Raw genomic sequence first — 69,766 nt, 5'->3', positions numbered from 1 at the left:
GCACCCAAGACCCTTTGGGAAGGATAACCGAGGGAGTGTCTATGCAGGGAGTGAGCACTGGAGGTAGCAGGGAATCCATATCTCGGTTCTGGAGGAGTTCCGGTGGTGCACAGTGGAGACAAAGGCAGGCATAGGTAGTATTGCAGGTGAAACCAGCGGCTGAGTGCAAATGCAGCAGCGGACGGATCTTGGAGGACATGACCGGGAACTGAGACACAAGGAAACAAGTTTTTACACAGGGAATAAATCACAAAAGCAAAATTATTAGAAGACCTAGTTACCACTGAGAGTTGGCAGACAAATGGCAGAAACTACAGGAAGCTAGCGAGCGCTGGCTTTAAGAACACTCCTGCTGAATGGAACTCTGGTGAGGCACTCTGCTCAAGAAGATGAACACAGGAAACTCATTGCCTCCAGCTGGAAAATCCCAGACACTCCCATGGACCATGACACTTCTTCAGTCACTGGACTTAAATTTGAGAGATGATGAACTCATTGTCAGTTCTATGACACTCACCACATCAGTGCTAGCTGCTTCCTGTGTAGATGCTCCTTTGTAACCAAAATCTGAGTAATTGCTACTAATACTGTATAGCTTGGAGCTGTGTTGCATGTATATTTATTATAAAAGTCTGAACATAAAAAACTATAAACTGCAACTTCACTGGATTGTGGAGACATAAAATTTAAGACTATATCTAAAAGATGCACTGAGAAAATGACAAGTGATTTGTGGTAATTATGGCCATTTTTTAGAATAAAGTGATTGCCAATGGTTGTGTAAAAAATGCATTGACAGTGCATTTTCACTTTTAGATAAGGCAGTGCATGGAAACCCAGGTAAATATAAAACAGAACTTTCTAAGATGTCTTTATACTTGTCGATGTTATCTAATTTAACCCGTGACCTAACCTAGTTTTACTGGCTAAATCGAGCCATTCAGGAAGTGAAAACGAAAGCAATCAGTGAGTGAAAAAAAAAGCTCAAAGATGTTCTAAGATAGGACTTAAACCCACAAACATAACTCCATTTTAAGATAATTATTATTATCAATGTTATTATTTTTAAGTTGAAAGACTAATGATTTTAAAAAAACTGGAATGTCAATCATAGAACAAATAACCAATGAAATCATTTAGTTGGAAAACTTGCTGAAAGATGATGATAAAAGCAAAGAGCGGATGTTTTTTTTTTAGCAAAGATGAAAAACTTCAAGATGAGCATTAGAAAAATGATTTAAATTGAAAAAAAAAGTGAGCGACTGGATAAAGAAGAGGCGACATACTCCTCAAAGACCTGGAAGGGACCAGTGTGACAGGAAGTGCACTTCATAACCAATCAGGTCCATTTGACAGTGTGACATAGAAGTCCCATGTCATAATACCTCCTACAGTCAGTGAAAAACCTACAATGTATATAAGAAAAGACATTCGCAAGATGATCGTGTTATGGGTTACACTGCTTGTTCTTCACCGAGGATGTAAGTATCTACTTATTCTGTGTAGGTTTTCTCATGTGTTTGTTGTTTGTGTGGTGGTTTTCCTTGCGACTTACTCCTTTTTATTTGTGTATGTCTACATGTTTTCTATGAAATTAGATACACTTGTTCCAGTAACTTCAGTTCAACTTGGGGAAACTGTAACCATTCCATGTCAACTGCCTGTGATTGAGACCATTCGTAAAGAAGTCCACTGGTACAAGCAGCGTGCCGGGGACACTCTGAAAGTAATTTGGACAATGAGGGAATCTGCAACACCTGAGTTTGCGCCTGAGTTTAATAACTCCAGATTGAAGGTAAATCATAATAAACACTTTACCAACCTGACCATTTTGAAGACAAATCAAGAGGACGAGGGAATCTATCACTGTGGGTTCACAGAGTGGCGTAAGAATACTGAATGGACCGGGACGTATTTGTTAGTAAAAGGTAATGATGTGCTCTATTTTCATGGGGTTTGCTTCAGTCGGCTTATTAATTGTCAAAAGCATGATCAGAAAACAGTTAATATACTAATACAAATTTACTTTAATTCATTTTAAAGACATTTTATAGACACAGTACATCAATCCTTCACCTTGTGCTTTGTTAACACATATTAAACAGGAAACACCCAGAGAACAAACTACACTTTTGTTAAGGAGAAAGTCCATCCAGGAGACTCTGTGACTCTTCGGTGTTCAGTCCTCTCCAGCTCTAACAGAAAGACATGTCCAGGAGGTCACAATGTGTTCTGGTTCAGGGAAGCAAATACTCATCCTAGCATCATATACACCGCTGGAAACAGACATCATGAATGTGAGAAAAGATCTGAGACTGAGCAGAGTTGTGTTTATCGCTTGTCTAAGAACATCAGCTCCTCTGATTCTGGGACTTACTACTGTGCTGTGGCCACATGTGGAGAAATATTATTTGGAAATGCAACTAAACAACAAATGGGTATGATTTAAAAATATATATATTATGTTAAAAATATTATGTCAGTGTCAGTGTGTTTGAGAAACTTTCTTTTCTTGTTTTTGTAGAGCAAGCAGCAGGTTTGGAATTCATAGCTCTGATGATAGCAATAATCTGCTTGATAATTTCTGTGATTCTCAATATTATTTTCATCTGCTGCCGAACTCCAAGAGCAGCATGTAAACAATTTCAAAGTAAGTGTTGTTCACTAAAGTAACAATTATAATAACACTTTAGTTTTCCTCACTTTCAAAACATGTTTTCAGAAAGAATTTTATTAATTTGTGTAAAATCAAGTATATGTATATGTTAGTCTTGATTGTGCTTGCTCCTTGCAAAACTCACTACATTTGACCATGTGTTGTGTATACATCACACTCAAATTTTCCCCAATATAAACAAATCTTTGCAGGTTATATATTAATTCATCAATCTAAAATCAAACATTTTTGTTTAAATATTTTGAGTCTCAGTATTAGTTGGTTATGTATATATACATCTCTTATTGACTTTGTCCACGTCACTGCCAACAGTTTGACTGCTGATTAAAACATTAATAAAAAAAACAGATAATAATAACAATCCTCTTTTATCCCCATTATGCACAGAAAAAAGCTCTTCACAGGAAAGACAAGATGACTTGAGGCAAACAGTGGACAGTAGTGTAAGTAATAAGACATACTGTTAATTGATTTAAATGATTTCCCACCCCTTTATTTTATGGAACTAATGGTGTTTTTTGCGTAGCCTGAAGGTGAATATGATCTGAACTACGCTGCACTGCATTTCTCTGGAAGCAAAGCTACAAGAGGAAAGAAGAGGAAGAATGAACTGGAAACTGAAGAAAGTGTTTATTCTCAAGTTAAATGCAGAATGTGAAAGTGTGTATGAAAAACTGTGGGTTGACTTTGAGTACCAATGTCATTCACTGAAAATAAACTAGTAAAGAACTTGTTTTTAATTTTACTGAAAACATGATGTATCAGGTTGTTCTTTATATATTCTGTTACCCCATTCTTGTTTTTGTATTCATTAATGTATGACTTTATGAATTTTCAAATCGAACAGTATTAGATAGAACAGTATTACTGTGATTTAGTCTACCTTAGCTTTCACATGTCTGCGACAAAGGAAGTAAGGTTTCCAATCAGACCTGGGTATTGTACACCCATTTCAACGTCCCTGATCAGCTTGCATGAGGACAGTGGAAAATTAAGATTCAAACACAAATAAGTAAACATCAGTGTTTGTCCCATTTCAGCCACCAAAAACTCTTTAATAACCTCCCCATCAAAGGCTTGCTGATTTTTTGTGATTCATGTACACACTGTCCACATTTATAAAGTGCTCTACAAACAATGACATTACAACTAATAGGGGGGATTTTCTTGCTTCAGTTCAGTTAGCCAAACAACAGACAATCACTGACTGCTAAGAGACTGAGTAAAAGTGGACAACATAGCCTTAAACAAAAAAAAATCATTGTTGCAGCCAGGGGTAGAGTAAAAGTGACCCCCTTAGACTGTTTTTCAGTTTTAGATTTTTCTACTGAATTATCACTTCTGTCACTAGTTAGTTAACATAAGCTATTGAAAGTCTATTACGAGAAACTAACCAGCCAATCCAGTGATGTCACGTTTTGTAAGGGCACAAGATGGCACTAAACATGGTCTAAAAACTTTAACCCCCTAAAGCGTTGTTTCCCAACCACTGTGTCGCGGCACACAGGTGTGTTGTGAGAAATGATCAGGTCTGCCGTGGAAGATTATCTGGTTTCACCTGATTGGTACTTTAAGCGACCGGCATGAGTATCAGGCAGAATAATTACATTCTCTTCCACTAGAGGGCAGTACAACTTATTGCTCCAATTAAATGGGTTGCCAACTGAAGAAGAAATTACATAAGCTGTGTCCGAAAACGTCGGCTGCATCCTTCGGAGGCAGGCCGATTACGCCAGGCGACGAAGGCTGTCCCAATTCGTCGACTCCTTCAAATGCATCCTTCATTTCCCCGAATTTTTAAGGATGGGTTGGGTGTGTCCTTCGTGGCCCACCATATCCAGAATTCACAGCCAAATTTCAGCTGCCAACAATGGCGGCCGCTACTAAGTTTTAAAATTAGTCTTATTAATCTTTCTGGGTCACAAAATAAACTTTTAACATATTTTCAGGCGAGAAAGTAGCTGCGTAAATTTAAAATATCTGCTTGGTTTATCAAGACTTCGCATATTTGCAAAAGTGTGCCGACGTTTTCGGAGACGTCTGTTACCCACCAGCTCGATAGCAAGCCGGGGGATTCAATGGTCACTTGAGCCGGCGAGAGCAGCGGACTCCCGGCTTCATCGTTTTCAGACCCCCGCTCTTTCGCTACTCAGGTTAAACATGATGTATAAGTCACTTGGATAACTTAAAAATGTAATTTTTTACCCTTTTTTGGTATTTTATTTGTTCCGGAGTAAATCGGTTTGGCTGAGATCAAAGTTATTAGATTAAATAAAACTTTATTAATCAATCGGGAGGGTTCCTCCGGGATTTTCACACAGTTGAATAAACGTCAAACAGAAAACTGATTAAACTACGGAGCCCCGCAGGGGACATGGGAGAAAAAAAAAATTAAGACGGACTTTTGCGAGATCTCGCAAAAGTTTTGCGAGATCCCGAGTTAGTTTTGCAAGATCTCGCAAAAGTCCATCTTAATTTTTTTTTCTCCCATAACCCCTGCGGGGCTCCATATTAAACAGAAGTGTGAGACGGTCGAGAATTTACGCCAGTGTCCTGTTATATTTTAGATAGCAAGGAGGAGACGGCCGAGTTTCTTAAACTCAACCGACACAGCGGTGACGCAAATCTGAAGGCTAGAACGTCCCATTTCACAGCCTCGCACTTCTGGCCTTCTCTGTCTTTGAAGGACCCGGCCCACATAGACCACAAAGGCCGGGTCCTCCACCCTCCACCTCTCACTGGCATCAGACAGACAATTTTTTTCAATTGTAATATCTGTATAAAGCAAGAATTCTGTGCTTCTTAGTGATATTAGGGTCATTAATTGCAGGAACACCGTCACAACAGTGTGATGGAGCACCACAGAAAACAGACATTTTATCAGGCATCAGGGCTATTTTTACCATGGTTTTTGTCTATAGTTTTGTTAATGCTGTTTGCTGTGTTGCTTTCTGTGTGATTCGTTATTTGGATGCAGTGTTGGGGAGTAATAGAATACTTGTACCGGCGTTACGTATTTAAAACACAAAATATTAGTAACTTTATTCCGTTACAGTTACCGTTTAAAAAGGTGGTATTCAGAATACAGTTACTTTGTAGAAATAAGGGATTACACAGCGGTCTTTTCCTGTTTCATATGTAAGGCTGTCCCCTCTCTATTTTTGGTAATTCCACACTGGTGGAAACCCAAAGAAAACACGCCTTAAGAGGCTCTAATGCCTGGGTCTCAATCTCGCGGCCCATGTCCCCTCTACTTGCAGCCCACATAATGACGTGAAGAAATATTTTTAAAAAATCATTATTCAAAAAATTACTTAATATGAAAGCAATAGGCAGAGTGTTACAGGCATAGCCCTAAAGAATGTAGCCTCATGGGCAGTGTAGCCCATGTAAGTAAGTAACTGACTTAAAAACTCCTTTGTCCCACACGCCATCAAACTGTTTAACTCCTCTCTGGAGGGGAGAGGGAGGGGAAACAGGAGGACAAAGGAGGGGGGAACAACTAAGCTGTAGTGCCTCTTCACCTCACTGTACAATACCTTGTGCAATACTTTTTTGTAAATAGTCAACAGTGCAATAGACTCAATACTTGAAATGTGCAATTCACTTGTATTTTTTTTTTATTCCTATTTATTCTATTTATCCCCTTTGTATATTTTATTTATATTTGTCTCTGTATTTATATATGTGTGTGTATGTATGTGTGTGTGTGTGTGTGTGTGTGTGTGTGTGTGTGTATATATATATATATATATATATATATATATATATATATATAATATTCTGTAACTCTGTAACTTCTGTCGGTGCTGTGCTTTTTTGGAAATCGAATTTCCCAGAGGAACCCACCCGAGGGATTAATAAAGTTCTATCTTATCTTATCTTATCTAAGCTGTTACGACTCGACTGTACACTGTGTTCGTGTTTTCCTCTGAAACAATAAGCTCCATTGGAGCAGCCTTTCAACGCCTCTCTCTGTCTCTTGCTAGCAAAGTTGACCCACACAACAAAGTAAAGCTAGTTTTCAGCTACGAGCCCGACACGAACCCGACGTATTAGCCAGAGGTCCCTTTACTACGGTTCAGAGCCGCTGACCTGTTTTATATACGCGAGGAATAGTTTTCTATACGAGATCGCTGCAAAAAGTGCAGCCTTACCTAATGTCCACCTACTGTTACTCATTTTATATTAAGATTTAAAAATCTAGTCGGTATTGGTATGGTGAGTAACTTTCAGTAATAGTAATAAATCACACAGCAATAGTACATCATGTAGTTGTAAAAAGCATGATAATATATTAAGTAATCCAAAGAATTCAGAATATGTTACTCTCACTGGACACGCAATACATTACAAAATACATTTTGGGGCATGTAGTCTGTTGAGATTAAATTGTAGAGAGATTAAAGAGATTGTTGATTGAGCATTTATCCACCGAGTGTTGTTCTTCCTTCAGCCCAAAGATCAAAGAATTGGGGTATTTAACAATTCTGTAATCTGTAAGTAAGTAAGTAAGTAAGTAAGTAAAGTTTATTTATATAGCACCTTTCACAGACATATGTCACAAAGTGCTTTACATGGTAAAAACATAACACAGTCACAAAATACATCATAAAAACCCTGGTCTAATTAAAAGCTTTTTGAAGGTCTCCACTGAGTCCAAACCCTGTAGAAATAGGGCATTCCACAGACTGGGTCCCCTCGGGTTTTAAAACGAGTGTTGGGGACCCCTAAAAGGTTTTGGTTTGATGACCTCAGGTTACGAGTGGAGGTATGTGTACAAATCAAATCGGCAATGGGGGGGCTGTCTTTGTAATGCTCTAAAAGTTAAAACTAGAATTTTAAAATCTAGTGGAATACATTTTAAAAGTAACCTTCCCAACACTGTTTGGATGTGGCAGCCTGCATGGGATTACCCTTATATTACTGAAAAAGCACAGAGTTGATGGTTTTAGGAGCCATTGGAATTTGTCAAATACGCTATTGATTCAAGGGTTGTGGTAATTTGACGGATAATCTGATATCGTCGTGTTGGTGTTGTTCCCAGACCATCATGAAAATGTTGTTCCAGGTTCAACATTGCAAGTGACCAATCACATTGTTGTGACGTTATCCTTTTGCGCGCCAAGCCAATCGTGCATTTATGAAATTCCAATGTTGCAAGGACAATATCAATTCTGCTTACTGTTTATTAAAGGGTTACGGTCAGGGTCCGTTGATCGGCGGACAGAGGCGGTTTCTCGCAGCTTAAGTACAGTTTTTTGTTTTACGGCGGTTTTTCCCGAAGTCGCAAAAGTATGACGTCACAACATTCTGATTGGTCACTTGCAATGTTGATCCTGGAACAACATTTAGTATGATGATCTTGGAACAACACCAACACGACGATATCAGATCATGCTAATTTGACCTAAAAATTTGAATTAAAATGGGTTTAATGGGCTAAAACAACTGTCATAGATTTAACTAGACAATAGATTGTCTCTGGATTTAAGAAATACATGTTTATAGCAGGACAGGTGTAAATTAGCCTTTTTACATGTAATGTTTCCTGTACACTTTAAAGGTGAGCTCGCAGCAATTTCTTAGTGAAATAGAAAACAATAAGGAGTCTTTAAGTAGTGCTGAAAACTAACTGTGTTCTTGATGTTGTAACTAAAATCATCTACAGTACTTTGAAGAGCATGAGACTGAACATGGTGACTTAGCTGTTTGTATAGATATGACAAATGTTTTACTTAAAAGATAAAGCGCTGCTCCTGAGGTCCCTATGCACAGTATCCAAGTTTATTTGATGGAAATTTGCCTCATTTCTATGGAGATGTAGTAGTTAATCAACTGCAATATAACATATACCAGCCTCAGAAAAAAATAGCATAATACTGATGTAATTTGCATATTAATGATTAAAAAACTGACCGCACAGCTCATTGCTAATCAGTGGTGCTAGTTTTGGTCATTGCACAAATGTACAACTTATAAGTTTGGGCAAACTTTATTTAGTGTCACTTTGACGATGCAGTTATCTTGCAGTGCCTGATATCTTGCCTGTTAGTGGTCTCCAGACTCTCCGCACTGTTGATAAAAGCCTTGTTACACCTTCAGTTATAATTATATTCTATAATAATTACAGTGGACCCACTGCAATTTGCGTACCGCCATAACCGCTCAACGGACGACGCCATTTCCACTGCACTCCATCTTGCCCTCACACACTTGGACAAGAAGGACTCACACGTTCGAATGCTGTACATAGATTTCAGCTCAGCATTCAACACGATCATCCCCCAACAACTGATCGGAAAGCTGAGCCTGTTGGGCCTGAACACCTCCCTCTGCAACTGGATCCTGGACTTTCTGACCGGAAGGCTTCAGTCAGTACGGATCGGGAACTGCACCTCCAGCACCACCACACTGAGCACTGGGGCCCCACAAGGCTGTGTGCTCAGTCCTCTGCTGTTCACACTGCTGACTCATGACTGTGTAGCAACACACAGTTCAAATCACATCATTAAGTTCGCTGATGACACGACCGTGGTGGGTCTCATTAGCAAGAACCACGAGTCAGCGTACAGGGAGGAAGTGCAGAGGCTAACGGACTGGTGTAAAGACAACAACCTGTCTCTGAATGTTGACAAGACAAAAGAGATGGTTGTTGACTTTAGGAAGACACGAGGCGACCACTCACCGCTGAGCATCAACGGCTCCTCTGTGGAGATCGTCGACAGCACCAAATTCCTGGGCGTCCACCTGGAGAAGGACCTCGGCTGGTCCCTCAACACCAGCTCCCTGCACAAGAAAGCCCAACAGCGTCTCTTCTTTCTGAGAAGACTGAGAAGGGCCCAGCTTCCACCACCGATCCTGACCACCTTCTATAGAGGAACTATCGAGAGCATCCTGAGCGGCTGCATCACTGTCTGGTTTGGGAACTGTGCCATATCGGACCGCAAGACCCTACAGCGGATAGTGGGAACAGCAGGGAAGATCATCGGGGTCTCTCTCCCCTCTATTGAGGACATCTACACCACACGCTGCATTCGCAAAGCCACCAGCATTGTGGCTGATCGGACACACCCCTCTCACACACTCTTCACACTCCTGCCATCTGGAAAAAGGTACCGAAGCATTCGGGCACACACATCCAAACTGTGCAACAGCTTTTTTCCACAAGCCATCCGTCTCCTCAGCAAAAAGGGACTGGACTGATAAACACACACGCGCACGCACACACACACACACAAACATTATCACTCAGCTTAACTCAACTACCTCAAAACATTGAGACTGGACTGACTAATCAACACAAGCGCAAACACACTGACCTACACCACCAAACCATCGCACACACCAACCTGTAAATGCTCTTTTGCACAATATTATTACTGGACTTTTTGCACCAACTTCTGTACTTCCTAATTTTTGCTGCTGCACTAAGGAATGTTTACTGTTCCTCCACTACCTCAACTCATCATCACAAAACCTTATCATTATGTTACGTTGTGTTTTTTTGTCACACTGTCACTTGCTGCTCTTGTTTGCACATTTGCACGTGCACTTTGTTGTCTGCTGTCTGATAACAAAAAAAAAAAAGTCTTCCTTAGATAGTTAGATAGTTAGTTTTTGTTAATTTATGTTGTAATTTATGTTAGGTCAGTCTGTCTTGTCTCCGCTAGCCAGCTAACTAGGTTTCTTAGTTAGCTAGTTTAGTGTTTTCTGTTAATTTATGTTGTAAATTTATGTTGCATGTAGCACCTTGGTCCTGGAGGAACGTTGTTTCGCTTCACTGTGTACTAACTGTATATGGTTGAAGTGACAATAAAGCCAACTTGACTTGAAAAAAAAATTACAGAAAGTTTGGACAGTGTGCACTAAACTTTACTCACTTCACTTGGTCTCACATAGCTTTAAGCTTGTCACAATCTAATGAGCCCCATCGTAAACAAAAGCAGGAACACAATTTTGAATTAATAGGAACAAATATTGAACAGTTTGTTAAGCAACATACATTAATGTGATAATTTTCCATCTTAATTAAGACCAAAATATATAGTGCAATAACTTATTTAAGTGAAGCCTGAAACTTTACTGGAATTACTGAAACAAGAAGTAAGCCACATAGAACTGATTGCAGTTGTAAATCCTTATTTATTTGCATCACAACACATTATTAAAGTTATCTGCAGTGGAATAACCCACAACATGATTTTATTCACTTTGTAAGAGGGTTGGTTAACACATTCAGATCAGCGCTTAACTTGAGAATAAACACATTCTTCAGTCTTCTGTTCTTTTTTATTGCTTCCTTTTGTAGCTTTCCTTCCAGGGAAATGTATTGCTGCATAGTTCAGATCCTGCTCACCTTCATTCTGTTTGAAATTAAAAGATCATAAAATATTGTAGCTGCTACAGAGATTCATAGTAATGAATTAACAAAAAGCAATACGAGCTAACATAATTACTTACAATATCATCCAGTGGTTGAGTCAAGTTGTCATTTCTTCCTTGTGAAGATGTGCTGTCTATTGCCAATGAATGATGAACAAATACACATATATTATGAAATGTAGCAGATTTTTCATTACAGTGCTCAATAATGCTCCAGTAATAATTAGACCTGCTAGTTCATCAATTTAACGTTTCAATCAATTTAAAATAAACTATTTCTTTGATGAGTTTTTAACATTGTGCCTTTAAAATTTAAAGCTTTTGAAAGCACAAATATCAATATGGATACTCAAACTCGACAGTTGTTTAATGAAATATAAATTAATGCAGAATAAGCAGAAACTTGAGGTTTGACATTTGTTCTGTTGCTACATTTCACTCAATGAATGACACTTACCTTTAAATTTATTACATGCTAGTCTTGGTCTTCCGAAACAGGTGAAAACAATATTTACAATCACTGAAATGACCAGGCAGATTATTGCTATTACCAGCGCAATAAATTCCCAACCTGTTTCTTCAAAAAAAAAAAAAAAAGTATGTCATTACTTCTTGAAGAATAAAAAAAAGAAGAAGCCATGATGGCGTAAACATGTTATGCGCATTTGTACTTTTGTGTTACCAATTTGCAGTTGAGTTCCATCTCCAAATGATATCGTTCCACATGTGACAACAGCACAGTAGTAAGTCCCAGCATCAGAGGAGCTGACCGTCTTAGAGAAGCGATAAACACAGCTCTTCTGAGTGTCTGATTGCTTCTTACATTCAGTTTGATTCTTTCCATCAACATAGATGATATTTGGACGAGAGTTTTGTCCTCTGAACCAGAGGACTCTGAGATCTCCAGGACACATCTTGTTATCAGAGTCTGACAGAACTGAACAGTTGAGAGTCACAGAATCCCCTGCATGGACTGAATCTAATACCGTTGGCCACTGACGAACAGTAACGTTTCTCTGGGTGTTCCCTGTGTAATAACAAAAAACGGTGTTTAAAAACTACCTCTAAACACAGTTTTAGTTTTTATTGAAAAATGAATGATAACGGTGCGTCTCGAAAAGGAAAACTTGGAATCGATTTGCAAACACATTAAAATACCTAATATGATGTTTAAACTACGATTTATTAAATTCATATATAATATAGTTATTTTTCCCACCATGTGAAAAAGTTTTTGTCAGATGGTTGAGTATTTACAGTGAATCCAAAAGGCTGCAATCACATAATTACCTTTTAATAACAAATAGGTCCCACTCCAAGCATTCACATTCCATTCCATGACTGCACAGTGATACATTCCTTCATCTTCTGGGATTGTCCTGAATATGGTCAGACTGCTGATGTTTTTATTGTCTTTTACTTCCAGTCTTGAGGCATTAAACCCTTGTCCATAGTCAGGATGTGCAGTTTGCCGCACTGTCGCAATCAGTTTCAGAGCTTCCCCTGCTCTCTGCTTGTACCAGTGAATTTTACTGCTTAAATCACCAGGAGGTAAAACACATGTCAAAGTTACAGGTTCACCAAGTTGAACTGTGGTCACTTGCTCCAGCATATCTGCAGTGAGTGTAAACAAAACACATAAAAAACTGGGAAATTTGTCTTGAATATAAATAACTGGGACACACAAAAATCCTTATTAACCGTCACATGTTTACTTTGGTTGCAGATTGTGGCAAAAATAAATAAATAGTAGGTTATAAAGTTAGATAAAACTCACGTCCATGGTGAAGTAGAAGAAATGTTACCAATAACAGCATCATCGTGACAATGCCTTTACTAGGAAACTTGTTGATATTTCAGTGACTGAGGAGGATGATGTGATCCAGGTCAACATCTGATTGGTTATCACAGTCTTTACAGTCAACCTGCATTTCCTGGAATCGTCCTGCTTTGTGTGAAAAGTGTTGCCTCTATTCAAATGCATTTGTTAGTCTGTTTTATGCTAATCAAGACATTTTTTTTTCTTTGTGGTTCGGTAGACTGAAACAGACTTAGATAAACTAATGAAAAACAGATGAAACTTGTAAACTTTGTTTATTTAGTAGTTTGTCTTGATGCTATAAGGAGGTCAAACTTTTCACTTATTCTTCTTTCCAAAAAAATTGCACATTCATCATTCCCATAGGAGGAAAACTAAAATTGTAGTTATGGTAAGTGTATATCACAAAATCAAATCACTCAACTGCTCGAACTACAAAACAATCTTTCATATATATTATGAATAAGGGAAATATCATCTTTCAATGGAAGAAAGAAAAGCCTAAAAACATGTGATTACACAAAACAGTCAGTCACCACTGCTGTACTAAGCATTATCTCTGATGGAAGTTTACTCGGGGCAGCAAAATGAAACAGTCCTTGGATATGTCAAACATGCTTTCTATTCCACACATTTCTGAGGGGCTGATTGAGATAGCAAAATGATGGTGATCAATATTCTAACTTTTCCTCTAGCACCACCATGGGGTTAAGAAGTGTGATTATGAGAAAAATTGCTATAAATGATGTAATGAATGATGGAATTTCATCCAAAAACTGCACATTCAGATTTTGTTTTTTTAACAGGCTACACCACCTCACTTTACGAGCTGCACTAGTTTAACCTGGGGAATATACCACAAAACTTAATCAGCATACCTAGGTTAACTTTCTGTTGTGTGAATTCACTTACCATAACATTGTCGATCACAATAAATGGTCGAACAATGCTGGTTGTCAACTCGCAAAGTTAACCCAGGCTTTCCCCTACACATTTATACAAAAGGGGTGGTGTTGGCAGCATCTGACCAATCGAAGAGGGACATTTCACAAATTATGACTCTTCTTCCAAAGAAAATGATCCCTACAACAGAAATATTATCAGATGGCGCTTAAACATCTGTAAATATATATCAGTAAAATGCAACACTGTTGTAAAAAACTGAAACTTTAAATTGGATTTATTTGAACAATAAATGTCCGTGTGGGTGTATAGGAATTTCTTTTACTTATGTATTAATAACATTATTTTATTGTATAATGCCTTGGTGCCACTGCACAGCTTAACAAATGTCACATAGAAAACATATTCTACCTGCAGAGAATCTATAATACACTTTACATGCTGTAAATAAAAGAATAAATGAAAACGTGGCACTCCAAGCCAGTTTTAAACTGAATCTCAGAACACAACCTGTTCCCAACAGTTTTAGTTAGACTCTGTGCTGTTTTAGAATTTGAGAGCAAAGATGAGGTCAGCAAGTACAGTGCAGGTGTCCAGTTTTAGGATTAGATATTATTGCTTATAGAACAAAAAGTTGTAAAATTGTTTGCTCTAAGAAGGTACAACTCCTCCTCCGTCTCTTCCAAGAGAGATGGACAGCACATGACAGCACAGATTCTTCCATAGTGACTTATTACTGTCCACAACAGGCTGGCCACAGGAGTTTTCACATCAACAAGTTCAGCCAACTGCACCTTTTGTCTCACAGCCCACCACATCCTGCAGAAAACATGCAAACCTTTCAGCTGTGTTTCAAACGCCCTGCAAATGTCCTCTAAAAGTTAAAGTGGACAGCCTTCATGGTTCTATTCATACTTTATGGAAGAAATCAGCAACATGTTTCATTGCTGATAGTAATTAAAGCATAAATTATGTATTTTAAATTACTACTTTTTTTTTGTTTTTATTCTACATTTTTTAGCTGATGATAAATGATATTGAGTGAAAGTATTTTGCATTTCAGTTCGTAATCTCAAATGACAGATAGGTAATGTCAGCAACATCATCAATATCAAAATGTATCTGTTGAAGATTCTCCCTTTCTGCTGTGAGTTCTAGAATTTGGCCTGAGCAGCATGAAGTCATGGATCCATCCTGCATTGCATCAAATATCTGATGTCATGGTGTCAATATGGATCAAAGTCTCTGAGGAATCTTTCCAGCACCTTGTTGAATATATGTTAGCAACTGTCCAACAAACCAAAAGCAACGTGTAACTAATGAAGTGGCTAATAGAAGGAAAATCACAGCTCAGCAGGACACCAGTACTCTAAGAACAATCACAGAAAGGCCTAATTCTGAAAAAATAAATAAATAAATAAATAAATAAACGAGTTGGAGAGGCTTTTTAGAAATATGGAATTAGGCAGTTACTGGAAATGTATGAAAAATTCTGCTTCTGTGACAATGTCAAATCTTGATTTTTATTTGTTTATCAGTTCCATATTCACAGTTTTACACAACATTTCAAATTGTCACTCAGTAGCAATCCTATGTTGTACTTAAATATTTACTAACTGTATCACAGTGCTTGGTTTGATGTTTTCACTCATATTCAAACTCTTAAGATGAATTAACAATTTAAATACAAACCTGTCAGCACTTTAGTTCCTTCACCAAACAGCATCTCCTGATAAGTGACCACAGGTCAGTAGCATGACAGCATTTTAGATACAATGTCAACAAATCTCCTTTTCACATCTACATTCATTCCTGTTGTGTTTTTGACACACACCTGTTAAGCTCTAAACTGTAGGTTTTCTATATATACTGGTTCTGAAAGAAACGGTTTTATTCACAGGCTGATATTTGCTTCATGTTTGTTTGTTTAACAAATATACTGTTGACTAAATCATATATAAACGTTACCATTGGAATGGTTAAACACAGTAGCATTTCTAATCAAAGTTTTTTTTCTGTAGCTAAGCTCAACCATAAACTACATAAAAAAAAAAACTAAAGGATGGCACCACATTAGCTAGATTCATCATTTATAAGTTTTTCAAGTCATTGTGAATCCACAAAACAAAGAAAAAAAACAAAGAACCTCATGAATTTGGGAAAACTCACTACTAAGTCCTTTTGACAGAGAGAGACACACACAGAAAAGAGATAGCCACTGAGGTAGAGCTTAGCATTTTTAGCACAGTGATACAAATGCAAATGAAACCCACTGATTGAACATTGGCTTTAAGGGTCTGTCTTCAATGAAAAGATTCTTCAGCTAAGCTTAAGTTTCAGTATCTCAAGAATATAAAAAGCAAACACACATTCAACAACTAAACTGACAGATGAAGGTTGTGGTGGCGTGTTTCTCTGCACTTTGACCAACCACTGAAGCTGCTGACTCAGAAAGGAGCTCATTTTGTGCTACATTGTAACAGTCTTTGGTGGCTTGCCAAACCAACTTTATAGTTTATAGTTTGCCAACCAATTAAAATTCTGCCCTTAAAGGAAAAAAAAGATCAGAGTAAGACGAGTGAATGATAAGCACTTTCTGTTGTTTCTCTGTAACTACCAATGAAAGATGCCAGACCACAGTAAATTGTAGCTTTTACTGATCACACCAAATCTAAGCAGATCTCTGTATGTGTCCCTTTCTCATATACACTTTAACAGCTCTTGTAAATTGTTTAAATATAAATGTTAGTCACACTAATAATATAGTGTTATTACATTTTCCTTTTTTAGCATAGATTGAAAAACAGTGATGCCAGACCAGTTACTTGAGATTAAAACAGAGACAGGAAGTAAAGTCCTATCCATGCCTTTGCTTGAAAGCCTAAACACAACAATGCTTCCATGCTTCTGTGTCTCTTTGTGTGTTTCAGGTGAAGCAGCAGTTGAAATTTTTTGGTAATCATTAATAATGTTCATGTCATTAACTGCATTTTGCACAGAGGCAGTAAAGTTGAATCTAAACTACTGAATCGAATCTTGGGCAGCTACTGTCCGATTATGCATTGTTGTAGCGAAAGGTTGGACATCATTAAGCAAAGTATTTCAGACTTGGTAGTGTGAGGTTTTGAGACTGAGGCTTTGAGACTTGTAAATGTATTTTTTAAAATGTAATAAATAGATAAGTGGCAGCGGTTGAGCCTGGTAATCTCTGGTGATACATTCATTTTGGACATCTTTGCAGTTTTGAGATAGCAAAGTGTAAAATTACATTATAAAAGCCTGAGTATTGGGCAGATTAGTCAAGGAAACTTTACTAAAATGCCTTTCAGGTGCATTAAGGAAAATGAGAGATCCAGTGTTTTGGGGGTGTGACTCATAGTAATTCAATTTACATAATTACAGTGGGGCAAAAAACTATTTAGTCAGCCACCGATTGTGCAAGTTCCCCCACTTAAAATAATGACAGAGGTCAGTAATTTGCACCAGAGGTACACTTCAATTGTGAGAGACAGAATGTGAAAAAAAAATCCATGAATCCACATAGTAGGATTTGTAAAGAATTTATTCGTAAATTAGAGTGGAAAATAAGTATTTGGTCACCTCAAACAAGGAAAATCTCTGGCTCTCACAGACCTGTAACGTCTTCTGTAAGAAGCTTTTCTGTCCCCCACTCGTTACCTGTATGAATGGCACCTGTTTGAACTCATCATCTGTATAAAAGACACCTGTCCACAGCCTCAAACAGTCAGACTCCAAACTCCGCCATGGCCAAGACCAAAGAGCTTTCGAAGGACACCAGGAAAAGTATTGTAGACCTGCACCAGACTGGGAAGAGTGAATCTACAATAGGCAAGCAGCTTGGTGTGAAAAAATCAACTGTGGGAGCAATCATCAGAAAATGGAAGACATACAAGACCACTGATAATCTCCCTCGATCTGGGGCTCCACGCAAGACTTCATTCCGTGGGGTCAAAATGATCATGAGAACGGTGAGCAAAGATCCCAGAACCACACGGGGGGACCTGGTGAATGACCTGCAGAGAGCTGGGACCAAAGTAACAAAGGTCACAATCAGTAACACACTACAACGGCAGGGAATCAAATCCCGCAGTGCCAGACGTGTTCCGCTGCTGAAGCCAGTGCATGTCCAGGCCCGTCTGAAGTTTGCCAGAGAGCACATGGATGATACAGCAGAGGATTGGGAGAATGTCATGTGGTCAGATGAAACCAAAGTAGAACTTTTTGGTATAAACTCAACTCGTCGTGTTTGGAGGACGAAGAATACTGAGTTGCATCCCAAGAACACCATACCTACTGTGAAGCATGGGGGTGGAAACATCATGCTATGGGGCTGTTTTTCTGCCAAGGGGACAGGACGACTGATCCGTGTTAAGGACAGAATGAATGGGGCCATGTATCGTGAGATTTTGAGCCAAAACCTCCTTCCATCAGTGAGAACTTTGAAGATGAAACGAGGCTGGGTCTTCCAACATGACAATGATCCAAAACACACCGCCCGGGCAACAAAGGAGTGGCTCCGTAAGAAGCATTTGAAAGTCCTGGAGTGGCCTAGCCAGTCTCCAGACCTCAACCCCATAGAAAATCTGTGGCGGGAGTTGAAAGTCCGTGTTGCTCGGCGACAGCCCCAAAACATCACTGCTCTCGAGAAGATCTGCATGGAGGAATGGGCCAAAATACCAGCTACTGTGTGTGCAAACCTGGTAAAGACCTATAGTAAACGTTTGACCTCTGTTATTGCCAACAAAGGTTATGTTACAAAGTATTGAGTTGTATTTTTGTTATTGACCAAATACTTATTTTCCACCCTGATTTACGAATAAATTCTTTACAAATCCTACCATGTGGATTCATGGATTTTTTTTTTCACATTCTGTCTCTCACAGTTGAAGTGTACCTCTGGTGCAGATTACTGACCTCTGTCATCATTTTAAGTGGGGGAACTTGCACAATCGGTGGCTGACTAAATACTTTTTTGCCCCACTGTATTTATATCACATGTTCTTTACAACATTAAATTGTTGAATTAGATCATTGATATTGTTACAGCAATATTGTAACGGTTAATTTACCATTACAATGTGTTTCCTAACCTTAAGAAAGTACTCCTTAGCTTAAGGTTAAGCATAAACCAAGGCCAGCCTAAATGTTAAATTATACTTTTCAAAGCAATAAATGCTTTAAAAAGTTCCTCACTTATTTATGTTATGATCGTGGGTCATGCTAATAATGGTAACAATTTTATGAGTCCTAAATAGCTTGACCATGTTAGGTAAGATAAAGTCTGTTGCCTCTATATTCTAGAAAATATCCAGACAATTCTGTTTTTGTGTTTTAGTTTACTGTGTCATCTCTTACGTTTACGCCCTCATAAATGAAGAAACCCACCATAAAAAAAAGCATGTTGATGGTGTTGTTTCATATGTTTAGACTGGAAAGATGGTTGATATTATTTCCACTGTGGTAGTGCAGTGAAGCACTAACGTAATAAAAAGCCAATCAGATTGTTCTAAAATTGTTCCCTCCCACTTGATGTGATTATATTAAGTTGCATCATCTTATAATATGTTTTAAATGCTGTGTGCTTTAAGAAATGAGCTGCAAGTGGATTAATCAGAAAATGCTGATAATATTTTACATACTGCTGAGCGTCAGAGTTGGTAGTAAGTTTATTTATTTATTTATTCATATATTTGTACAATTTAGCACTTACAAATCTATCTCTCACTGCTTTTTTCACATTTTATTTTCAGGATGCACAGATGATCTATTCTTTGAAACAAAGAGTTTAGTTGTTGGAGATTATGTGACTCTGAAATGCCCACGCCGAGTAGCTGAGTACAAAGAAACCATGTACTGGATAAGGATAGTTTCTGGAAGCTCAGTTGAATTCATGGGAGGAACATTTACCTTTGACTATAATGGTGTTAACAAAACTCCCCATATTACAGCAAAACAAGAGCCTGGAACTTTTACTCTTGAAATAAGTAAAGTTAATCTTAGTGACATTGGCCTTTACTACTGTATAAAAGTCAGGCAGCTTGCTATGACATTTTTAAAAGGAACGTTTCTTACAATTAAAGGTCAATATGTTTTATTTTTTCGAAAAATCTAATATTTATTTTTCTCGGTGAAGTGAATGAAATATTTTAACTATTTCGTCTTTTATATTTTCCAGAACTAGAACCTGATGTCACTGACATTTTTCAAATGCCTCCATCTGATCATGTCTATCAAGGAGATCCAGTGGCTCTGCAGTGTTCACTCCTCTCTAACACTGAGAAGAAAACTTGTTCTGGAAATCACAGTGTGTTTTGGTTCAGAGCTGGAACAGAAGAGTCTCAACCCAGTCTAATCTATGCTCATGGAAATACTGGTGATGAATGTAACAAGAGTGCCGAGGATCCTTCGCAATACAAATGTGACTATAGCTTCTCCAAGAACGTCAACACTGCTGATGCTGGGTCTTACTACTGTGCTGTGGCCACATGTGGACAGATCGTTTTTGGAAATGGAACAAAGCTGAACATTAAGGGTAAATTTTCCAATTTTTCTCTAATAATTATACAATAATATTAATATTAAATAACTGTATAACCATTTATTAATATCAGCAGAATACACTAGTGTCAATTTTTTAATGCCAAACAAAAATCCTAATGATGGGATTCTTATATTTTTCCAGGGCCCAGCACATGGGACTTGCAGAAGGCCAATACAGTTCTCTTTGTGTTATCTGCTGCACTGGCTACAAGTCTACTTGTTATAGCCTACCTCATCAGGAAATTAAGTGTTTGCTGCCCTGGTAAGTTCTCCCTTCTCTATCTAACAGTATTTGGCAAAAATAACTTCACTTGATTCACATGGTCTTTTTTTTTTTTTTTTTAATCAGACAAATCTGATTAAAAATTAAAATCTGTCTTTCATCTTAAATTTCTCTATTTCAAAAAATAGATAGAACAACTAGTGGGAATCAAGAGAATCAGGAGGTAAGGTGTATATCAGAAACAAAGGTAAATTAATGGCATTTCTATTGTTTATCACTTTATTTTTTCTGTAAATTATATGCATTCTATATGTATATGTATATTCCTCAGAGAGGAGAGAAGTCGATGGTTTATTCTGCACCAACTTTCACCAAAAAGCAAAGTGGCAAATTAATGAGAAGAAATAAAAAACCAGAAGAGGAAGCAACAGTCTACTCTGATATCAGTGCTTCTGCAGTAAAATAACTATTTTCACACTGAATTATAACTAATATTAGCAATTACAAATATTTGTATGATGAACTGTCGAAAATTCCATCACTGCAATATGGCCTCTACTGTACTTTAAACAAAATATATTTTAATAACATGTCTGATTTTAACATTATGTTATTGTCCAGTTTGTATTTTTAATGCTTTTTTTTATTTTAGAAGTTGCAAAATGATATACATTTTGCTTATATACTGTCGTGCCATACATTTAAATAAATGCTTACTTCTTTGGAAAGGAGACTTCCCATCTTTCTTTTGTTTAATATACATATTATCATATATTCATTATCTTAACCATTCCTTAGTTACAGCAAAACTGACCTATGTGAGCCACAAGTCTATATTGGCTCAACTGGTCAAAAACCAATTCTGGACATCCGTACGACATCTGAACTTGCTCAACAATTTTAATGTCCAACCATGACCCAACGTGGATGTCAGTGTGACGTTTAACATTAACTTGGTCATTTTTTTGGACGTCATGTGTACATCTGTAACAGGTGCAGGGAGTTTACATGATTAATAGATGTAATATTGTTTTATTTAAAAATATCAGCATTGTTGTTGTCAAAATGACACATATGAACATGGATTATTTATAAACAAACATGGTTTATTATGTATTAGCCTATTGAGTTATTTAGTACATGTGGGGTTTTTTTTGTTTTGTTTGTTATTTTGTGATTTTCTGTAACTGGTTTATTTATTTTAATTAATTAACTTATTAGTTTGCAAGAAGTTGCTATGGAAAGTACCAAAGGTTTGTGCTAGTGGTGTATTGAAATATCGATTCCTCCAATACCAGTTATTTATGTTCTAGAATCAATTGTCATATTAAAAAATTGATATTTTAGTAATTTGGGGTAAATTTGTAGTTTATCATTAACAGAAACACAATGTAAAGAAACTAATGTTTGTGTTACATGTGGCAAGACAGTGAGGTGTTGTGGCAACACTATTAACCTTGTCAAACACCTCAGAGTAAATCATATCACAGAATATGATGAGCTTATGTTGAGGCGAACTGAAGAGGAGGAGAGGAGAGGGACAGGTGCTGCTAGGGCGAGACAGACGTCTCTCACAGAGTCCTTTAGTGCTGCAGGCAGGCAACATGTTCAAATAGTGCACGACCTCAGGTTTTTGTTTTATTCTATATGATAATTCTGCATTATTAAGCAATAAAAACAAGTAGTCCGATGCCCTGTAATCATTATGAAGCTATAATTTGAAATACAATAAAACATGAAGTTTGTACAAAGAATCGGTATCGGATCAGTACCGTTGATACCACCCAAACTTTTTACTATGTATCGGATCGAAAAGGGAATCAGTGGTATCGCACTAGTTTGTGCAAGTTTGTACGTATGAATGAACTGGACAGCTCGACAGTGTTTGTTGATGCATACATTTTGTGTCTGTGAGAAGCTGGGGACATTTCTACTCTAAATCCTTCACTCAGCTGCTAACTTTTATTTTAGCTCAAGAACCTGCACCATCTTGAAGATGTCCACTGACCACTCTGCATTCCCTCACACATAACTGTTTCTGTAGAGAAAACATGCCCTCCACCCTCTGGAAACATGGGGTATTATTAATAAATCAACATCTATAAAAAGGCTAAGTTTGACATTGAAAAGGATGGATCAATGGATGTCAAGAGTAGAAGTTTATTGACTGTCATCATAGTCATAATAATGCGTTTGTGTTCATATATAACATAGTAAGGAGGGGTAATACTATATCAATGATGAATGTAGCACTTGTTAATACTTTACTAATACCTTAGCAATACTTAATAGTGTGGCATTAATATAAAGTGCTATCAGCTTTTGTAACCACAATATTTCATAAAATAAGGATTTAAGATTAAGTTTGGGGAGTGTTAATAGTTTTACGAATTCAGATTTACATTATTTTTTTAAAGATCAGCAAAGATACTTTAGATTCCACTAATGTTATTATACTTTATTTGTCTTATACTTTATTCTAATCTACTGCTGGATCGCAGCTACTAATCACTGTCTGATAATGTCTCTTGAGTAGGTGGCAAGCATTAGGATAAATTGCTGTGGTAAAAAAAAGTCATGTAACCTGTGAAACATAATTTGGATAGATTATTGGCAGCATCACCACCACTTTCACGTGAATGCACAAGGGAAACCCTGGGTTAGATTAGCGAGCTGATAACCAGCTTCGTGTGACCGATTATCATTACTGCCAGTGTTAGGATAAGTGAATCCAGATGATGAAAAGACATCTTGGGTATGCTGAACAAGCTTCATAGTATGGGGCCCTGGTCTTCCATCCAATGTCAGGTGACTATTCTTTGTGCATTATAATAAAAATGAAAAACATCCACCCAAACACCATTTCCAAAGTCAAAGTCTTTCTTACAAACCTGTTACAAAAAAAACTTTGAAACCACCGGTGTCTTTTTTACCAATATATATCACAAAGTAATGCAGTTGCATGCAGCAGTCATGCAACTGCATTACTAGGTCACTGATTATTAATTTTGACAAGCTGCCTATCCATATTTGTGCTAAGTAAAGCATAGCCAGTTCTTTGGCAATAATTAAAAGATTGCCACAGAGACCAGTGAAGAATGTGACAAGGAGATGTTTTCTTTCCTGTTCTACCTCCTTGACGCTCTTGTAAGCTGTTTGTTATGCTATGAATTGATAAAACGGTACTGCAGGCTCAGCTTCCTGAGATTAAAGAAAAGAAAAGTCGCTTTTCTATTCACACCTTTATTTGAAAGCCCAACCACAGAAATGCTTAAGTTTTCATGTATTGCAAGACTATGAAGACTATGAATTGTGTTTGTCACACAAAGAAAAGGCAAATTATGCAAAAAAAAATAAGGGAAAATGTATTTTTTGTTTTTACCCCTCAGCTGCAAAAGGCTGATGGGGTATTGACATTACCCTGCTGTCCAAGCGGGCAATGTGGACACCCAAGTCTGAGAATGTGATAATGAATAATGAACCAATAGATAACATAGGTGTATCTACTGAAAATTTTGGATGAGTTCAAATGTCAACCTCAACCTCAAGGTCAAAGGTCAAATTATTTTGAAAATCTTGTGAATGCGATGACTCGAGAATGAAGTGATGTAGGATTTCCAAATTAATTCTTTAGATTTTTCTACCACAAATCTTGGACGACTTCAAATCTCAGTGACCTTGACCTCAAGATTGGGGGTCAGGTTTTCTGAAAATGTTGTGAATGCACTTGCAGATAAATAAAAGGGAGACTGCAGTTGCATACAAGATAATAACTTCTACTGGGCAGCTGGTGTTGAATGTGATGTTATCCAGGACAGAATAGGGTTGAGCATAGCAGAGCTTGTAGCTGGACATGCAGATCAGTGCAGTTTTCTGGCTGTTCAAAAGAAAGTTGAGCATAGAGTCCAGAGTGTGACTTGCTAATCCAAATGAATAAAGAATCAAATCTGAAGCAGAGCAGCTGAAATGGCTTTCAGGTCTAAGAAGCAGGGGTGAAGAGAGCTGCAGTCTGAGCAGAGTGGACAGTGGATGAGAAATGGCAAGAAGCTTGCTGAAGACGATGCATATGTGAATGAGATGTTAAACTTCCAATTTTTACTTTTGCAATAATCCATTAGACATTACATACTATTCATATTCCATGCCTTCATAATAAGATGCAGGTCAATTTAGACCTGGGCCTTCTTTCAAGTTTTACAGTACTTATTTCTGGAGAGAAATATTTACTATTGCACAATATCTTCTCCTCTTTTATCTACGTCATGAGAACCTTACAGCCATCACAATTTCATGATATTTTATTGAAACTAAAAATGGCAGGAATTTTCTGGAATGTTGGAATTTATTGTTTAGGGTTAACCCTTACAACTTAAGATGATCAAGTGGGTGTGCGTGGACCTTGGACTGTGTTTTCTGCACCCACTGAATTGACACGCCCAGTGCTTTTATAAGCTTATGGCACCCAACTATTGATATCTGTTTTAGTTAACTTTGCAGTTAGTTTAGAGTTATCTATTTTAGAATAAATGGATTCTAACTTGTTCATCTATGTTTATTGTCAGCATAGCCATATTTGTCAATTGGGGATTGGACCACCAGGTTCTCCGCCCTTGACTCCTTCCTGATCTACAAAGCACCAGACCCCTAACCATCTCTGCAAGCTGTAGGCCCAGGTTGTGTAGGCCCAGCCAGGCCTCGTGGATTAAGGTCAGGCCATCAGGGTAGCTTATAGATTATTTTGTTGCATTACAGTGCAGTGTGGTTGTGGGTGCAGATTTGTCTGTGTTAAGGTACCCTCAGACTGGATACATTGTGACCTTTGTATGATCTCTGTTCCTTATAATCACTTGTATGTGATTTTACCATTTCAGTCTTTCAAAGAACATCACGACCTGTCTGTGAGGAAACCTGGACAAATGTGGTGGGAACACAGGCAGTTCTTTAAGACAGGGTCTAGTTCCCCCTTGAAGTCTGTCAACATTGCACTTGCACCACTGTGTCGATCAGCAGAAAGGACCTAAAAAAATTGTTTTTTGTACATTTCTTTCCAGGTGATACAATATAAACAAATCTGCTATCTCTTATCTTTCTATGATTTTCAGTTTGAGAAACCCGCAACAAGAACCAAACATAAGATGACAGAGCCTACGATTGGTGTTGTTTCATGTGCTTAGGTTGGAAAGGTGGTTGATGTTGTTTCCACGACGCAGTGGAATACCAACACAATGAGAAGCCAATCAGGTTCTTCTGAAATAGTTTCCTCCCACTTCATGTGATTATATTTAGACAAATCATTTCACCAGGTTTTTAATACAGCAGTACCAAGAGGAAAGACCAGAAATGAGGAATATATTTTATTTATATCTGATGCTTAGTATTGGACGTAAGTATATGTAGATTGCCTGTACTAAAAATGTCTTACAGTCAGAAAACTTAGAAGAGGATTCGGGTGATTCTGTGTGTTGGATCATACTGACAGGTATGATTTTTTCCTCAGGTGGCTCAGATGAACAGATTTTCAAGACAAAGATTGTTCCTGTTGGAAAGGAGATGAAACTGACGTGCCCCCGTAGGGAAGTAGGAACCTTGTTTTGGATTAAGCTTGTTTCTGGAGACTTTGCTAAAATCTTAGGAAGGTCATTTAGCTTTGAGAGTGTTGATCAGCGCATTAGAACTGCAACAGAACCTGGAGCATTTGTTCTGTATATTACAAAAGCACGGCAAAGTGATACAGGAGTTTACTTCTGTATGAAAACAGGAAAACAAGACTTTAAAATTTTGAATGGAATATTCCTGAAAGTTGAAGGTAAGTACACAAAAACACCTTTAGGTCCTACAAAAATTTGGGACTTTACATAGTTTACTAATTTAAAAAACATGTATAAAGTTTTTGCTTGTGTTTACACATTTATTCATGTGTAAATAAAAGGACTGTTTAAATAATTACATTTGTAATTTGTTTTTTAATAATTGAATGATTGATGTGTTTCTCAGGACCAAAACCAGCTTTCACTACAGCTCCTCCATCTGATCCCGTCCATGAGAAACCTACATTCATGCTGCAGTGTTCAGTCCTCCATGACTGCCAGGATAAAGCATGTCCAGCAGCTGATACTGTGTTTTGTTTGAATGCTAAATCACATAAATTTCACTCCAGTTTGAATCATACTCATACAAATGGTGGAGCTGAATATGAAAAGAACTTGGATGGACTATCAACAACGAAATGCTTCTCCAGCTACTTGAGAAACTTCCGCACCTTTGATTCTCAGACGTATTACTGTGCCACGGCCACATGTGTGGAGTCATTTTCTGAAGATACAACAAAAGGTGATACTGAAGGCGAGTACATCATATTTTAATATAATGGAGAAAATTATAATATTTGTGCATTTGATTTGATTTTAGTTTTGAATCTAATATTAATCTAAACATGATTAATCAAATAACTAAAAAATACTTTTAACAACCATTTTAATAATGTTTAAGGCTAATTATTTTCATTTTGTGTCAGCAGTCAACAGGAACAATACCGTTCTCTATCTTTTATGTGCTGCTTTGGCTATAAGTCTGATTGTTATAGCCTCTCTAATTTATTCAATCAAGAACCTGAAGACGCAACCATATATGGATTGTAATGGTAAGCAGTCACTCATACTGTGCATCAATGTATCAAATAATACTTGCAAAAGTAAACTAATTTCAGTTCTCTGCTTTTATGTGACAATATAGCTGCTGTTGGCCTGCAAACAAATGTCATTGGAAATGGTGGTCAAGAAAATCTGCAGGTAAAGATACATAAAATATAACTCTGAGCTATAAGAATATTTTAATGTCTGTATGTGTAAATATTAATATGTGATGCTTCCTCAGGTGGATGAGGACTCGGTGGTTTATTCTCTAGCAACTTTTAAAAAAGTGAGCAAATCAAGGACAACAGATACAAAACCTGCAGGGTGCATCTACACCGATGCCAGGGCCCTTGTACTGGATTGAGATCTATCAAACTCATCAATGTGGATACAAATGTTTATACAAAGTGTTTGGTATAAATTTAATTTATCATTTGGACAAACTGAAAGAAAATATGAATTGTATTTTTTAGGTTTTTGTCATAGCTTACATGCAAAGATAATAAATAAACAACAGATGCAAACAACTGAATGTTTTTAAGTTTGAAAAATAAAATGTTTTTATTGTGATGTTTCACAATAATCATTTGTATATGTATGCATGTTTTTTTACAAAGTAATAAACAGTTATAAATAGTCATGGTGTTAAAATCACAGACACAGATTAATCTCCTTATTGTCCATGGAAAAAAGTCTTTCCTAATTTGCTTCTTCTTCAGATTAGAAATTAGTGACTAGAAAGCTTCTATTCTTTCTTAACAGACAAACATACTGTTATGCAATGATATTAAAGCCATATTAAACCCAAAATTCAACTCACTAATTATTTCGTGAAGATTTTACTTAATATTGATTGTGGTTAATTTTTTAAAAGTTGATATAGATGTTATTTTTGATGTTAATTAGCTATGAAGTTTGCATTTTGGAAACCTCTCAGTCAATGTAAGCTGCTTTGAAATAAATAACACATTGTCTTGTTTATTAAAAACTATTTTACAGTTAAATATTAACGGCAAACCAGGAGAAAAATGATTTACATTACATTACATTGGCTTTTTTGTTGTCATCCTTGCCAGTAGTTACACTCGATTAAGAGTAGCGTTCTCCTCCTAAAGGTCCAGAGTGTCAACTTTTGTGAATTTCTTAAAACATTTTTCTCACAATCTGAGTAATGGTGATGGACAGAGCAACATACAGTGCAGGTTTTTGACTGTCAACTTAAGTGTGATGCATTTTCTTTAATTAACTAAAAGAGGCCTACGAGATGAGCATCGAGAGCTTCCTCACAGACAACCAGCCCTATCAGGTGTAGACATTCATCCAACACACACACACACACACACACACACACACACACACACACACACACACACACACCTTCAGTTCAACCCACTCTCCCCCTACAAACATGAAGTCTGGAGAAGATTAGTTATGAAATGTTTTAAACGGATACTGCTCAGCACATCAGAGCCTGCCTAGCCCCCTCCCTCGACCCCCACCAGTTTGCTTACAGAGCAAACGGGCCCACAGAGGATGCTGTCACCCTTCACAGATCACTGAGCCATCTGGAGAACACGAAGAGCTATGTAAGGATGCTCTTCATGGATGACAGCTCAGCATTCAACACTTTAATCCCAGACTTCCTTACCACCAAACGGGACCAGCTTCAGATTCTCCCTGCATCTCCTCCTGGGTCAAAGATTTCCTACTCACTGGTCTCAATCAGTCAGACTCCCAGGCCCCCACATCTCTTACCCCACTGTTACTCAGCACCGGATAACCACACGGCTCTGTTCTCAGCCCCCTCCTCTACGTGTTGTACACATATGACTGTACACCAATCCAACCACATCTCCAATTATTTCACCTGGACCCACAACAACCAAAGCTCTAATTAAGAAGGCCCAGGAGCAGCTGCTCATCCTCCCTGTCCTGTGGAAGAATAACCTGGCCCAGAAGTCGCTGGTGGAAAGCGTGCTCTCCTTCTGCCTGAGTGCTTGGTACACAGGGCCGCAACTGAGACCAGGAAGCCTGGCAGAAGGTAATTAACGCCACTCAATAGAGAACTGGTCTCCCTGGAGGACACGCTCAGATCTGTCTCCGGACAACCTGAGCCATCACAGGTGATCCTTCACCACCTGTTTGACTAAGTGCCTTTGGGTAGGCACCTAAGGTCAATCAGGTCCCACACCTCCAGATTTACAAACATTCAGACCCACCAAACACTATCCACCCAACCCACCCCATCCTCCCTCCACATATACACCCCACCCCTTCCCACCCACCTGACCAATCTGAGCCATGGTCTAAGTAACCTCATCATTCAGGCCATTCACACAAAGCCTTTAGTCCTTTGCACTACCTCCAAGCACTTTGCAACCTGCTGTCTCTCGTGTGCCTTTCTTGTTTTGTGCATATTCCTCTTGATTGTATGTATTTCTCCCGTTTGTTATTCATTCCTGCCAGCTTACTATTTATATTTTATTCTTGCACAGTTGCACACACAATTTTGTTGTACATTAACAATGACAATAAAGGGCTATTCTATTGTATTTATTCTATTCTATAATAATGCCACTATCTGATATCTTCCATATAAATATTGTTCAGCTATGGTTTCTTTGATTTCTCTCCTACAAGTTGAGAGAACAATGAGCAGATACACAGTCAGCAGCTACACTGACAGACAAAAGTTGTGGTGGGCTGTTTCTGTGCTCTTTGACTGCTGAAGTTGTTTACTCAGAACAGATCTCAGTATGATCTTTCACAAGACATGAAGTGAGGGAAGAGCTGCACTTCAGCAGGTCAGGTTGAGTTGAACAGTTGGAATAGATCATTTCAGCTGTACATGTTTGTTTCGTTGGAACATTGTTTAAAAAACACATTCAACTGTCCAAATGTGATGTTAGTTTTATTTTTAATTGATAATTGATTTAAACTGGATGGATGTCTGTTACAGCTCTGGGTTAAACACACTGCAATGATCTCTGGTGAGGCTTTATAGTTGTATAGTTTACAGTTTGGCAACCAATTAAAAATCAATTTCTAAAAGAAAGAAAAGGAAAGACAAAGTTAAGAGAAGTGAATGATGAACACCTTCCCCATTGCCCACAGTGACATGTGATTAAGAGTGATCACAGCATGACTGAGCAGGTCTCTATGTATTTCCCTTTCTCACATACCCTTTGGCCGCTTGTTTTGAAATAATTATTCATATTAATTATACAGTTGTATTCAACCTTCCACCAGTGGTACAAGATCAGTTACTTGAGACTATAACAGAGATGAGATGAAAAACCCCTTTGTATTCATGGCCTTGTTTGAACTCTCAAACACAGAAGTGTTTCATCAGCACTCCTGTTTATTGGTATCGTTGTGAGTTTCCGGTGCAAGTACTGTTATGAGAACATGCAAAAGATGTAAGGCATGAAAAAGTCACAATCTATAATTGTAAGTTATTACCTTATGTGTTTGTAGCAGTCAATATACATATGACTATGTGTACATAGAAGATGTGACCACAGGATTGTCTCAGAAAATTACAGGGAGCTAACTGACTGAACTGTTTGTGCCAAAGATCAAATAGCAGTTTAGGTATTTAGCAGGGGTGCAACATATTCGTATCGATATTGAACCGTTCGATACAGTGCTTTCGGTTCGGTACGCATATGTATCGAACAATACAAAATTTTTAATTTATTTTATCAATTTTCCTTCTGACGATGCTGTCTGTGTTGAGAGCTCAGTGAATCTGTGTTCGACTACTCCGCCTAGGCTGCACTGTCCAGTGCAGATCCACTGAGCGTTCAACACAGACAGCATAGTCAGAAGGAAGAGCGCAGGGCAAGCTAGCGAGACAGACGTTAAGCTCTCCTTGCAACAGGCAAATTGAACCTCATTCAGATCTGGCGTTTGGAATTATTTTGGTTTTCATGTGACGTATGACCCTGAAGGTAAGCGAGTCATGGACTAAAGTAAAACAGTATGTTGGATGTGCCATGCAATGCTCAATTACATTGGTGTGAACTAGTGTGTTAGCGCAGTTAGCTCGTTAACGTGTTGGCCGTCTAGCCCCATGCACGGAGTGATCGGCGGTAGCTCGTTAACGGAGATTTGCCGTGTTGTGGCGTTAAGGTCATTTCAACGAGATTAACCTGAAAGCACTAGTGGGAACACAACGAATATGACTGCACATTTACGCCGACATCATCCTAGTGCAAAGACAAGTGTAAGCAGACAAAAAAAAGCAATCATGCTACTAACTTTAGCCGAGTCATTTAGACAGCTGTTAGCACATGATTCTCCTTATGCTGCTGAGAATATAGCCCAGAAGAAGCGGATAGTATAGCTTTTATTTTGGAAAGAGACATTTCTCTGTAATAAACTCTCTTTTCCAAAGATGAGCGATTCCTCAATCAGATACAGGGCTCACAATATCGCTAGCCCGACGTCCCGGGGCTAGAGATTTTTTCAGTCGGCTACCAAAATCTATCTCTGCCCTGCCCGTCGGGCTATCGTAGGAAAAATATATGTCAATGCTTTTGCATTCTTTCAGAAATGTAGCTGGGTAATTATGTCATTGGCATCGGTGAGCCACTGTCAATATGTGACATATTGAAGTCGCGTTTGAATTTGCGCTTGTTTTTTTGCTTTCACTTTGCAATCGTGCGAACTGTGTATAGAGAGCGACAGCACTGATCTGTGAGTGATGATAATTTGTGCACCAATTCCTCTGACATCGTCTTATTAATCGTTAGCTTACTATGCAGACATGACAAGTGAAATCTCCCGCAGCAAGCTTAAACATGTGAGAGGTTGATCGCGCAGAGAATCGCTGAGCTTATGTGAATGCGTGTGTAAAAGCATTTCAGTTCTGCTGAGCCAAATAAGACAGGTCAGGGTGAAGAAGTGACAGCCAAAGAAAAGCTTACCACAAAACGGAGAATTTATGACAAATCAGACTATAAGGCAAAAAGAAAGTGCAGCTTTATGGTTTCATGGACAAAATAATTTCTGTGGCTGCAATATGACGAGCTAAATAACCAGGGCTGCACATAAGTGGTCCGCAGGTGCGCATTCGCTGTCAAAATAAAAAACGCGCACAAGGGTTAGGGTTAAATTTAAAAACTGTACTTTTGAGTTAAAATATATATTTATAATTTTAATAGAATAGAATAGAATAGAATAGAATACTTTTATTTGTCAATTTCTTCAAATGTACTTGCCATACAAAGGAATTGAAATTACGTTTCACACTGTCCCATGCGTAGGCATTGACAACAATAAGGTGCAGATGCACAACAAAAACAAAAACAGCCCTAACAATAAGATAATAAATAGTAATATAATAATATAAATAGTGCTAAAAGAATACTAAAAAAATATATATAGCAGCAGGTGTGTGCAATTGCAATGCAAGTCAGGAATGTTTTCAGTTCTTGGTTCAGAGAGTGTTTCCTTGTTGGAGAGTGTGGGGGGGTAGAGTCCAATCTGTCTACTATACTTCTGCCAATCTGGTGATTCTGCTGGCTGGGAGCCGGGAGGGAAGAGAGTTCAGCAGTCTCACAGCCTGGTGGATGAAGCTGTTGGTGAGCCTGGTAGTGCGGGAGCGGAGACTTCTGTATCTCTTTCCAGAGGGCAGGAGGCTGAACAGACAGTGCGCGGGGTGGGTTGCATCGTTGACAATTGTGATGGCTTTGCGGGTGAGGCGAGTGGTGTTAAATATATAATATATATAATATTATATATATAATATAATATAATATATATATAATATATATAATAATATATAAATAAATGACAAATTAAAAAGGCATGAACATTTTTTTGTATCGAAAAAATATCGAACCGTGACACCAAAGTATCGAACCGAACCGAACCGTGAATTTTGTGTATCGTTGCACCCCTAATATTTAGGTAATAATTATTTGTATTTTTATCAAAGTGAACTGGGTAAGTGGTAAGCAACTTCTCTCAGACCATCCAGAGTTCAGCAATTAAACTTCACAATCTTTTGCCCATGAAGATTCCTAACTATATCAGAAATTATGATATCATTATGTTGCCTAGCAACTACCGCCTCTGTCAGTGCGCCCCAGGGTGGCTGTGGCTACAATGTAGCTGCCATCAGCAGTGTGTGAATGTGTGTGTGAATGGGTGGGTGACTGGATGTGTAAAGCACTTTGGGGTCCTTACGGACTAGTAAAGCGCTATACAGATACAGGCCATTTACCTAGCAACTTGTTAAGATGACCATTGTTTTAGCATTTATGCACCTTTAGTACCATTTAAAGCATGCTATCATTTTTCTTTCACAAAAATAACATCTAATTTGTCATTGTTAAAGGTAAATTATGCATGATATATTATGAAACTATCTCTTTGCTTGGAAACCACTTACCAAAGGGCAAAACTGACCTGTTTTCAGCCTTTATGCCCCTCATGAAACAGCATGTCAATTTTATTTAATGATAAAGTCTCATTCATAGCCATAAATTTGAATTATACATGCCACCTGAGTAACTTATGTTCATCAAATAACGACCATCCACCACCACTGTTTCTTGCCATTTCTCATGGTGATTGAGCATATGGCTTTAACAACAGCATGAAGCAATACTGTAGCATGGACATCTACTTTTGCACTACATGTGTAAGTGGAATTAAACTGGTCATCATTGGTAATCCATTCACACTGAACTTAATTGCACTCAAATATATACGTATGTGGATGTAATTTATGAAAGAAATGAGCATAATTGGCATTTGAGATGGTTTTTTGAAAATATGTAATCCAGTGTTTTTGACAATTATTTCTATGACTTATTTTGCATGACTAAGTCCTGAAGTCAATGATAAATAATAAAATTATGATAAATGTAAAAGTACCGTAAGTAGTAGTTTCATAGCTTTAAGATTAATGCCAATCACGACTCAACCTTAAAGTAAATTTTGGAAGCTGAGAACACTACGGTCTCTAATTTATGTTATCAAAGTTAATAAAGGTGATCTATGGTACACAGTTTAACCATATTAGTATTTTGGAAATTTACAGGCAGTTTTATAATGTTTTAGTCACCATATCATCTCTCATGTTCACTTTGTGTGAGTTACAGAAACCCACCATGAAGAAAACTGTGCTGTTGGTGTTGTTTCAGTTGTTTAGACCGGAAAGATGGTTGATATTATTTCCACTGTGGTAGTACAGCAAAGCACCAACTTGACGAACAGCCAATCAAATTGTTCTGAAATTGTTCCCTCCCATTTAATGTGATTATATTAAGATACCCCTTGCTATAGTATGCTTAAATGGAAATGAACTAGAAGTGGATTAATCAGAAAATGCTGATCATATTTTGCACACTATTGAGCTTCAAAGTTTGTCGTAAGTTTAGAGTCAGCTTTTTTTTTCCCAATTTAACTCCAGAAATTTATTGTTAACTCATCTGCTTCATTTTATCTTCAGGATGCACAGATGATCTGTTCTTTGGAACAAAGACTATTGGTGTTGGAGAAAATGCGACCCTGACATGTGCACGCCCGACGTCTGAATATGATGCAACCTTGTATTGGATCAGGATTGTTTCTGGAAGCTGGCCTGAATTATTGGGAGGAACATTTGCCTTTGATTATGCTGGTGTTAACAAGACTCCTCATATTACGACAAAACAAGAACCTGGAACATTTATTCTGGAAATAATTGAAGTTAATCAAAGTGATACTGGTCTTTATTACTGCATAAAAGTCAGGCAGCTTGCTATGACATTTTTAAAGGGAACATTTCTGAGGATTAAAGGTGAATTGAATTACTTTGGGGGGTTTTTCAACGTGAAATTTTGTTTTTCTTTTTTTGTTAGTTAAAAAGTGGGTAGAACATGTTAATTATTTCTTCTTTTATATTTTCCAGGACTAGAACCAACTATCAATGATACCATTCAAGTGTTTCCTTCTGATCATGTCCATCCAGGAAACCCAGTGACTCTGCAGTGTTCAGTTTTCTCTAACTCCGAGAACAAAACATGTCCTCGAAATCACAGTGTGTTTTGGTTCAATGTTAGATCTGATAAATCTCATCCTAATGCAATTTATCCAAATGAAAACAGTGATAAATGTGAGAAGATTCAAGAGGCTTCCTCCACACAGAAATGTGTCTACAGCTTCTCCAAGAACGTCAGCTCCTCTGATGCCGGGTCGTACTACTGTGCTGTGGCCACATGTGGACAGATCATTTTTGGTAATGGAATAAGACTGGATGTTAAAGGTAAATTTTAACATTTTATTATTTATTATTTAGAATAGATTATTATGCATTGATATCAGTTTTTAATGATACCAAAATTCACATTCCATGGTGCATGTATTTTTCTAGAACTCACCACATGGAATTTGCAGAAGGCCACTACAGCCATCTTTCTGTTATGTGCTGTTTTGGTTACAAGTCTGGTTGTTATCGCCTACCTCATTTATACCATCAAGAAGAAAACATGTAATTGTTGTAAAGGTAATACAACTTTCCCCTTTCGTCAGTCAGATCTAAAGGTATTTAGCAAAAGCTAACGTCACGTTTCATATCATTGGTTTGTTTCAGTCAGCCTAAAGCATCTTTTAGCTAAAACTTCTGTGTTTCAAACAGATGTTGGAACAGTCAGTGGTGAGGAGCAGAGTCAGCAGGTAGGGTGTATGTCAGAAAAGTAATGGGGAAATTAATAGGTAAATACTTCTAATCATTTATAGTCAAGACCTTTAGTGTTGATGAATGTTCGATTTTTCTACAGACAGTTGAAGATTCAGTGGTTTATTCATCAACAACTTTCACCTGGAGAAAAACTGACAAAGTGGAGCAAATGAGTTCCAGGAAAGCAGAGGAGACAGTCTACACTGGTGTGAGAGATTTGTAGCAGATCAACAATTCACCTGTGGAAATTGCTGAAAATATGTGGGACAATGTAGCACCATAAACACCACAGGGCCTCTGTTGCACTTCTGAAAATGTTCATGTAATATCTGAACAATATATTATAACAATATATTGTGTAATATGCAGTTTTTGCCTTGTATTTAGTATTGTGATTTAAATTTAGTTTTAATCTCAGAAAACTCTGAAAAGTTAGGCAGTCATTTTAATAATAAAATGAATAATAATAAAACTATGCTCCTTCTCGTCATTTCCACATTGTCCTCCATGTTTTTCATTCTCTCTCTCACGCTCTCTCTTAAAAGATCACCGTTTTAATTTCTTTGATTTTATTTTGATATATTATTGAAGATGAGCAGACTGTTACGTGACTTCCTCTTAACCACAGCTTTAAGCATGGCCCATAGTGGAAGTCGTAGAGCCTTCTTAATCTTAACATAAATCTTAGCAGTTTTACTAATTCTCATGTGCATTGTTTTTGTCATAGTATAGAGAGCACATGAGATATATCAGTGCAACAACTGATGCTAAAGAGATCCAATTGTTGTGAGAACAGTCTTTATATTTTTGGCATCATACCATGTCCAGTTAGAGACAACGTAAGAGAAACAGAAACTTGCAGACAGACAGTCGTTTTGCCAAAGGACTTAAATAGTTTAAATAGTTACACCTTACTAGCACTAAGTTGCTTTCCAAACTGTCTTTATTCCAGTTATTATTATTAATTACCCCGTATAGATGCTGTTGCAGGCATTCCTCATAGACTTTGGTGCTTATTAACATTACAGCATGAAGCAGTTCCATCCCACAGGTACTCATTGGATTAAGATCTGGTGACAGTCACGACCATCTGAGCACAGCAAACTCATTGACAGTTTCAAGAGACAGGTTTTTGAGATTGTTTGAATATAGCAGATTATTCTGCCAGAAGCATCCATCATAAAATGGATATGCTGGTCATAAAGAGATGGGCATGATCAGCAACAATATTTAAGTAGGCTGTGTGGTGTTTAAGCAATGCTCAATTATTACTAGGAGTTCTAAGAAAACATCCTTCACAACATTACACAACCACCAATAACCAGAACCAATGATACAAGGCAGGATGGATCCATGCTTTTTTTTTTAAAGACAAATTCTGACGCCACCATCCAAAAGCCTTATCACAAAGTGGGAATTGTTAGAGGTGGTTGTAGTCAGGAGATCTAATAATCAATAGCTTGGTGATCAGATCCCTGGCTGCCTAAGTCTGCATGACAAATTTCTTTCGGAGCGCAGCTAGAGTGAACAAGTGTACCTAATGAAGTGGCAGTGTTGCAGTAACAGGGTGCAGCTCCTGGCAGACGAATGTGTTTGGTCCGCCACAACTTTCCACAAATGAGATATTTTTGAGTTTGATATTTAATGTGGTTAAAAAGGTTAATGTCATTGTTTAGAAATGTTTAAAAAAATAAAATAAAATGAATAACATTTGATCTTTTATCTATCTAAAAGCACTTTCTAAAGGCCCTCTGCATTGTTCTCTTGACAAAAAAACAAAACAAGCAAAGCCACATGCAACAACTACACTGACAGACAAAGGCTTTGGTGGGCCATTTCTCCACTCGTTGACCAACCACTGAAGCTGTTTACTGAGAGCAGAGCTCACTGTGCCCTTTAACAGGATATGATATGACAAAGCAGCTACAAGACTCTTTTTATATAGACAAACCAAAATGATTTTGTTTTACTTTAACACCATGCAGAGCACAAACATTGTTTATTTTTTGTGATTTTAAGCAACAAGCATTTACAACCAACTATCACCAACTATACAATTGAGGTGTGTAGGAAAATAAGACTTCAGAAGTATGGTTAATAATATAGCAAACATTTGAAGACATTGCCATGGATACCAGGAAGGGATACATGATTAGCATCTCCCTGCTTCTGCCAGCAGCTAAGAAAAACCACAGAAAAGGAAAAACTGTCACAGTGTGATGTGCACTTGTTCCTTCCTGTTCCACAGCTCTTATAAGCTGTTCAGTTATACATATTATTACAACAGTTATATAGTTTTATTCCACTTGTCTCTTTAAAGTAGATAAAAAAAAAGTACTGCAAGACCAACTTCCTGCAGAAGAGAGTGAAACAGAAACAAAGCAGCTACAGTGGGATGCAAAAGTTTGGGCAACCTTGTTAATAGTCATTATTTTTCTGTATAAATCGTTGGTTGTTACAATAAAAATGTCAGTTAAATATATCATATAGGAGACACACACAGTGATTTTTAGGAAGTGAAATTAAGTTTATTGGATTTCATTGTGTGCAATAATTGTTTAAACAAAATCAGGCAGGTTACTTAGTTTTTTCTATGTTAAGAAAACTCAAATAAATTGAGTTTATCAGCGTTTTTGCATAAAAAGTACTGGTAACTTATTTAAATCTAGTTCTAATAACAAATGGATAAAATTGAGTTCAGCCTATTTAATATTTTTAATTAACCTCCTAAGACCCAAACTTTTCCACGGCATGCATTTTAAATTTCTCTTTGATATTTGGTCACATTGGGGCCCGATGAATGTAAAAACAAAGAATTACCAGATTTTTTTTTTTACCTTATCTTTGTTTTTAAGAAAAAATAAGAGCCATATATGAGGATATTCGTTTAAAATTTCAATAGAACAGTAGCAGTATAATGTCCTAAGTGGATATCAAGCCATTATAGAGCAAAATTGAGTATTTTGGTCTAAATAACCCAAAATGTGATGTCCACATATGTGGACACCAGGTCCTAGGAGGTTAAACACAATATTAGATTTTACAGTGTGGAGAGATCTTAAACTTGCTGTTGGGAGAAGGCACCCTTCAAATCTGAGAGACCTTGAGTAGTTTGCAAAAAAGAATGGTCGAAAATTCCAGTTGAGACATGGAGCAAGCTTGTTGATGGTTATTGGAAGTGATTGATTGCAGTTATTTTTTTTTTCCAAAGAGCACCCAACCAAATATTAAGTTGAGGGTGCCCATAATTTTGTCCAGCCCAGTTTTTTAGTTTGTGTGTGAAACTTTTTTTTGTCTGTTTTTGTGTTGATACACTGCACATAAAGGAAATAAAAATGTATATACGAAGACATTTGTAATTGTAACGATTTTCTGGCAGAAAAGGTGCATTTTCTAGAAAAATCCCTGGGTGTTGACAATTTCAGCTATGACTAAATATCTGTGAGTACAATTATTTTACCCATCAGTAAAATTTCCTGTGGGGATCTTGCTGGCTTTCCCCATCATCATAGGCGTGCACCAAGGAACAGCCTGATTTTACCTACAGTTCATTCTGTACATCAATACAGCAATGGCTGACCTGCAGGTGCCCCACCCTTGTACTCTATAGTACTCTGATTACTTGCCATAAAAGTCATCACAAGGATGGATTATGTGAAGTTTGACAACCACACAAATGGTATGGTTTTTATGGACAGAATTTCTAGACATAGCCAAGTGGCAGAAGGCTTTCACTTGGGTGATGGCCTCCAGCTCACCTTGGAACGGTTTGCAGCTGAGTGTGAAGGAATGATAATCAGCATCTCCAAATCTGAGGCCATGATCCTCAGCCGGAAAAGGGTGGAGTGCTCACTCCGGGTTGGGGATGAGTTCTTGCCCCAAGTGGAGGAGTTTAAGCATCTTGGGGTCTTGTTCACGAGTGACGGGAGAAGGGAGTCGGAGATGGACAGAAAGATTGGTGCTGTGGCTGCCATCATGCGGACGCTGTACTGGTCTGTTGTAGTGAAGAGAGAGCTGAGAGTAAAAGGGAAGCTCTCAATTTACCCTCCCTACCCTCACCTATCGTCACGAGCTGTGGGTAGTGAAAGAATGAGATCGCGGATACAAGCAGTGGAAATGGGCTTCCTCCGAAGGGTGGCTGGTCTCTCCCTTAGAAATAGGGTGAGAAGTTCAGCCATCCGGGAGGGGCTCAGAGTAGAGCCGCTGCTCCTCCACATCAAAAGGAGCCAGTTGAGGTGGTTCGGTCATCTGATAAGGATGCCTCCTGGGTGAGGTGTTCTGGGCATGTCCCACCGGGAGGAGGCCCCGGGGCAGACCCAGGACATGCTGGAGAGATTATATATCTCGGCTGGCCTGGAAACACCTTGGTGTTCCCCCATTTTCTGTCCAGCTTATGGGTTATCAGTTCTGAAATGTGCATTTGTGACTTATACCAGTCAGGCCTTTCTGAATTGAGGTTCCCTTTTGTCATAAAACCCACAGTTTCCAGAGTCCTATCCAGAATCCAGGTTCATACACAAAAGTGCAAAGCCAGACTCTGATGGTACAGACACGTGATTCAGGGTGAAGATTCTGTGGCCAAGACTGCCATGCACCTGATGGCTGGGTCAGATCAAAGAAGACATACAACAAGTGAACAAAACTGCTGAAATATATTGCTTGATATCCTGTATAGCTTAGAGATGTACCTCTCTGTTTGATGGACAGCTGGAGGCTGAATTGCTGTTGTAACTTTATAGAGGCAGTTAAAGAAGTATAAGAAACTTGAAGAACTGAAAATATAAGGCTGGCTGAGAGGAAGCTGAAATGTGATTTTTTTTTAATCATCGGTTGAAAAGTTAAAACTTCTTTCAACAAAAAAATTCAGACAAATTTAATACAAATGTGACACAGCAAAAACCAAGCTAAATTCACAAAAGTTACATTTGTAACTTTATGTTTCCTAAAATGTTAAAGCATTTAACATATGCACCGTGATCATGCTCACCACTTCTGTCTTTCCTTCAGTTGTATGAATGAAATGAATATCCGCATGTAAATGAATATAGGTTTATACCACTGTCTTTGCAAAAGTATGTTTACAGCTAAACACATTTTGGCAAGTATAATTACATGCAAGTATAATTTATTTTATTTATCTTTGCTAATATTGGAATCAAAGTACAGATTTGATCAGATTTTAATCTAGTCCACCTAACCTGTGACGATTATTTAGATGTTCTGTGCTGATGGGCTGAAGATGTGTTTGACAAATCTGCAAAATGTTTGTAGCTTTTCCCAAAAACCACATTTCAAGATGTCACTTTGACCGGTGGTGGTATCAGGTTTAAACAAAAGATATAAGGGTAACCTAAAACTAATCTACCTATTTGCATCCTTAATTGTTACAGCAGGACTGAACACAGCAACACTCATCAGCTACCTTCTTTTACACCTGCCATGGATGAGTACCTGGAGTAGCTTAACTCTTGGGGTAACAAGACCAAATGACACGCTACACATCTCCACAAACCAAGACTACACCAAAATATAATATAAATGGTAAATATATTAAAACTTTTAGAAATAATTCAATAATAATGTTTTAACCAGTGTTAGAGATCCCGATTTGTCACTTTAGTTTGTTTGCTATGTGTGCGATGAGTCACTATTTGCTTGTCTGCTTGGACAAGTGGTTATTAAGAGCTCCATTTATGTTTGAAAGTTAATGCCCTTGAATGCCATTGTAAATAAACATTGAGTCTTTGCTTTGAGATGGTGCAGGATGTGGAACACCTAATGACCTAGAAAGTGGAACTTTGTAAAATGTGTTTAAAGCATAAAATGTGTTTCAACGAAGACTCAAACAGCCATCCCTGGTGTAGTTATGCATGTTTGTGCCACCATCCTACATTCACTTTCTAAAGTAAACATTTTTGCTCAATCTGGCAATTCAGGAGCATTTTAATGAATTGTTTCCAATAATAGGAAGAAATGGGCAATGCATCAGCTTAGTTTGAGGACTTGTTGTGCAAGATCAATGTCACAGGAAGTGGCCTTCTGAGTCTATGTTTTGTGATAACCAATCAGATGTATGTGACAGTATAACATGGCGGGTCCATGTTACCTCCTCCACCTCCTACACACTCAAAGAAATACTTATTCGATCCCTAACAGAGGACACTGTCAAAATGTTTTTGTTCTGGGTTACACTGATTCTTCTTCATCGAGTATGTAAGTGCTTTCTTATTCTATCAAGTATTTTTTCCATATATGTCGGTTGGTCTTACATTTCTTTTTTCAGTTTTTTTATTGTTATTGACTGTTTTTATATTTTTTGTTTCAATTTAGCTGCACTCATTCCAATAACTACAGCTCAACTTGGGGGACCTGTCAACTTTACATGTGTTCTGCCCAAAACTGAGACCGGCCGAAGAGATATCCACTGGTACCATCAGAGAGCTGGTGACACACTGAAAATTATCTGGACACTGAAAGAATCGGCAACACCTAAGTTTGCACCTGCATTTGATAACTCAAGATGGGAAGCTAATTATGATAAAAATGTCAGCAACCTGACCATTCTGAAAACAAATCAAGACGACGAGGGAATCTATCACTGTGGGTTTACAGAGTGGCTCCAAGATACTACATGGAGCGGAACGTATTTGTTAGTAAAAGGTAATATTGTGATTTTTTTTTCTCAGCAGCTAAAGCTGTCTCATGTAAATGTGAAAAAAAAAACAATTAAAATGTCAATAAGCATTTTTGGAAAACCTACTAAACTTTCAATTTATATTGAAGATGTTTGCAGTGATCTTAATGGTTGTTTTAAGTGAAATATATTCTTAAGAATTTTATGACTAGCATGCATTACACCCATTTTTCTCAGGCTTTCAAAAGGTGCTTTATTGTCACATTTGTCAACACATTTGTATTAAGCAGGAAACACCCAGACAGCAAACTACACTGTTGTTCAGGAGAAGACAGTCCATGCAGGAAATTCAGTGACTCTTCACTGTTCACTATTTTCTGATGCTGAAAATAAGACATGTCCAGGAGGTCACCACGTGTTCTGGTTCAGAGAAGGATCTCATCCTGATATCATTTACACTGAAGGAAACAGACATCATGAATGTGAGAAAAGATCTGAGGCTCAGCGGAGCTGTGTTTTTCGCTCTTCTAAAAATGTCAGCTCCTCTAACGCTGCGACTTACTATTGTGCTGTGGCCACATGTGGGCTGATATTATTTGGAAATGGAACTAAACAAGAAATGGGTATGACTATGAAATATATCATATCAGATAAATATTCATCTCTTTTAGAATCACTCCTAAGATGTTTTCTTTGTTTTGCAGTGCAAACAGCAGGTTCTGCATTTATTGCACTGGTGATAGCAATAATCTGCTTGGTTATTTCTCTTATTCTTAATGTTATTTTCATCTGTTGCCGAACTCCAGGAGCAGCATGTGAACAAATTAAAAGTAAGTCGTTTAAAATAAATGAAAAATCATAATAATATCGCTCTTCTTAACATTAAAAGGAACTTTCAAAGAAATAGGATTAGTAAAAGTAAATTTACATATCTTTCTATACATTTTATTATTAATATTGCTGACATCATGAACATCTCATTATGTATGATTCCATCAAGGTCAATAAGTTATTATTGAATTAGCCAGGTTAGAAACCCAATTTTAAAAAATAAAAATCAAGTAGATAATATTCCTCTTTCATCACCGTTATGCACAGAAAACAGCTCGTCACAAGCAAGGCGAGATGACTTGAGCCAAGCTGTGGATGACAGTGTAAGTAATAATATGGCATCATATTTTTAGTGATTTCTAACAACTTGATGTAATTATAAGAATTTTATTATTTCGCATAGATTGAAGGTGAACTGAACTATGCTGCACTGCAATTCTCTGGAAGGAAAACGACAAGAGGAAAGAAGAAGAAGGATGAACTGGAAACTGAAGAAAGTGTGTACTCTCAAGTAAAATGCAGAATGTGAAAGTGTGTCGGTTGGGTTATAGTACTGATCTTTACTGGTGGCTGTAGCTCAGGTGGCAGAGCAGGTCAGCCACTAATCAGAAGGTCGGTGGTTCGATCCCAGGCTGCCTCCTGGCTGCATGCCAAATATCCTTGTGCAAGATACTAACCCCATGTTTGCCTACTGGTGGTGGTCAGAGGGCCCGGTGGCGCCTGTGTCCGGCAGCCTCGCCTCTGTCAGCGCGCCCCAGGGCAGCTGTGGCTACAATGTAGCTGCCATCACCAGTGTGTGAATGGGTGAATGACTGAATGTAGTTTAAAGCGCTTTGGGGTCCTATGGACTAGAAAAGCGCTATACAAATGCAGGCCATTTACCATCTTTTATATTGAAAATAAACAAATACAAAGAATTTGTTAGTAATTTTACTAAAAACATGATAATTTACATTCATTGTACCTATTGTGTTTTCCTGTTCTTGCTTTCCAGGTTATTTATTTATAATATGATGAATCAAATTAAATAAATAGTAATACATTGTATTACATACATAGTATACATGAGAGGTGGGCCGAGTATCCAAAAATTATACTCAAGTAAGAGTAGCATTACTTTAAAATATTATTACTCAAGTAAAAGTGAAAAGTAGTCGTCAAAAAAGTTACTCAAGTAAGAGTAAAAAAGTTCGCTGGATTCACATCCGCAAAGAAGACTATTATAAAGCAATGGTTCAGTCCTGACATTTGTATGGAATCATTCTGGATACGATGTCTTATCCGTGTTATTCATTTTGAACATACCACAGCAAAATTAAATAAAGCTCGACCCACGACTGTTGAAGCTTGGAAAATCTTCTCATCCAAAGTTATCTCCTGGAAGAGGCAATAACTGGTTTTGACTTTGTGTTTTTTTCCTTGCTGTCCCTATGCCTTGTGACCAATGTTTGCTTTGCTACTGCAGTTTACAGTTGTGCTGTATATGTCTGTACCCCCCCCCCCCCCCCCCCCCCCCGTTTTAAATCAATATAATGTCGATCACAAAAAAATAAAGTATATTGTTAGAAAAATATACTTTTCATGTTATAAAGTGATATAGCTCTATTTTTCTTTTGCCTGGGTGGCAGCTCTACGCTTCCATATCCGAGGCTTTTCAATGTGGCCTCACAAAATTATCACAACTACAACAACCATGAAAAGAGTTGGATGGACATTGCTGCTCAATCACAGCTGCCTGGTCAATGTTTTTCATCAGTAATTTAGCAAAGTTGATGGTGGTGTGTGTGTGTGTGTGTCTGTGTGAGTGAAAGATAGAGAGGGAGAGAGATTTTGTATGATTGTCATGGTCCGGGTGTGTGCCAGTGTGTCTCCCTCCGAGCCGGCGTCTCCACCCCTGGGAGGGGCCTCAGTGTTTTTGCTGATCGCTTACATCTGTGGGTAATTAGCCGGGGACTCATAAGGCCAGCGTTCTCAATCTCTCTTCGCCAGATTCTCTGCTAAACATCAGTCAGTGCAGGCCACCACCATAAATTCCCTACGTGTTTTTTTGAATCACCTTGCCTCACTGTATGTTTGTTTTTTGTGCGCCTCCTTTTTCAGCTACACCTAACTGTCAACCCCTGGCGAAGAGCTTCTACTTGGATGCTGGACCTTCTGGCAGTCCCTCAGGCTATTACCAAAATTACCTACCTGCCTCTCTGCCTCCACGCCAGGAGTTTTTGGATTTACACACCCGGACTACTCACCCCTCTATGTCATCTCCGACCTCCGTTGGCAAGTACGCAGTACGAAGGAGGATTCTGAGCCAAACAACATATTCATATGCCTCCTTATCTATGTTTGAACATCTGCATTCTGTTACAGTGACCCCGACCTTTTTCCTGGACCCTTTGTGACTTGCTTTCCAGTCCAATCCCCGGAATAGCTGTCCTCTCTGACCCGGACCAGATCGTTATTTAGTTTAACGTCTACGCTCACCTTTTTGTTTATGAATATTTTGTGTAAACATTAAACATTATTCTTAAAATATATTTACGAGCTGTTCGGCGTCTTGCGTTTGAGTCCTGTCACTCGTCTGAAACGGTCTCGGCCGTAACAGTAGAATCTGGCCAGTAGTTATGGACTCAGCAGACGCGGAACGGTCAGCCATTCAGAGGCAGGGGGCGATATTAGGAAGTCATGAACAATCTATTCAGTTCCTGTTAGCCCAGCAGCAGACTCTTAGAGATGGTCAAAGTAAAATACTGGAGTCCCTCCAGGCTCTACAAGCGGGTATTTCTACTGCTGCTGGTTCCGCCTCGGGCCCCGCGGGCCAAGACTCCGGTACACCAGCTCCTCTGCCTCAACCTGTTGCCGTTGCATCTCCACCTACATCAGCTTTCCGTGATGCTACGTCCCCGGAGCCCGAACCATTTTCAGGGGATCCAGGGAGTTGTAGCGGGTTTTTGCTTCAGGTCGACCTTGTTTTCGGTCGTTCTCCACGCACATTTGTTGCGGATTCTAATAAGATATCTTATTTGGTGGGTAAACTGCGTAATCGTGCACTTAAGTGGGCGGAGGCGTATCTATCAAAGAATCCTTTGTTAACCTGTTCTTATGAGGTGTTTTTGGGGGAATTCCAGAAAACGTTTGCGCACCCCATTTCTGAGGGTAGTTCTGCGCAGAGGCTGCTGGATCTTCGCCAGGGCCGTCAGAGGGTTGCTGATTTTTTGATTGATTTTCGTACTGCCGCCGCCGAAACCGGTTGGCCTGACGACGCTCTGCGTGGGGTGTTTTTCTGGGCATTGAACGAGGGTATGAAAGACCAGCTTGCCTCCCGTGATGAGCCAAAATCTTTTGAGGAACTGGCGTCCCTCTCCCTTCGCATTGACAACAGGTTGCGTGACAGGGAGAGGGACAGGAACTACAAATCCCAGCGCCGTTTACCGCGCTCGTTTCCGGGTACGTCACCGTCGCCGCCTCCGACTGTGGACTCGCATGAGTTTGTCGCCTCGGCTTACGTCACTAATCCCGAGCCGGAGCCTATGCAGATTGGCCGGTCACGGTTGACACCGGAGGAGAGGGAGCGGCGGCGTCGGGCTCATGCCTGTTTTTACTGTGGCTCGCTGGAACACTTGATTGCTGCATGCCCGAAGGAGGGAAAAGGTGTCGCCCGCCGGTAGAATCGGGGATACGGGTGGGCGGTTCGAATTCTGGTCAGAAACCCCGTTTACAACTCCCTGTCACCTTGGAGATGCTACAGATTACTCATTCATGCACAGCCTTATTAGATTCTGGTTCTGAACAGAATTTAATCAGTCTCGATCTCGCTGAACGATTAGGCGTTCCGCTCGTGCGCCTTGAGCCGCCCATTCCAGTTAGAGCGATTAATAACCAGGTTTTCACTAAAATTTCTTTTCACACTGGTCCAGTGTCACTGTGCACTTCGGGGAATCATAGGGAGAAACTCACCTTTTTTGTCCTCGATTCACCTGATACTCCGCTCACTTTGGGTTATCCCTGGCTGTGCTTACACAATCCGCACTTGGATTGGGAGGGGCAAAGGGTTGTCAGCTGGAGCCCTTTTTGCCACTCCAATTGTCTGACTTCCGCCCGTTTTCCCGGCCCGGGGGAGGCTACGGGGACTGACGAATATGTCCCCGATCTCTCAGGGGTGCCGCCTGAGTATCATGATTTGCGGGAAGTATTCAGTAAGATCAAAGCGCAGTCCCTACCGCCCCATCGCCCTTATGACTGTGCGATTGATTTGCTCCCCGGAGCGTCCCTGCCCAAGAGCCGGTTATATAGTATCTCTAGGCCTGAACGTGCTGCGATGGAGGAGTATATTAGGGATTCACTAGCGGCTGGGTTAATCCGTCCGTCTTCATCCCCCGTGGCGGCTGGGTTTTTTTTTGTAGACAAGAAGGATGGGTCTCTTCGGCCGTGTATTGATTTCAGGGGCTTGAATGACGTCACTATTAAAAATAAGTATCCCTTGCCACTCATTAGCTCCGCTGTTGAATCGCTACAGGGTGCCACGGTGTTCACTAAGTTAGATCTTCGCAATGCTTATCATTTGGTGCGAATCCGTCAGGGAGACGAGTGGAAGACCGCGTTTAACACCCCCCTGGGTCATTTCGAATATCTCGTTATGCCTTTCGGTTTGACGAACGCTCCAGCGGTGTTTCAGGCCCTAATAAATGATGTCCTACGGGATTTCCTCGACCGTTTTGTGTTCGTCTATTTAGATGACATTCTTATTTTTTCTAAAACTTTGGCTGAGCATCATTCACATGTCCGAGCTGTCCTTCAACGCCTCTTGGAAAACAGACTGTATGCCAAGGCTGAGAAATGTGAGTTTCATTTGACATCGGTCTCTTTCCTGGGATACATTTTGGCAGGGGGGCAGGTGAAGACGGATCCGGCTAAGGTGAAGGCGGTCACAGACTGGCCTGTGCCTTCTACTCGCAAGCAACTCCAGGGGTTTTTGGGATTTGCAAATTTCTATCGTCGGTTCATAAGGAACTACAGTCTGGTGGCGGCTCCGCTTACACGCCTTACCTCTACGAAGCTTCCGTTCGGCTGGTCCGCCGAAGCAGACAGCGCGTTCACGAAGCTGAAACATCTGTTTTCTACTGCGCCCATCCTCGCTCAACCCGATCCGTCTAAGGCTTTTATTGTGGAGGTGGATGCTTCTGATGTGGGGGTGGGGGCTGTGCTTTCACAACGTGCCGGCCCCTCCTCTAAGCTACGGCCGTGCGCCTTTTTCTCTCGGCGGCTTTCACCAGCGGAACGGAACTATGATGTGGGGGACCGGGAACTGCTTGCCGTTAAGTTGGCGTTGGAGGAGTGGCGTCATCATCTGGAAGGCGCGGCGCTACCGTTCCTGGTGTGGACGGATCATAAGAACTTGACGTACCTACGCGGTGCGAAGAGGTTGAATGCACGTCAAGCTCGTTGGTCGCTGTTTTTCGCACGTTTTAACTTTTCCATTTCCTATCGCCCGGGTTCCAGAAACACCAAACCGGATGCCCTCTCTCGGCAGTTTGACTCTGACACGGGTCCGGCGGAGTTTTCCACCATTCTTCCGGCCGGCTGTACGGTGGGAGCTATTACCTGGGAGGTGGAGGACGCCATCAACCGGGGCCTCCGGACGGAACCGGATCCGGGCACGGGACCGACTAACCGGCGTTTTGTTCCCGCGGCTGCTCGCTCTAAGGTACTGGAATGGGTGCACGCTTCGAGGTTTGCGTGTCACCCGGGCAGGGGCAGGACGACTTCTATGGTTAAGAGACATTTTTGGTGGGCCACTCTGGACAAAGATGTTCGGGAATATGTGGCTGCGTGCCCTGTGTGTGCCAGGTGTAAGTCGCGTACTCACCGTCCTGCTGGGCTGTTGCAGCCGTTATCTACGCCTCATCGCCCTTGGTCCCACATCGCCCTGGATTTTGTTACGGGACTCCCGGTTTCGGCTGGGAAGACCACTATTCTCTCGGTCGTGGATCGGTTTTCTAAGGCTGCTCATTTCGTCGCTTTGGAGAAGTTGCCCACTGCGGCTGAGACGTCTACGTTGTTGTTGGACCATGTTTTTCGGCTTCATGGCATTCCTGTGGAAATAGTTTCGGACAGGGGTCCGCAGTTCTCGTCCCAAGTTTGGGGTTCTTTTTGCGCTGCTTTGGGGGCCAGGCCTTGTCTGAGCTCTGGTTACCATCCTCAGACGAACGGCCAGACGGAACGTTTAAATCAGGAGCTTGAGGCCGCGCTCCGCTGTGTGACCTGTCATAACCCTGCGACTTGGGCCTCGTATCTGCCGTGGGTGGAATATGCCCACAACTCCTTGGTTTCGTCTGCTACTGGGTTGTCACCGTTCGAGGCCTCTTTGGGTTATCAGCCGCCCCTGTTTCCGGAGGAGGAGGCTGATCTTGCTGTCCCCTCGGTCCAGCATCATCTACAGCGCTGCCGTCGGGTCTGGTCTCGTACGCGGGAGGCGCTGTTGCGAGCTGTGGCTCGCCAACGTAGCTGTGCCGACCGTCGCCGGTCTCCTGCGCCTGTTTACTCACCTGGACAGAAGGTGTGGCTCGCCGCGAAAGACATCCCTCTCAGGGCTTCCTCCCGCAAGTTGTCTCCTCGTTACATCGGCCCCTATTCTGTGGACAGGGTCCTCAGCCCTACGGCTGTCAAGCTCCGTTTGCCTGCTGCCTTGAGGGTTCACCCGGTCTTTCACGTTTCTCAGGTGAAGCTGGTGGTGTCTAGTCGTCTGTGCCCGCCTCCGGTGCCCCCGCCTCCCGCCCGGCTCATTGACGGGCACCCTGCGTTTTCTGTCCGGCGCATTCTGGATGTGCGGCGGCGGGGTAGGGGGCTGCAGTTTTTGGTGGACTGGGAGGGTTATGGGCCGGAGGAGCGTTCTTGGGTTCCTCGTTCTTTGATGCTTGACTCTGTGATGGTTTCTGATTTTCTTAGGTCACGTCGTGGGGCGGGTGCTGGTCGGCCGCCGGGTGGCGTCCCTTGAGGGGGGGTACTGTCATGGTCCGGGTGTGTGCCAGTGTGTCTCCCTCCGAGCCGGCGTCTCCACCCCTGGGAGGGGCCTCAGTGTTTTTGCTGATCGCTTACATCTGTGGGTAATTAGCCGGGGACTCATAAGGCCAGCGTTCTCAGTCTCTCTTCGCCAGATTCTCTGCTAAACATCAGTCAGTGCAGGCCACCACCATAAATTCCCTACGTGTTTTTTTGAATCACCTTGCCTCACTGTATGTTTGTTTTTTGTGCGCCTCCTTTTTCAGCTACACCTAACTGTCAACCCCTGGCGAAGAGCTTCTACTTGGATGCTGGACCTTCTGGCAGTCCCTCAGGCTATTACCAAAATTACCTACCTGCCTCTCTGCCTCCACGCCAGGAGTTTTTGGATTTACACACCCGGACTACTCACCCCTCTATGTCATCTCCGACCTCCGTTGGCAAGTACGCAGTACGAAGGAGGATTCTGAGCCAAACAACATATTCATATGCCTCCTTATCTATGTTTGAACATCTGCATTCTGTTACAGTGACCCCGACCTTTTTCCTGGACCCTTTGTGACTTGCTTTCCAGTCCAATCCCCGGAATAGCTGTCCTCTCTGACCCGGACCAGATCGTTATTTAGTTTAACGTCTACGCTCACCTTTTTGTTTATGAATATTTTGTGTAAACATTAAACATTATTCTTAAAATATATTTACGAGCTGTTCGGCGTCTTGCGTTTGAGTCCTGTCACTCGTCTGAAACGGTCTCGGCCGTAACAATGATAAGCTTCATGTTATGGACGCACAGTTTGAGCACTCAGGTCGCATCAGAGCATCAGGCCGTATAGTGTGAGACCTGCATCGTGACCTATGAACTTCTAACCCCTGAGATTTAATTGTACAGTTTGAGCAGGAGCTGAATAACGTGACTGAAAAAAATCGCAGTGTTTGCCCAGCTTAATGCAGACTGCTTAAACTAAACAAGCTGCTGTTTCACATAATAAACCCTGTCAGCCGCAGTATTGCCTTCTGTTTTAACAGTTAAAGCAGTAGAGACGAGCTGTTTACATGTGCGTGGAACTCTAGCTTGTTTAACCAGGCTAGCTGTTAGCTTATAGCTCACGCTAGCTAACCAGCGAGCAGTTAAAAGGTCAGCCGAAGCTGCACAAAACACCCACAAACTTATCTCACTACAACGTAGCGCCGAAAATATGACTTGCAGCTCGAGCTCGACACAGCGTCTGTAACATAAGACTGACATCCAGCTAACCACAGCTAAAAAGATATTTAGAGACTGTTTCCTCAGGTTACACGAGTTGAGTTGTTTCACGCTGAAAAGTTGGTTGGTTTTGGCTCTCACTGAAGACACCGACGCTGAATACACCGACGCTGATGACATAACTGTTCTTTTGTACTGCTTTTAAGAGAAACATTCTTAGTATATGAGTCCGAGGGTGTTCATCCTCTTCAGCTCTAGCGTAGACTCTGCCATGTTTTCATGTGTTTCTTCTTTCCGTGTGTCCGCTACTTTGAAACACTTGGGCCCAGTGTTGGTCAAGTTACTTGAAAAAAGTAATCAGTAACTAATTACTGATTACTTCCCCAAAAAAGTAATCCCGTTACTTTACTGATTACTTATTTTCAAAAGTAATTAATTACTTAGTTACTTAGTTACTTTTTAAAAACACGATTTACAACCTGAAGAGGTGATAAAGCGATAGATCTTTCAGCCCAATTCTACTTTTTCTGCATAAATCATCATACAAAATGTAATCAAATGGAAAAGTCTCTTTTTTTTTACTTGTTTTATTAGTTTTATTCTTTTAACTTTATGCATCAAGCAAAAATGTAATTATCTGCAACATTCTCTGACTTGAATAAATTAGTTTAACATTTAAACCTATTTTCTGCACATTCCAGCACATAAAATAAAATATTTTTTGTGTTTACACTCACTCTTTCAAATAGATGCAAGTAAAACACAGTAGAAAATAAATAAAGTCAAAGACTCAGCGGTCCTGTTGCTCTATTTTCACCTGTAAAGCAGGACTACGGTAGGCGGAGTTTTACCCTGGTGCAGGTGTGCTGCGGTCAGTTGATGAATCCGCGAGTTTCTCTGTGAGTTTCCCATTACGTCGTAGCTACTCGGTGCTTGTTGGAAGTTTAGGGGTTTTTTTCGCTGTAAAAAGTTTTCTTCCCACGCACAGCGGACACTAATGTTTTTGTCACTTTTTATGGAATCAAACTCAAAGTAAGGTCAGTACTTCCACGCTTTAAACGCTGCACGCTCATACTCTCTCCCACAATCGATATGTGATCCATTGTTGATCTGCACACAGCTGTTGTCACCAACGGCGCACTCGCTTAAGTCACTGTCATGAGACATTCTCGCAAAAAAATCACGGTTTTAGTAACGCAGTAACGCAGCGTTCCTACGGGAAAGTAACGGTAATCTAATTACCGATTTTGCAATAGTAATCCCTTACTTTACTCGTTACTTGAAAAAAGTAATCAGATTACAGTAACGCGTTACTGCCCATCTCTGCTTGGGCCGCTCTGTCCGCCACAGGCTGTATCCCAATTCAGGGTCTGCAGCCTTAAAGGCCGCATTTTAAGGCCGATTACGTCACAGCGACGCGACGAAGGCTGCCCCAATTTGAAGGCTGCTCGAAATGCGGTCCTCAAATGCGTCCTTCATTTCCCTGAATTTCAAGGACGTGGCGGTGTAGACTTCGTGGCCCAACATATCCCAGAATGCATAGCGCGGCGGTGGGTGTGGATAATTTTGCCGAAAAAAAACGGTGGAAGAGGGGCGCCCGAAGAGTAAACTTTAAGTAAGTACTGAATATATTGTCACTTATTTATGTGCAAATGTTTAATAACGAAGAACATTAAAACATGACTGTTGGCCAAATGTTGGCAAAGTTATGTGACATTAGTGACGTTTGTACTAACTTGGTTTTAAAGCCTTTACTTTAAAATATACGCCGTTCAATAGCTGAGCTTAATCTTACAGAGAATGATCAAAGCTCATGTTGAAACAAACAAACAAATGAACAAAAGATTTTCTCCTTCATTTCTGTCAAACAAAGCTGTATGACACGTTTCCAGCTGTTAGTATCATGGTTGCTAGGCAACCTGGGCAGCGCAACGGAGGCTAGACCATCCCATTTCACAAGCCTCGCACTTCTGGCCTTAGTGGCCTAAAGTACACGGCCCTTGAGGATCGTTGAGGCTGCGTACTTTGAGGCTGCAGACCCTGAATTGGGATACAAACTGGTCATGTGACTGCATGACCACATCTGATTGGTAAAAAAGTTACCGGAAACTCCACTGGCGGCATGTTATCTAATGTGTTAAACTAATTATTTTTTAAAAAGTAACAAATCGAATTTTGCAAATGTAGCGGAGTAAAAGTACCGTTTCTTCTTCACAAATCTGCTCAAGTAAAAGTAAAAAGGATCGTGCAAAAAATGTACTTTAAAAGTAATTTTTTTTTCAAAAACTTACTCAAGTAAATGTAACGGAGTAAATGTAATTCGTTACTACCCACCTCTGGTATACATAGTATTACAGTAGTGCAATATTATCATGATGGTTTCATCACATGATTCAGTGATTTCAGCCTAATAGTTCAATCAGTCCCCCCACCTCAGCATTCGAATGCCTATAACAAAAGCGCTGGGATAAGGTTTCATTCACACTTTACTCTTATCAAATCAAAAATTTGTTGTCACAAGGGCAGAACAGACCCAGGGCAGACAAGCTGAATTCAGAATACAAGACACATGTTTATTTACAATAACACACCTGGTCCACCACCTCCGGCTGCCGAGGTGCCCCACACGGATCCTCCACTGCTTCCCCATCCGCAGCATATGCCTGTGGTGATGGCGGTGGTGGTGTCCACAGCAGCACCACCAGATTCGCTCAGTTTGATGCCGCAGCTCTTCCCGCTGGCGGCGCACCTCTCCTGTTCCCCCCGCATGACCGCCATATTGGCCACCAGCTGAGCCAGCTCCTCCCTTTTCTGGCTCTCTCATGGGCCTGCCGTCTGCCTCATGGATTTCAGCACCAATGTGGCGTAACTGAGACACGGCGGGACCACAGATTCGGTGTTAGAGCCATTTTATTTATTCTGGCTCCAGCTCTCGGCTGTCAGTCGCACCACATCACACCACAAAACTAACTCACAACAACCCCAATTCCCCTTATGTAGGTCGGCAGGGGCAATTGCGGACCACCACACCTAAAGGGGGGGCCTACCAAGTGTGGGTGTTATGGAGAACAGTTTAAGAGTTTGATCTTTATTGCCTCACTAAAATGTGTTTGTCCTATTGTGGCCACTGGAGCTTTGATTATGCACTTGAATTCATAGGAGTAAGAAAACAACATTCAATTCACTGCAGTCTATTGACATCTAGCGGTGAGATAGTACACACTCTGCTTAAATGGCATTTCTATTTTCTTTGTATTTAGAAATCTTAAAACAAAATTTCAATCTTTCATTGAATCTGTGACTCAGATTTTAAAACGATGCATCAAATTTTTCAACAAGTCAGATAAAGAAGGCCTGTCTTGACCATTAAATATATACCCATTATCCCTGATTGGGATTTTAGGTTTTGCCAAGCTAGCGGATGCAAAGAAAGAATGCCTATTTCTAATTAGAAAGCAAATCATGGCTAAAATTTTGTAGTTCGCCATCATTCTGGATTTACCTCTGGCTGCACTATGGAGTTGACATGTGTGATTTCTATTAACATATGTCATTAATGCTGATTAAATTTGCTACATAAAAATACCCATATTAATTCATTCTGATCTTCTTTGGGTAAGGGGCATTGGTTCAAGATGCTTTTGAGCTCTACAGGAGACAAAATGTAGAGTTCTGACTCTGAAATGCAAATTATGATGTATTTGAAGTATTAGTAACATAAGACCCAATATAATATCTTTTTTATTGACATAAATTGAGTGAAAAGTAAAAATTGAACAATCAATTGCAATAGAAGATGAAAGAGAGGTAATACATTTTACAAAGCACCGGAGGAGTTAAATGTGACAGGAAGTGTACATCTGAATGTATTCTGGCTTAACCAATCAGATACAATTTTCCATCTGACCTGAAACAATCATCTCACCTCCTTCACTCAGTGAATTACCAGTAAGGTCCACGACAAGAAGCAGTGTCAGGATGATCGTCTTCTGGGTTACATTGTTTTGTCTTCATGAAGGATGTAAGTGTTTTTTTTTTTTATTTTATCTAAAAATGTATCTGTTAACAATTTACACACCAATAGATTTGCGATTGACAGTTACCATGTAAAAAAATGTTTTACTTTTCCATCTCTTTTCCTTAATTCAGATTCTCTGGTTCCAGTTGAAACTGTTCAGCTTGGTGAACCAGCAACCTTAACATGTGCTATTCCCAAAGAGCTCAGCATTAGAGGAGTCAACTGGTACAAGCAGAGTGTCGGGGATACTCTTAAATTAATAGTTACACTGTATAAATCTACAGCTGATTTTGGTCCTGGATTTTCGAGCTTAAGATTCGGAGTATACGATGGTAAGAATTTTACCAGCTTGACAATTTTAAAGACAGTTCAAGAGGATGAGGGACTCTATCACTGTGCAAACACAGAATGGATTGGAACTACATGGAGTGGGACGTATTTGTTAGTAAAAGGTAATAAGCCAACCTACTTTTACAAACTTTGAAAATTTGTCCAAGCATGTTTTGAAGAATGTCTTTGTAATTGCACAGGAAACACTCAGAGGACATCAAACTATGCAGTCAGTCAGTTGCTGATAGAATCAAATCCAGTCCGTCCAGGAGACACAATGACGCTCCAGTGTTCAGTCTTCTCTGACTCTGACAACAAGACATGTCCAGGAGGTCTCAATATTATCTGGGTCAGAGAGGGATCAAATAAATCTCAACCAAACATCATCTACACTGACAGAAACAGAAGTAATGGATGTGAGAATCGATCAGAGACTCAGAAGACATGTGTTTATCGCTTCTCTAAGAACGTCAGCTCCTCTGATGCTGGGACTTACTACTGTGCTGTGGCCACATGTGGGGAGATATTATTTGGAAATGGAGCTAAACTAGATATCCAAGGTAGCTCTATCAATCAATCATAATTAACTATTACCAATTTTTAGTGAACGTTCACAGCAATGTCATTATTGGGTGACATTGCTGTTGAGTAGTGGAAGTTATATGCCAAATATGTTGATAATGTAATGTGTAAATATTTGTTAATGTTTTGTTAATTTTTGACACTTAGGAGATGTGTTTATTGTATATATTTTAAATTTTTCATGATTAGTCTATTCTTTGTATGTTTTGTTTATATTCTCTGTTAATAGTTAGTGTTTATTTGTTCCCTTTGTGTTCCCACTGTGTAGTTATAGCTGAGTGTTATTTACTGTCTTGCTAAGTTCACCTCTTCCTTGTTTTCCATTTCTGTGTCTCATTCCCCTGATTAGTGTTCGGTGCGTCTGTGAGTATAAATAGTGATGTCTTCTCTTGTCCTTTGTCAAACTGTCTGTTGGAGTTCTGTTTGCCTTTTGTATGTGTACTTTTAATTTTTTTTTTTTTTTACATATTTTTCTGTCACCCAAAAATAAAGGCAGGCTTTTGTTTGTAATGTAATAATGTGACAGATTGTGAACAACAGGAGCAAGGCTGAAAATTATTTTTCTGTTTGTTTTTTGTAGTGTTACCCACACAGTCAGCATTTATTCAGCTGACAATATTAATAGTATTTTTGGCAATTTCTGTCATTGGAAACGTGTTCCTCATCTGCAACCGAAGAGTATGTAAAAAACTTCAAAGTAAGTGTTACGAGAAACTGAAAATATTTAAAAGATGAAACTTGTGCAAATTATATTGAAATGATGAAAAGACTGATACATCTTATATATATATTATATATTATAATTATAATGTAAAATATAATGTAAAAGGCCCTAGCAGTGCTTAAGTTCTGCAAATAACTTATTTCTTTAAGTGAGATTTTTATCAATGACAAAACGTTCTCAGGGACATGCAATAGTAAGTTAATTTCACTAATATATATATTTTTATTATTTTGTTTATCCTAAGGAAAAGAAAGTGCTATAGCATATGCACAAACTGACACCTCATGCCAACCAGTAAGTGATCAAAATTAGTGTTATTCACTTCAAATATGTCAGAAAATGTTAAATGCCACTTCATAGATAACATGTTTTATGTTACCACACAGACTGTCGTGGATGAAGAACTAAACTACGCTGCACTGAATTTCTCTGAAAGAAAAACAAGAGGAAGAAGGAAGAGAGAGTGTGCTGAAGACAGTGTCTACTCTCATGTTAAATGCTGATGGTAATAACGATGTTTAGCATCTCCTGAAATTAAAATTGATCCTGACATCTTGTTTTTGTTTGGGTTTTTTTATTAATATTTAAAGGTTGACAGTTAATTTTCAATCTTGCTGAAAATACTTTGACTGCCAAAACCTTAAACTTAGTTGTGTTGCATTTCTGGCATTCTTGAGTTTTAATTGTATGAACTGTTTTGTAGTCATGCTTTCTGGAATAAATAAATATACATTTGCCTCAAAAGTGTCTTTTATGTTTAAAGCAAGACAATGCAGGCAAAAAAGAACCCTAAAAGAACAAAAACAATCATTTCAGTACTCAGTATACTAAGTGGACCGGTTTAGCAGATACATGGAGTCATGAACATCCACTACAGTAATGAAATGGAACCATTGGTTTGTAGGGTAAAGCCTCCAGTTCAGTTTTTGTCTGTCTTCTTTACTTGTTTTTTTGGCTTCTTTGTTTGATTTTTTTAACTGAGTGTAACAGATGATGGTTAAATCTGACTGAGAAGACACTGCATGCATATAGCAACCACAACCTAAATCATTTACAAAATAAACATCAAACTGTCTTAAAAGTAGTGATCACGACCACAAATCAAGGGCACAGTAATTACATTCCTGGACAAAGAAGACATGTCTTCCATGGTACACATGTGTACCATGGAATTTCCTGATCAAATTACTGTAATTCTTCAACCATTTGAGTAGAGCAATGCTTAACTGGTTCCGGTAAGTATGTTTAGCTCATTAATTTGGATATTAATTTGTACAAGTTGTTATTATGCGCTATATTTATGTTTACAAGGTACATGGCCTCTAATGTACATATAATTAAGCACATATGGAGACTAAACTTTTAGATGGGGCTGAGTGTGGAACACCTATTAAATTAAAAAATGAAAATGTAAGGTGTGTTTAAAGCATAAAAATTGTATCAAAAAAGTCCTGCAAATGTTCTCTAAAATGCAGAGTGTGACTATAGTGTTAGCTTTCTGCTTGCTTAAGGTTTAAGGGCAAAAATAACAATCACTTAGAGACGGATAAAATTGTAGTTCATAATTTGGACAAATGCAAGAGAAGATGAAATTGAAGTGAAAGGTTTTACAAAGCCCAGGAAGAAGAATTTCGAATCTGTCATCCCCCCATCCATCTTCTGCTCCTTATCTTATATAACCCAATCTTCTCCCCAACCACCTCATCTTGGAAGAGACTGGTCAAGGGGAGAGGCACAGGTGTGCCCTGATGCCTCCTCCTAGTCGAACATTCCTGAAATACCTCTCCCAGGAAGCATCCTAATCAAATGCCTGAACCACCTCAACTGGCTCCTCATGGCTCTACCCTTTAGAGGAAGCTCATTTCAGGTGCTTGTATCCACAACCTTAAGCATCTATTCTGTGTTAACCAATCACATGCATTTTACTGTCTTAGGTAATACAATTATTTCACCTCTTTTAATCACTAAAATACAAGCGAGATCACCAACAACAAGCAGTCTTAAGGATTTTCTTCATCAAGGATGTAAGTGCTCTTTAAATATGTTGTCAAAAAATTGGTATAAGCAGAAAACATGTCATGTGAAGAATAATATAAAATAATTTTGCATTAGACTGTTTCCATATCATATGTATTTGATTCTATGGCCTTTCTTACCTGAAATTTGGTCCCGATTTGCAGAGGCAAATTGTGCGGCAAGAAAGAGAAGTGGACCCAAGAGCAGGCACTGGTTACTGTGAGTGAGTTTATTTACAGGTGTGGGGATACAAACAGAAGAGGGGATGGCATGAACAAAAACTAAGGAAAACCTAAACTGGGAAAACTAAGAAACAAGAAACCAAACCTGAAACGCGAGGAGACTGAGGGCAGAGGTAACACAGGGCACAACAAACAGCTTGGTAAAACATGGTGCTATTTGTCTTATCTCCTTCACGTCACCCCTAACTGGTCAAGGCAGATGGCTGCTCCTCTTTGAGCCTAGATTTGCAGGAGGTTTCTTTCTATTAAAAGGAAGTTTTTCCTTCCCACTGTTGCAGAAGGGTTTACTCAAAGGGGCTCTTATTATAGTTGGGTTTTTTCTGTATGAAGTGCCTTGAGGCAACTGTTGTTGTGATTTGGCGCTATATAAATAAAATTTAATTGAATAAGATTGTGTTTGCCTGTTATTGTGTTCCTGTTTGTGTGATGTTGTAGATTATGCAATTAACAGCATCACTCATAATATCATTATGATCTCACAGTTTACCTAATAAAGAGTTCAGCAGTAGGGGAGTAGTACGGGAAGCATCTGCAGTGATGAGATGATCCTGCAGTGACCCTGTGTTAGTAGCTTTTTGGTAAATGAAGGCTGCTTCTAACAGCTTGGACGAGTTTACGGACACTGTCACCTCCTATATCCACTTCAGTGAGGAGAGCATTGTGCCATTACGCACCAGGGTGAGTTATAACAATGACAAACCCTGGTTTACTCCTAAGCTCAAAAAGCTGTGGCTGGAAAAGAGAAAGGCGTTCAGAAGCGGAGACAGGGACTGCTACAGAGAGGCCAAGTACAGGTTCACTAAAGAAGTGGACGTTGCTAAACATCAGCACTCTGAGAAGATGCAGCAGCAGATCTCAGAGAATGACTCGGCCTCTGTGTGGAAAGGTTTTAGGAATATCACCAACTACAAGCCTAAAACCCCCCACTCCACTGATGACTTGCTCTTGGCCAACACCCTCAACGACTTTTACTGCCGTTTTGATGAGCCATCAGGCAGCCTTCACACCTCCAACGGCCCCAACAATAGAGACACTTTGGACATTCATTCCCCCACCTCTCCCCCCTCCATAGAGCCATCACCACCTTCAAACTGTTCACCTACAACACCCCCCTCCTCACCCCACACAAAAGAGGATTTCACACCACCTCCTCCCACCACAACTCTTCATATTCATGAAGCAGATGTGAGGAAGCAGTTTAAGAGTCTGAATGCTCGGAAAGCTCCCGGCCCAGACGGTGTGTCTCCTGCCACCCTCAGACACTGTGAAAACGAGCTGGCCCCAGTGTTTTCTGGCATTTTCAACTCCTCACTGCAGGCATGTCATGTGCCTGCCTGCTTCAAGTCCTCTACCATAATCCCTGTCCCCAAGAAACCTAGGATCACTGGACTAAATGACTACAGACCCGTGGTTCTGACATCTGTGGTCATGAAGTCATTTGAGCGCCTGGTTCTCTCCTATCTCAAGACCCTCACGGGCCCCCTCCTGGACCCCCTGCAGTTTGCATACAGAGCCAACAGGTCTGTAGATGACGCCATCAACATGGCCCTACACTTCATCCTGCAGCATCTGGACTCCCCAGGAACCTACGCCAGGATCCTGTTTGTGGACTTCAGCTCTGCCTTCAACACCATCCTTCCAGACCATCTCCGAGGCAAGCTTTCCCAGATGAATGTGCCTGATCCCATCTGCCGGTGGATCACTGACTTCCTGACGGACAGGAAGCAGCACGTGAGGCTGGGGAAGAATGTCTCGGACTCCCGGACCATCAGCACCGGCTCCCCTCAGGGCTGTGTTCTTTCTCCTCTGCTCTTCTCCCTGTACACCAACTGCTGCACCTCCACCCACCAGTCTGTCAAGCTAATCAAGTTCGCAGATGACACCACCGTTATTGGACTCATCTCGGACGGGGATGAGTCTGCCTACAGGAGGGAGGTTGAACGTCTGGTGTCCTGGTGCAGCCACAACAACCTGGTGCTGAATGCCCATAAGACAGTGGAGATTATTGTGGACTTCAGGAAGCACACAGCCCCACTCCCCCCCATCATCCTGACTGACACCCCCATCACCTCTGTGGACTCATTCCGCTTCCTGGGTACCACCATCACCCAGGAGCTGAAGTGGGAGCCCACCATCACCTCCGTCATCAAGAAAGCCCAGCAGAGGATGTACTTCCTGAGGCAGCTGAAGAAATTCAACCTGCCAACACGGACGATGATGCAGTTCTACACTGCAATCATCGAGTTCATCCTCACCTCCTCCATCACCGTGTGGTACGCTGGAGCCACTATCAGGGACAAATAGAGACTGCAGCGTGTTGTGCGCTCTGCTGAGAAGGTGATTGGCTGCAGACTCCCATCTTTGCAGGACCTGTACACCTCCAGGACATTGCGGCGTGCAGCTCGGCTCTCAGCTGACCCTTCTCACCCTGGACACAGTCTGTTTGACCCGCTCCCCTCAGGCAGGAGGCTCCGGTCCATTCGCACCAGAACCTCTCGCCATAAGAACAGTTTCTTCCCCTCTGCTGTTGGACACATGAACAATAACCGTATGACTGTTCCCACCACTAACACATGACCCTACGCTGTGTTCACTGCATCATTCCATGTTTTGGCACTGATCACCACCTGCACTCATGTATATATCTACTTAGCACTTTTAATTCTTATTCTTATTTTTATTTTTATTTATTTATTTTTTCATGTCTATTTAAGCGTAATTTATGACAGTATGTTTGCACCGAAGCACCGCAGCAATTTCCTAATGTTGTAAACCTGCTCAACATTTGGCAATAAACCCTTTCTGATTCTGATCTGATTCTGATTCTAAATAGAGAGCTGGCCATGAAAGTAAAACTGTGGATTCTGGATTCTGTGGATTATTTATTGGCACAAATTTTGGGTAATGACTAAAACAGTTAGATCACAGATATAGAGAGCAGAAAAGAGCTCCCAGAGCATATCAGAACTCAATCCTAGAACCTTTCTCCATCATAAGGAGACAGCAGAGGTGGTTCGGAGATCCGGTATTAATCTGGGATGAATCTGGGATTCAGTAAGACACTTCCTTGTCTTACTGACCAATTACTCACCTAGAAATGAACAGCAGGTATTGACAATACACTGAGTGAAAAATTGAGATTTACTGATATATATTTACTATTTTAATATTTCTCTTTCTCTCCATGAGTTGAAATATATTTTTAAAAAAATCTTTTATTGGTCTGCATCACCTGTTCATCATCTCAGCTCATGAAATAGATGGGATGTTTTTAATAGGTCAGGAAAAAAGGCTGTCTTGACCAATAAAGAGTTGATATTATCTCATTATAATACCCATTATTGGGTTCATAGGTTTTGTCAAGCCAGCTGATGCAAAGAAAACATCCATATTCTAATTTAAAAAAATCATGTAGCTTATGCTCAGCATCATTCTGGATTTACCTCTAGCTCCACCGTGGGGTTATCGAGTGAGACTTGACATATCTCATTAATGCTAATTAAATTCGCTACAAAAATTACCAATTGGTTATTATTTTTTATAGGAGCTTAAACCATCTCCTTAGGCCAAGAAACATTGGTTCACCCTGCTCTTCAGCACTTCGGGGTGTCATGACCTCTGAACTATAAAATACCCAACCTGCTCTGAAATGCAGAGTGTGAAATGTTTGAGGTATTTTTTACATAAGATCCAAGAACAAGAAAAAAACATCAAATAAACAGCGTTCAAAAGTAGCCAAAAGTAAAAACTGAATAATTTGGAAAATTGCAATAGAACATGAAAGAGAGGTGGTGTTACAAAGCGCAGGAGGAGGTACTTTAAGTGTACATTTCAGTCTATTCTCTCAGCCAATCAGATACATTTTTGTCATCTGAATACATCTCACCGCCTTCACTCACTAAAATACCAGTAAGGTCCCGAACAAGAAACACTGTCAAAATGCTTGTCCTATGGATTACATTATTTTGTCTTCACAAAGGATGTAAGTGCCTCTTTAAAAAAATTGTCTAAAAATGTTCTCAGTTAAGAATTTATATGTCTGATACATTTGCACAGACTAAACTAGCTTTACAATGGAAAGTTACCACAGCAAAAAAAGTTTATTTTTTCTGTTTTCTCTTATTTCAGATTCTCTGGTTCCAGTTGAAACTGTTCAGCTTGGTGAACCAGCAACCTTGACATGCACTATTCCCAAAGAGTTCAGCGTTAGGGGACTCAAATGGTACAAGCAGAGCATCGGGGATACTCTTAAATTAATAGTTACTCTGATTCAGTCTAAAGCTGATTTTAGTCCTGGATTTTTGAGCTCAAGATTTCGGATAAATAATGATGCAAATTTTAGCAGCTTGACCATTTTGAAGACAGTTCAAGAGGATGAGGCTCACTATCATTGTGCAAACACAGAATGGATTGGAACTACATGGAGTGGGACATATTTGTTAGTAAAAGGTAATAGCCAACCTACTTTTACAAACTTTGAAAATTTTTCTATGCATGTTTGGAAAAATGTGATTTGTATTACACAGGAAAAGATCAGAGGACATCAAACTTTGCAGTCAGTCAGTTACTGATAGAATCAAATCCAGTCCGACCAGGAGACACAATGACGCTCCAGTGTTCAGTCTTCTCTGACTCTGACAACAAGACGTGTCCAGGAGATCTCAATATTCTCTGGGTCAGAGAGGGATCAGATAAATCTCTTCCAAACATCATCTACACTGACAGAAACAGAAGTAATATATGTGATGAAAGATCTGACCCTCAGGATGGATGTGTTTATCGCTTCTCTAAGAAGGTCAGCTCCTCTGATGCTGGGACTTACTACTGTGCTGTGGCCACATGTGGGGAGATATTATTTGGAAGTGGAACTACACTGGTTATTCAAGGTAAGTTTATGATTTATAAATTAATTAGAAAAAATGTGAATTTCAGTTTTAAACAGCCAGTCAGAATTATTAGTAATTTTATGTGCTATTACGTGACATTACTGTCCAATTCTTTAGTTATACAACCAATAATATCAGCAATGATAATGTGTTTTTTTTCAGAATTCATTTTCTTTGATCTTTTGCAGAGTCATCCACAAAATCAGCATTTATTCACCTGGGAGTATTAATTGTTTGTTTGGGCATTTCTGTCATTGGAAATGTTTTCCTCATGTGCAACCGAACAGCAGGTAAACAATTTAAAGGTAAGAAATGTAAGAATCTACAAATATTTGAAAGGCTAAGTGTATTTCAGTTATACTCCCATATGGAAAAGAAATAGTAAAGACTTGCATCAGATGTGGCCTACTTCATATAGTGAATCATATAAGGCTTATATGATTTACTCATGAAAGTGGCCACTTTCTCATTACTTTCATACATTGTTTTAGGAAGTATCCAAAACATACAAGTTTCATTTATATAATTTTTCTAGGGATCTTATATCTGTTTTCACTCTTGTATGTTTTTCATACAAGTTTCGCACAAGACAGATACAAACATTATAAGATCTTTTCCATATGGGCTTAAATGATGGAAATACTAAATATGTATTTATTATATATAGATAATCACATTACAAGAACTACTGTAACCATTGTACACATCATAAATAATTCTTGCAATACTGAGGCCTCCGTAATGATTTTTTGTAGCCTTCATTAGTCAATAAATATTAAGTTCTGAAAATATTTCGTATTTGTCTTTATTATTTATCTTGTTCTTAGGAAAAGAAAATGCTATATCAGATGCACAAACTGGCGCCTCACGCCAACCAGTAAGTGATGAAAATGGATCCTTATTTACTTAAAATATGTCAGAATATATCTATATAGCTACATAGATAACATTTTTTTAATTACTACCCAGACCGTCGTTGATGAAGAACTAAACTATGCTGCGCTGAATTTCTCTGAAAGAAAAACGAGAGGAAGAAAGAAGAGAGAGTGTGCTGAAGACAGTGTCTACTCTCAAGTTAAATGCTGATGTCAATGATAATTTTAAGCATCTCCTCAAATTTATATTGATCCTGATTTTTCCTTGTTAAACATGCTGTATATTGGACTTTTTGGTCTTTTCTTTATTTTTGTGTCTTTTTTAAATCTTAATTAATATTTACAGTCAACAGACACCATCACGGGCAATGTCTCATAGCAACATACTTGTGTTGTATTACATCCTTAATTTTTTCACTGTATTAACTGTTTGTTCTCCTTTTTGCAATAAAGAAAGAATCATGTGGCCAAGAACATTATTTTCAGTGAGTACACAGAAAAAAAAATAAAAACCTACAGTACAGCTTAGAGACCTTAACATGTGAAAGAGCTCAGCAATAGATGGGTCAAATGGTGCAAGCAGATCTGATAGCTAGATAGACCTTTGCATGTTCTCCCCATGTATACATGGGTACTATAGCTTCCTCCTGCAGTCCAAAAGACAAGCACTTAGTGGGATACATCAGAGATTATAAATTGCCTGTAAATGTGAGTGTAAATGGATTTTGCTAATAGTGTGTGTTATTTGCCATAAGTCAATTGAGAGGCATTCCTATCAGAGTAACCAGATTTTAATTATAGTGCTTTTTTAATTTTTTCCAAGACTGAGTACAACATCATCATATAAAAGTCCAGAGCCTCTGTGCAGTGCTTCTAACGCTACACAAAGTTTGCTATTGTACTGTTCAAAAAGTGCTGGGTTTATCTGTCTTTATCTGCCTAAACTGGAGGTCCAAAGAATATTTCCCTCATTGAGAGCTCAGAAAGAGCTGCTGGTGAAGTTTTTGAGTCCTGTTGTTTTTCCTGCTGATGATGTTTCTGAAAATATGTCAGAAACATCATCTGATTATTTATTATCAAATCGGCGTTTTCATCTAAAAACGCTCCGTATCCACACTATTGTTTTCAATCGTTTTCATCCACACACATGCTACGTTCCCGTTCTGTGCATGCATGAAACCCAAGACCATTCGACCTGCATCATTTCCGTCTGCCGTTTATTCACTTTCCGGCTCTGTTGCGGCAAAATGTTGAGGAAAAGTGCCGAGTTTTATCTGGAGCTAGCATGTACAAACTGATAATCTTTAATAGGGCTGTCAAAATTGACAGCAAACAAAACAACTGCTGTACAATGTTGTCCGCCATCTTAGTAGAATTTTTTATTTTTTCTGCCTGTCCCATTTGGTTCTTTAGCCGTCAGAATTGTTGTCTGAAGACCAACAAGGATACCCAATGGATTTATTTTGCCAAATGGATCATCACGGCATTTCCGTATTGGTCCATTTGATCGACCTTTGTTTTTATTATTTATTTTATTTTATTTTCAGTTGTTACAGACGGGACAGACATGAGTGAGGGATAGGAAAGGGAGAAAGAAAGAGGAAGGAAAAGAAAAACAGAAGGGGAGAGGGACAGTGAGAAAGGGGAAAAAAGAAATCTCCTGGATCACCTGTTGAGAGAGAAAGAATAGAAAAAAAGCAAAAAAAAACCCCAAAGCAACATACTAAACACAACACCATCGCATTAATCTAGCTAAGTGTAAACAGCTGTAAATACTAAATATTCAATGTTGCTGTGCAGCACGCAGGACAGACAGCGCACAATGTGCTTTGAAATTAGCAGCCAAGAAAGGTGTAATTTAAGTCTACGAACAGTGAACACGCGTGTGCACACCTGTGTGGATCAGTGCGCTTGTATTCAAAAGGTTTCCCCATGTAATGGTCTGCTAGAGGATGTAGAGAGCCATAGCCCCGTCCCCCAGGGCATGAAGCAGGCATGGAGGAGATCCAGGCCCCAGACATCCAGAGGCCCCAGAGTGCGAGAGCCCAAGGAGGACCACCGGAGGGGCATCCGTGCCACCCTCATGGGAAGGGCTGCGGATCCCCAGACAAGGCATCACCCAGTAGCCACCGAGCAGAAGCTATAGGGGGCTGCACCGGCTGCCGGCAGCCAGCTGTGCCAGAGTGAACCGAGCTGCAGGCCCAGAGGCTTAGTAGAATTGATCACATGACTGCATCATATGACTAAAATGTGCAATCGTTTTCAAAAGCCTCCGTTTTCGCTGTCCACACTGCGATACGAAAACAGCGTTTTCAAATGTATCCACTTTGGAGATCATTTTCAAAAAGCTCAGTTTTCCTTGACCAAAAACGCCAAAACGGAAAGAAAAAGATGAATTTTCAAACAAAAAAACGTATTAGTGTGGACATGGCCTCAGTGGGTCAACGGAACATCTGGCACAGGACAGCGGTGATGAAAGAAGGGGAGGAATTGTCTCCAAATTTCTGGACCCAGGTAACCACACCCAGCCTGGCTCTGATGGTCTTCTTCCAACATTTTGGAAATCTGCCCCATCTCCCTGGGGCAGATTTCCCCCCAGGGTCTGGGGGGAAATCTGCTGTTAAATAAAAGGACAAATTACATTCCTATAAAACTTTCCATTTAAACTTTTCTATCTACATGCTATCAGGCAGGAGAGAGCTCTGTGAGTGTGTGATGGATGCCAAACTGTCAAACTGAATGAGCTTGTTTTCTATCATCCTCATTCATATGGTAAAGTGTCAAAGGACAGCATTTAATTTTAAGTTGTGATAATTACAACACTATAGGCCTGTGTAATGTGTAATGCTTGATATAATCTCTTTGTCTAAATTGAGAATAACAAAAAATAATAAGGGATTATTATTCAAACATATTAACTATGACAGCAACACAGGTGTGTAGAATTGCTAAAAAGCCTCGAACACAGTGTAGCACTAGCTAGATGCTAACGGCTATTCTAGCTAATGAATTAATCAGTAGAGGCTACAGAATGATGTGAGCTGTGCTGCTTTTTAAAAGCAGTGATATGGCTGCATTTACATTAGTTTAATAGTCAGTTGCTGTAAAACCACCAGCGGACATTGTTAAAACTGTAGCAACTGTTAAAAGCTGTAAAAAGTGCAGAGGGGCGTGTTCCCAGTCACCTCCAGCGGGTGAGTGGGTGGAGTTCAAAGCAGCAACTCCACCCCAGAGTCACTACTGTGCAACTCAGGCTCCAAACATGCAAAACACAGTAGCCCTGATAAACAGAGCTTCATTTTGTACAGTGGGAGGAATCACGTTGGAGCCACGTTGTCTATCTTTGATACGATCATTGTGTTGTGTTAAGGTTCAAAATATTGGGGATGGAGACAAGAGAAAAACCACAATATCAACACTGGTCCGGTCGGGTTGAGTCAAACGATGATTTAATGATCACACACGTGGGAGATGGACACTGATGCAGACAGCCTCAAATCTCAAAGTGGTGGAGCATTGCTCAAACTCTTATAGCCTCTGGTTCTCCCATCTTATCATAAAAGCCTAAACATTCACATTCTTTCTCTCACACGGCGCCTAAGCTACGACCTTGGCTCCCTGTTTATCTGCTCGTGCTGAGATGGGGCAGAAAACTCCAGCATGTTCTATTCTCTTCTAATCAGACAAATAAGGCGATGACTTTCTGCGAACAGTATTCCTTATAACTCAACAGTATAATGCATCATAAACAATATCATTCATTCACAATAAATCAGCAGTCTAATGCAATGCAAATCAGTTTAAATACTGCAATAATTATCACCTTCTTCTAATTCAGGAGAATAATGCCAACTTAAACTACATAATAATTCACAATCTTTATTTCGGGGTCTAACATGGCATAAAATAATATCATAATTTTACAATTCCCCCTGATGAGCTCATTATTCTAATGAGCTCACAAACACCCTGTAGCCCAGTGTGGCCGGGTTCATCTCTTCTCACTCCTGAGGTCCTTTGTCCCCCTGACGGGCAAACCATATGTAAGATGACCTCTGTGTTTGCGCAAGTCAGGTGCAAGACAAACTATTACTACAAGGATAGCAGGTCCAGATGACACTCCCCTGTTCTCCCACAGCTTTATTTGGTGTTCCCTTATACCATTCAGACGTAGACTAGAACCTCTGTCCGAAGAGCTCTTAACCTTTATTTTATTGCTGCAGCTACCAGTGTCGTCCAGTTGCGTGATCCTCTGTTCTTCTTACTTCAACCTCAGGGGTTAGACAACCCTTCAGTCGTGACACAGATCAGGGGATTATTCTGCCCCTATTTCAAACAACGATCTGTGTATCCTCGGGTCCTGTGTCTCCCGTGTATCCTCCAGAAAAGAACAGGAAGGCGTCCCCCTTTTGCCCAAGAGCCTCTCGAACCTCGTTGGTCTGGTGTTTCCGGATTTCCGTCAACCCCTTCATGGTTATTGCTGTATTTATGGGATTCATCCTTTTGAAGTGACTAGCTGGAGCCCAAACGCCATGACCCTTGGACCCAGTTGGTGTC

General features: G+C 39.7%; 8 protein-coding genes across 8 annotated transcripts; 7 read left to right on the top strand and 1 right to left on the bottom strand.

Annotated features, from left to right (window-relative positions):
* The first annotated feature begins 1,438 nt into the window (after positions 1–1,438).
* LOC146676802 (signal-regulatory protein beta-2-like) lies at positions 1,439–3,335 on the top strand. Its single transcript, XM_085415150.1, has 6 exons — positions 1,439–1,481; positions 1,599–1,928; positions 2,106–2,438; positions 2,525–2,650; positions 3,065–3,120; positions 3,204–3,335. Exons 1-6 carry the CDS (start codon positions 1,439–1,441, stop codon positions 3,333–3,335), a joined length of 1,020 nt encoding a protein of 339 aa, XP_085271276.1.
* Positions 3,336–11,038: 7,703 nt separating this feature from the next.
* LOC146676801 (signal-regulatory protein beta-2-like) lies at positions 11,039–12,882 on the bottom strand. The gene is made up of 5 exons (XM_085383733.1): positions 12,840–12,882; positions 12,353–12,676; positions 11,745–12,089; positions 11,520–11,633; positions 11,039–11,043 (listed from the first exon to the last, which is right to left on the bottom strand). Exons 1-5 carry the CDS (start codon positions 12,880–12,882, stop codon positions 11,039–11,041), a joined length of 831 nt encoding a protein of 276 aa, XP_085239859.1.
* A 6,537-nt stretch (positions 12,883–19,419) lies between these two features.
* On the top strand, positions 19,420–25,589 carry LOC146676800 (uncharacterized). The gene is made up of 7 exons (XM_085383721.1): positions 19,420–19,465; positions 19,556–19,885; positions 19,981–20,337; positions 20,488–20,607; positions 20,757–20,791; positions 20,900–21,025; positions 25,440–25,589. The coding sequence occupies exons 1-7, from the start codon at positions 19,423–19,425 to the stop codon at positions 25,587–25,589; spliced, it is 1,161 nt and encodes a 386-aa protein (XP_085239847.1). The 5' UTR covers positions 19,420–19,422.
* Positions 25,590–26,316: 727 nt separating this feature from the next.
* LOC146676799 (uncharacterized) lies at positions 26,317–27,564 on the top strand. Its single transcript, XM_085383711.1, has 5 exons — positions 26,317–26,374; positions 26,563–26,910; positions 27,086–27,215; positions 27,275–27,356; positions 27,442–27,564. The coding sequence occupies exons 1-5, from the start codon at positions 26,317–26,319 to the stop codon at positions 27,562–27,564; spliced, it is 741 nt and encodes a 246-aa protein (XP_085239837.1).
* A 900-nt stretch (positions 27,565–28,464) lies between these two features.
* LOC146676798 (uncharacterized) lies at positions 28,465–36,097 on the top strand. Its single transcript, XM_085383704.1, has 8 exons — positions 28,465–28,506; positions 28,661–28,925; positions 29,089–29,241; positions 34,654–34,995; positions 35,107–35,460; positions 35,569–35,700; positions 35,833–35,870; positions 35,975–36,097. The coding sequence occupies exons 1-8, from the start codon at positions 28,465–28,467 to the stop codon at positions 36,095–36,097; spliced, it is 1,449 nt and encodes a 482-aa protein (XP_085239830.1).
* A 5,947-nt stretch (positions 36,098–42,044) lies between these two features.
* LOC146676797 (uncharacterized) lies at positions 42,045–43,868 on the top strand. The gene is made up of 6 exons (XM_085415165.1): positions 42,045–42,087; positions 42,205–42,534; positions 42,799–43,131; positions 43,213–43,338; positions 43,607–43,662; positions 43,743–43,868. The coding sequence occupies exons 1-6, from the start codon at positions 42,045–42,047 to the stop codon at positions 43,866–43,868; spliced, it is 1,014 nt and encodes a 337-aa protein (XP_085271291.1).
* An 11,646-nt stretch (positions 43,869–55,514) lies between these two features.
* Positions 55,515–57,693, top strand: LOC146676796 (uncharacterized). The gene is made up of 6 exons (XM_085415167.1): positions 55,515–55,557; positions 55,686–56,006; positions 56,085–56,444; positions 57,047–57,163; positions 57,435–57,484; positions 57,577–57,693. The coding sequence occupies exons 1-6, from the start codon at positions 55,515–55,517 to the stop codon at positions 57,691–57,693; spliced, it is 1,008 nt and encodes a 335-aa protein (XP_085271293.1).
* Positions 57,694–63,387: 5,694 nt separating this feature from the next.
* On the top strand, positions 63,388–65,420 carry LOC146676795 (signal-regulatory protein beta-2-like). The gene is made up of 6 exons (XM_085415166.1): positions 63,388–63,430; positions 63,577–63,903; positions 63,981–64,334; positions 64,523–64,639; positions 65,162–65,211; positions 65,304–65,420. The coding sequence occupies exons 1-6, from the start codon at positions 63,388–63,390 to the stop codon at positions 65,418–65,420; spliced, it is 1,008 nt and encodes a 335-aa protein (XP_085271292.1).
* The last annotated feature ends 4,346 nt before the right edge of the window (positions 65,421–69,766 follow it).

This window comes from Rhamphochromis longiceps, linkage group LG2 (genome assembly GCF_057381845.1).
Source record: "Rhamphochromis longiceps isolate RC_006_pf linkage group LG2, R_longiceps_female_GT1.1, whole genome shotgun sequence".
Classification (NCBI taxonomy): domain Eukaryota; kingdom Metazoa; phylum Chordata; class Actinopteri; order Cichliformes; family Cichlidae; genus Rhamphochromis; species Rhamphochromis longiceps.
The sequence above is the reverse complement of the archived record's forward strand: the minus strand, read 5'-3'. Positions and strand labels throughout refer to the sequence as shown.

Bases quoted from the DNA above. Each gene is read 5' to 3' on its own strand.
- LOC146676802 (XM_085415150.1), top strand. From the start codon at position 1,439: ATGATCGTGTTATGGGTTACACTGCTTGTTCTTCACCGAGGAT. The intron at 1,929-2,105 runs GTAATGATGTGC...CATATTAAACAG, and splicing joins GACGTATTTGTTAGTAAAAG to GAAACACCCAGAGAACAAAC. The intron at 2,439-2,524 runs GTATGATTTAAA...TTGTTTTTGTAG, and splicing joins TGCAACTAAACAACAAATGG to AGCAAGCAGCAGGTTTGGAA.
- LOC146676800 (XM_085383721.1), top strand. From the start codon at position 19,423: ATGCTGATAATATTTTACATACTGCTGAGCGTCAGAGTTGGTA. The intron at 19,886-19,980 runs GTCAATATGTTT...TATATTTTCCAG, and splicing joins AACGTTTCTTACAATTAAAG to AACTAGAACCTGATGTCACT. The intron at 20,338-20,487 runs GTAAATTTTCCA...ATATTTTTCCAG, and splicing joins AACAAAGCTGAACATTAAGG to GGCCCAGCACATGGGACTTG.
- LOC146676799 (XM_085383711.1), top strand. From the start codon at position 26,317: ATGAAAACAGGAAAACAAGACTTTAAAATTTTGAATGGAATATTCCTG. The intron at 26,375-26,562 runs GTAAGTACACAA...TGTGTTTCTCAG, and splicing joins AATATTCCTGAAAGTTGAAG to GACCAAAACCAGCTTTCACT. The intron at 27,357-27,441 runs GTAAAGATACAT...ATGCTTCCTCAG, and splicing joins GTGGTCAAGAAAATCTGCAG to GTGGATGAGGACTCGGTGGT.
- LOC146676801 (XM_085383733.1), bottom strand. From the start codon at position 12,882: ATGATGCTGTTATTGGTAACATTTCTTCTACTTCACCATGGAC. The intron at 12,677-12,839 runs GTGAGTTTTATC...CACTCACTGCAG, and splicing joins TCTTCTACTTCACCATGGAC to ATATGCTGGAGCAAGTGACC. The intron at 12,090-12,352 runs GTAATTATGTGA...GTTATTACACAG, and splicing joins GACCTATTTGTTATTAAAAG to GGAACACCCAGAGAAACGTT.
- LOC146676795 (XM_085415166.1), top strand. From the start codon at position 63,388: ATGCTTGTCCTATGGATTACATTATTTTGTCTTCACAAAGGAT. The intron at 64,335-64,522 runs GTAAGTTTATGA...GATCTTTTGCAG, and splicing joins AACTACACTGGTTATTCAAG to AGTCATCCACAAAATCAGCA. The intron at 65,212-65,303 runs GTAAGTGATGAA...ATTACTACCCAG, and splicing joins CTGGCGCCTCACGCCAACCA to ACCGTCGTTGATGAAGAACT.
- LOC146676797 (XM_085415165.1), top strand. From the start codon at position 42,045: ATGTTTTTGTTCTGGGTTACACTGATTCTTCTTCATCGAGTAT. The intron at 43,132-43,212 runs GTATGACTATGA...TTTGTTTTGCAG, and splicing joins TGGAACTAAACAAGAAATGG to TGCAAACAGCAGGTTCTGCA. The intron at 43,663-43,742 runs GTAAGTAATAAT...TATTTCGCATAG, and splicing joins GCCAAGCTGTGGATGACAGT to ATTGAAGGTGAACTGAACTA.
- LOC146676798 (XM_085383704.1), top strand. From the start codon at position 28,465: ATGAGCATCGAGAGCTTCCTCACAGACAACCAGCCCTATCAG. The intron at 29,242-34,653 runs GTAATTAACGCC...TCATCTGCTTCA, and splicing joins ACCAGGAAGCCTGGCAGAAG to TTTTATCTTCAGGATGCACA. The intron at 35,871-35,974 runs GTAGGGTGTATG...ATTTTTCTACAG, and splicing joins GTGAGGAGCAGAGTCAGCAG to ACAGTTGAAGATTCAGTGGT.
- LOC146676796 (XM_085415167.1), top strand. From the start codon at position 55,515: ATGATCGTCTTCTGGGTTACATTGTTTTGTCTTCATGAAGGAT. The intron at 55,558-55,685 runs GTAAGTGTTTTT...TCCTTAATTCAG, and splicing joins GTTTTGTCTTCATGAAGGAT to ATTCTCTGGTTCCAGTTGAA. The intron at 56,445-57,046 runs GTAGCTCTATCA...TGTTTTTTGTAG, and splicing joins AGCTAAACTAGATATCCAAG to TGTTACCCACACAGTCAGCA.